General features: G+C 42.2%; 1 long non-coding RNA gene and 2 other non-coding genes across 4 annotated transcripts; 2 read left to right on the forward strand and 1 right to left on the reverse strand.

The window, feature by feature from the left end:
- Positions 1-35,851: 35,851 nt before the first annotated feature.
- TRNAC-ACA lies at positions 35,852-35,923 on the forward strand. The gene has a single exon. It is a non-coding gene; the product is annotated as a tRNA-Cys (tRNA).
- A 553-nt stretch (positions 35,924-36,476) lies between these two features.
- On the reverse strand, positions 36,477-41,505 carry LOC100584289. 2 transcript variants are annotated; one of them, XR_004033019.1, is made up of 4 exons: positions 41,468-41,505; positions 40,983-41,154; positions 40,196-40,274; positions 36,477-38,696 (listed from the first exon to the last, which is right to left on the reverse strand). It is a non-coding gene; the product is annotated as an uncharacterized LOC100584289 (long non-coding RNA). The 2 variants fall into 2 exon arrangements; XR_004033020.1 differs by having other exon boundaries at positions 40,902-41,154.
- Positions 41,506-43,554: 2,049 nt separating this feature from the next.
- Positions 43,555-43,626, forward strand: TRNAC-GCA. Its single transcript has one exon. It is a non-coding gene; the product is annotated as a tRNA-Cys (tRNA).
- The last annotated feature ends 28,463 nt before the right edge of the window (positions 43,627-72,089 follow it).

Below are 72,089 nucleotides of genomic sequence, written 5' to 3' on the forward strand. Positions count from 1 at the left end.
TGGAAGCACACTTCTCAGCAGAAAACTTACAGGCCAGAAAGGGGTGGAATGATATATTCAGAATGCTGAAGAAAAAAGGCCATAAACTAAGAATATTATACCCAGGAATGCTGTCCTTCAGAAATGAAGAACAGAGAAATACTTTCCCAGACAAACAAAAGCTGAGGAAATTTATCACTACCAGAACTGTCCTCTAAGAAATGCTAAAGGAAGTTCTTCAAACTGAAAGGAAAGGATGCTAATGTAATCATTACACTAATATTGTAATTGTGGTGTATAAACCATTTATATCTTTACTAAGTAGACTAAAAGACAAAACTATTAAAAATGATAATTACTAAGCCAGGTATGGTGGCTGACACCTGTAATCCCAGCACTTTGGGAGGCTAAGGTGGGTAGATCCCCTGAGGTCAGGAGTTCAAGACCAGCCTGGCCAACATGGTGAAACTTGTCTCTACTAAAAATACAAAAATTAGCCAGGCATGGTAGCAGGTGGCTGTAATCTCAGCTACTCAGGAGGGTGAAGCAGGAGAATCACTTGAACCTGGGAGGAGGAGGTTGCAGTGAGCCGAGATCACACTACTGCACTCCAACCTGGGCAACAGAGTGAGACTCTGTATAAAAAAAAAAAAAAAAGATATCTACTACATGTTGTTGAGAAATAGGCAATATGAAAGGGCAAATTGTGACATCACAAATTCAAAATGTGGGGCAAAAAGGGAGAGAGTTAATGTGTATAGTTTTGTTTTTTTTGATAAAAGTTAAGTTGGTATTCATGTAGTTTGGCTCTTTGTCCCTACCGAAATCTCACCTTGAATTGTAATCCCCATGATACCCACACGTCAAGGGTGGGACCTGGTTGGAGGTAATTGAGTCATGGGGGCAGTTTCACTCATGCTGTTCTCATGATAATGACTGAGTCTCACAAGATTTGATGGTTTTATAAGTGCCTGGCATTTCCCCTGCTAGCACTCATTCTCTCTCCTGCCACCCTGTGAAGAGGTGTCTTTCTCCATGATTGTGAGTTTCCTGAGGCCTCTCCAGAGATGCAGAACTGTGAGTCAATTAAACCTCTTTTCTTTATAAATTACCCTGTCTTGGGTAGAATGAACTAATAGAGTATTAGTTTTTTTTTTTCACTTTAAAAAAAGTCTTTATTGAGATTAAATTCACATACCCTAAAATTCACTCACTTAAAGTATACAATGGTTTTAATATATTCACAGACTTGTGCATCTGTCACTGCAATCAACTTTAGAACATTTTCATTACTCCCAAAAGTAACCCATACCTTGTAGCCATCACCGTATGTTACCCAAATCCCCCAGTCCTACACAATCACTAATCTACTTTCTATCTCTAGATTTGCCTATTTGGAACATTTTCTATAAATGAAATTTTGTAATATGTGGTCCTTTGTGAATGTCTTCTTTTACTTAGCATAATTTTCAAGGTTCATGTCATTCATTTTTTCAGATTTCCAAATTCTGTCCTGGATCAAGTTAGACCACCAGAAGTCTACATGCTAGGATGATAATAGTTTACCTCAGATGTTTTATTTATTTACTTATTTTATTTTTATTTTTTAAATTTATTTTTAAAATTTTTAAATTTTTATATTTCAATAGGTTTTGGGGGGAATAGGTGGTGTTCAGTTACATGAATAAGATCTTTAGTGGTGATTTCTGAGTTTTTAGTGTACCCATCACCTGAACAGTGTACACTGTACCCAGTGTGTAGTTTTTTATCCATCACCACCTGCCACCCTTTCCCCCAAGGCCCCAAAGTGCAATGTTTCATTCTTATGCTTTTGTGTCCTAATAGCTTAGCTCCCACATATGAGTGAGAACATACGATGTTTGGTTTTCCATTCCTGAATTGCTTCACTTAGAATAATAGTCTCCAATTCCATCCAGGTTGCTGCAAATGCCATTATTTTTTCCTTTTTATGGCTGAGTATTAATCTATGGTATATATATGCCACGTTTTTTTTATCTACTTGTTGATTGATGGACTTTTGGGCTGATTCCATATTTTTGCAATTACAAATTGTGCTGCTATAAACATGTGTGTGCAAGTATTTTTTCTTGTATAATGACTTCTTTTCCTCTGGGTAGATACCTAGTAGTGGGACTGCTGGATCAAACAGTAGATCTACTTTTAGTTCTTTAAGGAATCTCCACAATGTTTTCCATAGTGGTTGTACCAGTTTACATTCCCACCAACAGTGTAAAAGTGTTCCCTTTTCACTGCATTCATGCCAACATCTTTTTTTTTATTTTTTTGATTGTGGCCATTCTTGCAGGAGTGAGGTGGTATTGCATTGTGGTTTTGATTTGCATTTCCCTGATAATTAGTGATGTTGAACATTTTTCCATATGCTCGTTGGCCATTTGCATATCTTCTTTTGAGAATTGTGTATTCATGCCTTAGCCCATTTTCTGATGGGAGTATTTGTTTTTTACTTGCTGATTTGTTTGAGTTCTTTGTAGATTCTGAATATAGCCCTTTGTCAGATGTGTAGATTGTGAAGAGTTTTTTCCCATTCTGTGGGTTGTCTGTTAACTCTGCTGATTATTTCTTTTGCTATGCAGAAGCTTTTCAGTTTAATTAAGTCCCATCTATTTATTTTTGGTTTTGTTGCATTTGCTTTTGGGTTGTTGGTCATAAAGTCTTTGCCTAAGCCAATGTGTAGAAGGGTTTGTCCAACGTCATCTAGAATCTTTATGGTTTCAGGTCTTAGATTTAAGTCTTTGATCCATCTTGATTTGATTTTTTTGTAAGGTGAGAGATGAGGATCCAGTTTCATTCTTCTACATGTGGCTTGCCAATTATTCCAGCACCATTTGTTGAAAAGGGTGTCCTTTTTCCACTTCATGGTTTTGTTTGCTTTGTCAAAAATCAGTTGGCTTTAAGTATTTGGTTTTACTTCTGGGTTCTCTATTCTGTTCCATTGGTCTATGTGCCTTTATACCAGTACCATGCTGTTTTGGCGAATGTAGCCTTATAGTATAGTTTGGAGTCAGGTAATGTGATGCCTCCAGGTTTGTTCCTTTTGCTTAGTCTTACTTTGGCTATGTGGGCACTTTTTTGGGTCCATATGAATTTTAGGATTGTTTTTTCTAGTTCTGTGAAGTATGGTGGCAGTATTTTGATGGGAATTGTGTTGAATTTTTATATTGCCTTTGGCAGTGTGGTCATTTTCACAATATTAATTCTACCCATCTATGAGCATGGGATGTGTTTCCATTTGTTTGTGTCATCTATTATTTCTTTCAGAAGTGTTTTGCAATTTTCCTTGTAGAGGTCTTTCACATCCTTGGTTAGGTGTATTTCTAAGTATTTTATTTTATTTTATTTTTTTGCAGCTATTGTGAAAGGGGTTGAGTTCTTGATTTGTTTCTCAGCTTGGTCACTGTTGGTGTATAGCAGAGCTACTGATTTGTGTACATTAATTTTGTATCCTGAAACTTTGCTGAATTCACTTACCAGTTCTAGGAGCTTTCTGAATGAGTCTTTAGTGTTTTCTAGGTATACAAATATATCATCAGCAAACAGCAACAGTTTGACTTTTTCTTTGCCAATCTGGATGACCTTTATTTCTTCCTCTTGTCTGATTGATTGCTCTGGTTAGGACTTCCAGTACTATGTTGAAGAAAATTGGTGAAAGTGCCATCCTTGTCTTGTTCCAATTATCAGGGGGAATGCTTTCAGATCTTCCCTGTTTAGTATAATGTTGGCTGTGGCTTTGTCATAGATGGCTTTAATTACATTAAGTTATGTCCCATCTATGCCAATTTTGCTGAGCATTTTAATCCTACAGGGATGCTGGATTTTATCAAATGCTTTTTTCTTTTTCTTGCATCTATTGAGATGATCATGTGATTTTTGTTTTTTATTCTGCTTATGTGGTATATCACATTTATTGACTTATGTATGTTAAACCATCCCTGCATCCCTGGTATGAAACCCACTTGGTCATGGTGGATTATCTTTTTGGTATGCTGTTGGATTTGGTTCGCTAGTATTTTGTTGAGGATTTTTGCATCTATGTTCATCAGGGATATTGGTTGTTTCCTTTTCTTGTTATGTCCTTTCCTTGTTTTGGTATTAGGGTGATACTGACTTCATAGAATGATTTAGGGAGGGGTCCCTCTTTCTCTGTCTTTTGGAATAGTGTCAATAGGATTGGTACCGATTCCTTGAATGTCTGATAGAATTCTGATGTGAACCCATCTGGTCCTGGACTTTTTTTTGTGTTGGCAATTTTTTAAATTACCATTTCAATCTTGCCGCTTGTTGTTGGTCTGCTCAGAGATTCTGTATCTTCCTGGTTTAATCTAGGAGGGTTGTACATTTCTGGGAATTTATCTGTCTCTTCAAGGTTTTCTAGTTTATGCATGTAAAGGTGTTCATAGTAGCCTTGAATAATCCTTTGTATTTCTATGCTATCAGATATAATATCTCCCATTTTGTTTCTACTGAGCTTATTTAGATCTTCTTTCTTCTTTTCTTGGTTAATCTTGCTAATGGACTATCAATTTTATTTATCTTTCCAAAGAACCAGCTTTTTGTTTCATTTATCTTTTGTATTTTTGTTGTTGCTGTTGTTTCAATTTCATTTAGTTCTGCTCTGATCTTTGTTATCTCTTTTCTTCTCCTGGGTTTGGGTTTGAATTGTTCTTGTTTCTCCAGTTCCATGAGGTGTGACCTTAGATGTCTATGTGTGCTCCTTCAGACTTTTTGATGTAGGCATTTAATGCTATGAACTTTCCTCTTAGCATCACTTTTGCTGTATCCCAGAGGTTTTGATAGTTACTATTATTGTTCAGTTCAAAGAATTTTTAAATTTCTGTCTTGATTTCATTGTTGACCCAACAATCATTCAAGCGCAGGTTATTTAATTTCCATGCTTTTGCGTGGTTTTGAAGGTTTCTTTTGGAGTTGATTTCCAATTTTATTCCACTGTAGACTGAGAGAGTACTTGATATAATTTTAATTTTCTTAAATTTAATGAGACTTGTTTTGTGGCCTATAATATGGTCTATCTTGGAGAATGTTCCATGTGGTGATGAAAAGAATGTATATTCTTTAGTTGTTGAGTAGAATGGTTGGTAAATATCTGTTAAGTCCATTTGTTGTAGGGTATAGATTAAGTCCATTGTTTGTTGATTTTCTGTCTTGATGACCTATCTAGTGCTGTCAGTGGAGTATCAAAGTCCTGCACTATTATTGTGTTGCTGTCTATCTCACTCCTTAAGTCCAGTAGTAATTGTTTTATAAATTTGGGAGTGCCAGCATTATGTGCATATATATTTAGAGTTGTGATATTTTCCTGTTGAACTAGTCCTTTTATCATTATATAATCTCCCTGTTTGTCTCTTTTAACTGCTGTTGCTTTAAAGTTTGTTTTGTCTGATATAAGAATAGTTACTCTTGATTGCATTTGCTGTTCATTTGCATGGAATATCTTTTTCCACCCCTTTACCTTATGTGAGTTTTTATGTGTCAGGTGAGTCTCCTAAAGACAGCAGAAACTTGGGTGATGGATTTTGATCAATTCTGCCATTCTGTATCTTTTAAGTGGAGCATGTTGGCCATTCACATTCAATGTTAGTATTGAGACGTGAGGTACTATTCTATTCATTGTGCTATTAGTTACCTTAATACCTTGTTAGGTTTTTTAAATTGTGCTATTGTTTTATAAGTCCTGTGAGATTTATGCTTTATGTATTTTGAGGACTTGTTTTAAGATTTAGAGCTACATTTAGCAGTTCTTCTAGTGCTGGCTTGGTAATGGCAAATTCTCTCAGCATTCTCTCAGCAGTCACAGGCCTCACCCTGCACCCTGCTCCCATGCAGCCTGCAGTCCTAAAGATCAGTCTCACTCCCATCGTGCCCCCCAACAGCACCAAGTCTATTTCAAGGCAGCCAGTGACCAGGGCTGAGAACTTTCCCCAGAACACAAGCCTCCCTGTTGAGAAAGCAAGCAGACTTACAGTTTTTTGGCATCTCAGGGAGTCTGCGGCACTGATTCAGTTCCTTCAGTGGGCTTGTGGATTCTCTTGGCTTTCTTGGTACGTTTATGTGGTAGCTCTTGGAGCAAAAGTTCACAAGGTGATTCTCCACATGCTGCTCTGTCCATCTGAGTGGAAGCTGCAAGCTAGTCTCACCTCCTATCTGCCATCTTCAACCCCCATTCTGGTATTAGTTTTAAAAAACTTGTTATAACTATGGAATTTTTTGTAAGCCTAATTGTAATCACAAAACAAAAATGTATACTAGACACATTAAAAATAAAAAGCAGCCCAGGCGCGGTGGCTCACACCTGTAATCCCAGCACTTTGGGAGGCTGAGGCCGGCTGATCACAAGGCCAGGAGATCGAGGCCATCCTGGCTAACATGGTGAAACCCCGTCTCTACTAAAAATACAAAAAAATTAGCCAGGCATGGTGGCAGGCGCCTGTAGTCCCAGCTACTCAGGAGGCTCAGGCAGGAGAATGGCATGAACCTGGGAGGTGGAAATTGCAGTGAGCCGAGATCCTGCCACTGCACTCCAGCCTGGGCAACAGAGCAAGACTCTGTCTCATAAATAAATAAATAAATATAAATAAAAAGCAACAAATTAAAACATATTACTAGACAAAATCACTTAACCACAAAGGAAGACAGGAGTTAGAAAACAACTAGAAAACAAGTAACAAAATAGCAGCAGTAAGTCCTTAATAATAACATTGAAAGTAAAAGCACTAAATTCTCCAATTAAAAGACAGAGAGTGGCTGAATAGATTTAATAACAAGACTTAAGTATATATTGCCTACAAGAAATTTACTTCATCTATAAAAGCCCAGATAGAATGAAAGTGAAGGGTTGGAAAAAGATATGCCATGGAAACAAACAAACAAAAAATAGCAGGAGTAACTAAAGTGTATATCATATATTTGTATCAGATATAATAAACTTTATTTATTTATTTATTTATTTATTATTATTATACTTTAGGTTTTAGGGTACATGTGCATGATGTGCAGGTTTGTTACATATGTATCCATGTGCCGTGTTGGTTTGCTGCACCCATTAACTCGTCATTTAGCATTAGGTATATCTCCTAATGCTGTCCCTCCCCCCTCCCCCCAACCCACAACAGTCCCCGGAGTGTGATGTTCCCCTTCCTGTGTCCATGAGTTCTCATTGTTCAATTCCCACCTATGAGTGAGAACATGCAGTGTTTGGTTTTTTTGTCCTTGCGATAGTTTACTGAGAATGATATAATAGACTTTAAATCAAAAACTGTAAGAAGAAACAAGAATGGTCATTACGTAATGATAAAGGTATCAATTCAGCAAGAGGATATAGCCATAATAAATACATATGCACTCAACACTGGATCACCCAGATAAATAAAACAAGTATTAAAATATCTAAAGGGAGAGACAGACTGCGATAAATAATAGTAAGGGACTTCAACACCCCTCTTTTGGCAACGGGTATATAATCAAGGCAGAAAATCAACAAAGAAACATTGGAGTTAAATTTTGCTGTAGACCAAGTGGACCTAACAGGCATTTATAAAACATTGAAACCAACTGCTGCAGAATACATTTATCTCATCAGTCCATAGGACATTCTCCAGAATAGACCATGTGTTAGGCCACACAACAAATCTCAAGAAATTCAAAACAGTGAAGATCATATCAAGTATTTTTTCTGACCACAATGGAATAAAACTAGAAATCAATAACAAGAGGCACCATGAAAACTGTACAGATACATGGAAATTACACAACATACTCCCGAATGACCAATGGGCCAATGAAGAAACTAAGAAGGAAATTGTTAAAGAATTTGAAACAAATGAAAATGGAAATACAACATACCAAAATCTATGGGATACAGCAAAAGCAGTATTAAGGGTGAAGTTTATAGCCATAACCACTTACATTAAAAAATGGAAAGACTTCAAATAAACAACCTAACAGTGCACCTCAAGAAACTAGAAACGAGGAACAAAGCAAACCCCAAAGTAGTAGAAGGAAAGAAATAATAAAGATCAGAGCAAAAAAGATGGTATTAAGACTAAAAAGAAATATTTTAAAAATCAATGAAAAAAAGTTGTTTTTTTGCAAAGATAAAATTGACAAACCTTTAGCTAGACTACAAAAAGAAGAGTGAAAACCCAGATCAATAAATTAAAATATTACAAGGGATACCACAGAAATACAAAAGACCATTAGAGACTACTATGGACAAATATATGCCAATAAATTGGAAAACTTAGAAGAAAAGGATAAATTCCTGGGCACATACAACTTACCAAAGTTGAACCATGAAGATACAAAAAAACTTGAACATACCAATAACAGGTAATGAGATCAAAACAGTAATAAAAACTCTTTCATTGAAGAAAATCCCAGGACATGATGAATTCACTGCTGAACTCTACCAACCATTTAATGAAGAACTAATACCAATTCTTCTCAAACTATTTCAACAAATTTAAGAGGCGAGAATACTTCCAGACTCATTCTAGGAGGCCAGCATTACTCTGATACCAAAACCAGACAAGGACACAATAACAACAAAAGAAAACAATAGGCCAATATCACTGATAAACATAGATGCAAGAACACTCAACAAAATACTTGCAAATGGAATTCAACAACACATTTAAAAAATCATTCACCAGGGATGCAAGGATGGTTCAACATATGTAAATGAATGAATGTAACACATTGCATTAACAAAACTAAGGATAAAACCATATGATAATTTCAATAGATGCTGAAAAGCATTCAATAAAATTCAACATCTCTTCATGATAAAATCTATTGGATATAGAGGAATGTACTTCAACATGATAAAGGCCATATATAACAAACACACAGCTAATGTCATACTTAATAGTGAAAAGTTGAGAGCCTTTCCACTAAGATCTGGGAAAAGACAAGGACGCCCACTTTCTCTACTTCTATTCAACATAGTACTGTAAGTCCTAGGCATAGCAAGTTAGCAAGATAAAGAAAGAAAGGGCATCAAAATTGGAAAGGAAGAAGTCAAATTATCCTTTCTTGAAGATGATATGATCTTATATTTAGAAACACCTGAAGTCTCCACTAAAAACTCTTAGAAACGATGAACAAATTCAGTAAAGTTGCAAAATACAAAATCAACATACAAAAGTCAGGAATATTTTTATGCACTAACAGTAATCAACTTGAAAAATAAATCAAGAAAAAAATCCCATTTACAACAGCTTACAAAAAATAATAAAATACTTGGAACTCAATTTAACCAAAGAAGTAAAAGATCTCAACAAGGAAAACTGTAAAACACTGATGAAATCAATTGTAGAGGACACCAAAAAATGAAAAGAAATCCCATACTCATGAATTAGAAGAATCAATATTGTTAAAATGTCTATGCTACCCAAAGCAATATACAGATTCAATGCAATCCCCATCAAAATACCAATGACATTTTCACATAAATAACAAAAATATCCTATAATTTGTGTGGAACCAAAAAAGATCCTGAACATGATACTGGCATAAAAACAGACATGTAAACCAATGAAAAGAATAGAGGACCCAGAAATAAATCCATGCACTTACAGCCAACTCATTTTAGACAAAGGCACCAAAACATACATTGAGGAAAGGATAGTCTCTTTAATACATGGTGCTGGGAAAACTGTATATACATATGAAGAAGAATGAAAATATATTCCCATCTTTCACCATGTGCAAAAGTCAAATGAAAATGGATTAAATTCTTAAAGGTAAGACCAAAAACTATGAAACTACTGAAAGCAAACATTGGGGAAACATTACAAAGACATTGGTATGGGCAAAGATGATTTTGGTTAAGAACTCAAAAACATGGGCAACAAAAGGAAAAACAGATAAATGGGATTACATCAAGCTAAAAAGCTTCTGCGCAGCAAAGGAAACAATCAACAAAATGAAGAAACAACATAAAGAATGGGAAAAAATATTTGCAAACTACCTATCATCCATCTATCTATCTATCTATCTATCTATCTATCTATCTATCTATCTATCATCTATCATCTATCTATCTATATCTCAGAATATGTAAGAAACTTAAACAACTCAATAGCAAAAAAACCAAATGACCTAACTAAAAATCACGCAAAAGACCCGAATAGACATTTCTTACAAGAAGACATAAAAATGGTACAAATGGCCAAAGGTATATGAAAAACTGCTCAACATCACTAATAATTAGGAAAACGCAATTCAAAAGCACAATAAAATATTATCTCACCCCAGTTAAAATGGCTATCATAAAAAAGACAAAAGGGCTGGGCGTGGTGGCTCACGCCTGTAATCCTAGTACTTTGGGAGGCCGAGGCAGGCAGCTCACGAGGTCAAGAGATTGAGACCATCCTGGCCAACATGGTGAAATCCCGTCTCTACTAAGAATACAAAAATTAGCTGGGCATGGTGGCCCGCGCCTGTAGTCCCAGCTACTCGGGAGGCTGAGGCAGGAGAATCACTTGAACCTGGGAGGTGGAGGTTGCAGTGAGCCGAGATCACGCCACTGCACTCCAGCCTGGGGACAGAGCGAGACTCCGTCTCGAAAAACAAACAAACAAACAAGCAAAAAAAACGAAAAAATTCTGGCAAGGATATGGAGAAGGGGGAATCCTCATCTACTACTGGTGGGAGTGTGAAGCTGTACAGCCATTATGGAGAACAGTGTAGAGATTCCTCTAAAACTTACAAATTGAACTATCATATGATCCAGCAATCCCACTTCTGTATATATATCCAAAAGAAGGGATATCAGTATATTGAAGAGATACCCACATTCTTATCTTTATTGCAGCAAAATTCACAATAGCCAAGATATGGAATCAACTTAAGTGGCCATTAACATATGAATGGATAAAGAAAATGTGGTCTACATACACAACATAATATTATTCAGCCATAAAAAAAGAATAAAATCCTATCATTTGCAGCAGGATGGATGGAACTGGAGGTTATTATGTTAAGTAAAATAAGCCAAGCACGGAAAGACAAATACTGCATCTTCTCACTCGTATGTGGGAGCTAAAATAGTGAATCTCATGGAGGTAGAGAGTAGGGTGGTGATGACCAGAAGTTGGGGAGGGATGAAGGAAGGGAAGGCTGAAGAGAAGTTTGTTAAGGAGTATAAAAATACACTTACATCAAAAGAATAAGATCTAGTGTCTGATAGTAAAATAGGGAAACTATAATTAATAATAATTATTATAGATTTCAAAATAGCTATGAGAGAAGAATTGTAATGTTCCCAGGATAAGTGTTTGAGGCGATGGATAGTGAAATTACCCAGGTTTGATCATTATACATTATATATAGGTGTCAAAATATCACATGTACCCAAAAATATGTACAACTATTATATATCGGTAAAAAAGATTTAGAAAGTAAATAAATAATGAAGAACAGAAACAAAACATTTATAGATAGAATCAACAAAGCCAATGTTTGTCAGTGAAAAAGACTAACAAAATTGATAAGTCATTAGCAAGACTGATTGAGAGAGAAAAAAACAAGGCACATATAGCCAATATCAGTAATAATAAAATGGAAGAGCACTTCGGATCCTGGAGACAACAAAGAGATAAAAGGGAGATTTTACGAACAAGTTGATGCCAATACATCTGAAAAAATAGATGTAATTTTCAAGGAATTGTCAAATTCCTAACAACATAATTTATTAAAACTGACCAAGAAGAAATAAAAAATTGAATTCACTTATATCTGTTAAATAAATTCTCTAACTAAAAGCCTTCCCAGAAAGAAAACTTGATTCTCAGATGGCTTCACTGGTGAATTCTCCTAAATATGTAAGGAAGAACTAATATTAATCTTATGTACAACCTTTCAGGGAATTAGAAACGTAGGACATACTTCTTAACATATTATATAAGGCCAATATTACATTGATATTAAAACCTGATAAAGACAAGAGAAGAAAATTGTAGGTAAATCTATCTTGTGAACTAGATGAAAATATCCTAAACAAAATATTAACAGATGAATCCAACAATATTTAAAAGGGTAAAGCATGACTGATCAGATTTATTCCAGGAATTAAAGGTTAACATTTGAAAATCAATATAATTCATTACATTAATAGAATAAAGGAGAAGAATCACACAGTCTTCTTAATCAATGCACAAACAGCATTTGAAAAATTCAACATCTATTTATGATTAAAAACTATTAGCATAATATGGATAGAAGTTGTAGTTTCCTATGGCTGCTGTGACAAATAACCAGACTAGGTGGCTTAAAAGTACACATTTATTATTTTACAGGTTCTGTAGGCCAGAAGTCCAAAATGAGTTTCACCAGGCCTAAATCAAGGAGTCAGCAGGCTGCACTCCCACCATAGTCCCTAGAGGAAAGCCCACTCTTTGCTTCTTTTAGCTTCTGGTGGCTGTTGGCATTTCTTGGCTTGTGCCCACATCCCTTCAATCTTAGCCTCTGTGGTCATATTGCCTTCTTCTCTGTAAATCTCTCTTTGCCTGTCTTTTATACAAATACTCTTGATTTATTGCATTTAGGGTCCATCCAAATAATCTAGAATAATCTCCCCATCTCAAGATCTTTAACTTAATCACATTTGCAAAGACCTGTTATCTGTGTAAGGTGACAGTTAGAGGTTCCAAAGATTAGGACCTGATTTTTTTGGGGCCATTACTCAGCCTACTATTGAAGGCAACATTATTAATCTGATAAAGGGTGTTATAAAACTTCTATAGTAAGTACCACACTCAAGGAGGAAATATTGGAAAGGTATTCTTTGAGAGTGGGAAAAAGGAACTGATACCTGGGGTTACGATTTATATTCAAAAGGGAATGAAAAGCAAGAATGATAAGAATAGAAGAAATAAGATTGTCATTATTCACAGATGATATTGTGCATGCAGAAAATCCAAAATAATATACAGATCAACTATTAGAATTAATAAGTGAACATAGCAGATCATTATACACAAGATGAAGCCACAAAAATTAGTCCTATTTCTGTATGACAGAAATATGAAAGTTAGAAAAATTTCAAACAATTCTATTTACAACATAAAAATCCACTACAGAGGAATGAAAGTGAAGTTGTGCAAGATTTCTACACAGAAAACTATAAAATGTCATTGAACATGATATTTTATTTAAAAAATGATAGGATATACTAAATTAGTGGAATGATGGACTAAGTGTGGTAACAGTATCAGTTGCTCCCTCATCTTTATAGACCCAGAAATCACATTTTTTTGTGGATATTGACATGCTAATTCTAAAATTGTAATGGACATTTCAAAGGCTAAGGACAGTACCACACTCATGAAGAAGGAGAACAAAGTTGGAAGAATTTACTAGATACACTCTATATAGTAATTAAGACTACAGGCCGGGCGTGGTGGCTCACACTTGTAATCCCAGCACTTTGGGAGGCCGAGGCGGGCGGATCACGAGGTCGGGAGATCGAGACCATGGTGAAACCCCATCTCTACTAAAAATACAAAAAATTAGCCAGGCGTGGTGGCAGGCGCCTGTAGTCCCAGCTACTCGGAGAGGCTGAGGCAGGAGAATGGCGTGAGCCCGGGAGGCCGAGCTTGCAGTGAGCCGGGATTGCGCCACTGCACTCCAGCCCGGGCGACAGAGCGAGACCCCGTCTCAAAAAAAAAAAAAAAAAAAAAAGACTACAATAATTGGTGTGGCATTGGTGCTTGTGTAAATACGTAGATCAGTGGAACAGAAGAAAAGGTCCAGACACAGACCCACACCTATGTGGGCACCTGATTTATAACAAGCTTTGTGCTGCAGAGTTTGGGGAGAAGAATGGTTCTTCCAGTCACTGATGCAGAGTTAGCTAGATAACTGTATAGAAAAAAGGTTTAGACTTTCACTCTGTACAATAAAATTGACTCCTAATGGATTGTAGCTTGAATATAAAAAAATAAAACAATGTGCTTCTGGAAGAAAGTATAAAATAATATCCTTGTGTCCTGGTGTAAAGGTAAAGATTTACTAAAGAGAACATAAAAAACACTAAACATAAAGGAAAAGATTGATTCATGAGACCATTATAATTAAGAATTCTGGTCATTAAAGGACACCACTAAGAAAGCTAAAGGTCAAAGAGAAGATATTTGGGCAGGGTGCGGTGGCTTACACCTGTAATCCCAGCACTTTGGGAGGCCGAGGCAGGCGGATCATGAGGTCAGGAGTTCGAGACTAGCCTGGCCAACATGGTGAAACCTCGTCTCTACTAAAAATACAAAAAATTAGCCAGGCATGGTGGCACACGCCCGTAGTCCCAGCTACTCAGGAGGCTGATGCTGAAGAATCGCTTGAACCCGGGAGGTGGAGGTTGCAGTGAGCCGAGATTGTACCACTGTACTCTAGCCTGGGTGACAGAGTGAGACTCCGTTTCAATAAACAAATAAATAAATAAAGATATTTGAAGTGCACATAATTAAGAGAAAACTTACATTCAAATATAAAGGTAATACCTACAAGCCAATAAGAAAAACGACAGAAAACCCAATAGAAAAATGAGACTGGAATAGAAAAATCATATCCAAATGGCCCATAAATTGGTACACACAACCACTTTGGAAAATTGTATTTTATTGACTACCAAAACAGAACAATTGCATATCTATGATCCAGCAATTCTACTACTAGGCATATATTTAATAGAAATGTGTACATGTGTTTCTCAAAGACACATATGAGTATATTCATAGCTGCTATGAATAGCCTTAATATTCCTAATAGCCACAAGTTGGCAACAACCCAAACACTTCAACAGGATGTTAGGTGAATAAGCCATGATGCATTTGCATAGTAGAATACTATACAGCAAACAAAATGAGTCAACCATTCTTACATACATTAGTATGGCTGGATATCACAAAAATAATGAGGAAAAAGATACATAAAATTCAAAAATAGTGTTAGAAGTTAGAAAAGTGGTTACTTTAGGAGAGAGATATTATAAATGGGAGGAGGCACAAGAGTGGTTTCTGGGGTGCTGGTAATGGTTTTTTTGTTTTTAGTTTTAAAAATAATTTTTAGACCAGGTGCAATGGCTTATACTTGTAATCCCTACACTTTGGGATGCTGAGATGGGAGGATAGCTGAGATGGGAGGATAGATAGAAAAAAAATTCTCAGGAATTTGAGACCAGCCTGTGCAAGATGGTGAGCCCTCGTCTCTACAAAATTTTTAAAAATCTAGCCAGGCATGGTGATGTGTGCCTATAGTCTCAGCTACTCACAAGGCTGAGACAGGAGGATTGTTTGAGCTAGGAGGTCAAGGCTGCAGTGAGATGTGACCATGCCACTGCACTCTAGCCTAGGCAACAGAACAAGACCCTGTCTTGAAAACATAAATAGATAAAAATAAAAATACAATTTTTTATTTTTATTTTGAAAATCTTAAACCTGTAGAAAAGTTATAAAAATAGTATAATGAAAATCCTTATACTTTTTACCAGGATCACCAATTGTTAACATTTTGCTACATTTGCTATTTCTCTTTCTTTCTATATATACACGTGTGTGTGTGTATGTGTGTGTGTACATGTAGAGATTATATATATATATATATGTTTTTTTCTGAATCATTTGAAAGTTAGTTGGAGAAATCCTGGAACCCCTAAATATTTCTACATATATCTTCTAAGAACAAAGGCATTCTCCTATATAACCACAATATACTCAGAAAGTTTATAAATTACACAATCAGCTGTTATGCAATGCACATTCTGTATTTCTTCATTATCCCAATAATATCATTGACAGTCTTTTATTTCCACTGCAGGACCCAATCAAGGCTTTCGTTTGTATATGGTTGCCATGCTTTTTAAGATCACTTTAATCTAGACTAGTTCTCTAGACTTCTGTTTTCTTTCATGATGTTGACATTTTTGAGGAGTCTGAGCCAGCTGTTTTGCAGAATGTCCTTGTATTCAATATCTATACAGCAGCATAACTGGATCTCACAAACATAAGAGTATGTAAAGTCAAAAATAGGCCCAAAATATGCTAAAATTAGTATATTAGTTTCTTTGGAGAGGATTCGTCTGATTGTTTTCTCATTATTTAAATAAAGTTCAGTATTTTGGTAAAATTACTACAGAGGTAGGTTTGTGTTCTTCTCAATGCAACACATCAGGAGGCAAGGAAGTCAGTTTGTCCCACGACTGGTGGAGTTGAATTTGATTATTTAACTTAAATGGTGTTTGACACATTTTTAAAAATTCTGTTCTCCAACAATTTTCAACTAACAAATTTAGCATCTGATAATGATTGTTACCCAAGTCAATTACTACAATGATGTTTATAAAATGATGTTTTATATTTCCATCATTCCATCTATATTTTTTAGTTAATTTTTTTGGTAAGGAAGAGATTTTCTTTCTCTCTTTACCTTAAATAAAAAAATAAATTTACTAATATGGATTGGCAGACTCTTTAATGAGGTATAAAATGTTCCTATCTTTATTTGTGGCAATGCTTAAATTGCCCTAAATTTAGCTAGGAGTGAGTCTCTTCAGGCTGGCTCCTGTGTTCTATTGACATAACTCCATCAGTTTTTAAGCACTTTCTTCTGGCACAAGATGTTCCATTGTTTACCTTTTAGGTTTCCTGTCCAGCCCTGGAATCAGACATTGCTTCAGGAGTTCCTGATTTCTTTTCTTTCCCTTTCTTTTCTTTTCTTTTCCTTTTCTTTTTTCTTTTCTTTTCTTTTCCTTTTCTTTTTTCTTTTCTTTTCTCCCTTTCTCCCTTCCTTCCTTCCTTTTTCTCTTTCTTTTTCTTTCTTCTTTCTTTCCTTTCTCTCTCTCTCTTTTTATTTTTCTCTCTCTTTTTTTTTTTCAGAGTCTCGCTCTATCACCCAGGCTGAAGTGCAGTGGCACAGTCTCGGCTCACTGCAAGCTCCACCCCCCGGGTTCACACCTCTGCCTCCCGAGTAGCTGGGACTACAGGTGCCCACCACCATGCCTGGCTAATTTTTTTTTGTATTTTTTTTTTTAGTAGAGACAGGTTTTCACCATGTTAGCCAGGATGGTCTTGATCTCCTGACCTCGTGATCCACCTGCCTTGGCCTCCCAAAGTGCTGAGATTACAGGTGTGAGCCACCATGCCTGGTCTGCTGATTCCTCTTAAGGGAATTTAATTCTAAAGTATGGGCATTAAGAGTGCTCATTGCAACTAAATGATTGTTTCTGGTCCCTTTCAGAAGGCAGTTATGAAAGTGTGTGTGTGTGTGTGTGTGTGTGTATTCACACCACTACTTACAATGTCAGTCCAACACTGTGGTACTTCCTTCCCTCCCTCTGAGAGAGGAGAAAGGAAAAAAACCCAGTTGAGCAGATAGTTAAGGCAGGTACTAAGTAGAATTTTTTCAAACAGAGAAACAGCATGAAAAATCAAGCTGCAGGCCAGGCGTGGTGGTTCATGCCTGTAATCCCAGCACTTTGGGAGGCCAAGGCGGGTGGATCACAAGGTCAGGAGATCAAGACCATCCTGGCTAACAAGGTGAAACCCTGTCTCTACTGAAAATACAAAAAAATTAGCCAGGCGTGGTGGCGGGCACCTGTAGTCTCAGCTATTCAGGAGGCTGAGGCAGGAGAATGGTGTGAACCCAGGAGGCAGAGCTTGCAGTGAGCCAAGATTGCGCCACTGCACTCCAGCCTGGGCAACAGAGTGAGACTCTGTCTCGAAAAAAAAAATCAAGCTGAAGCTGCACAGATATGGGAGCAAGCCCCAATAAAGAAATGCCTTTGTTCTTTGTATGATCAACAGGCTCCCAAGAAAAGGATTCGTCCCCTTCTATGAACATGCAAATGGTGGGCTCTGTGGAAACTTGCATGTTGGGGGAGGCTTACCTGAGACATGCTGCAGCTGCACAGATAAGGGCAATTACACAGACAGCTACACAGATAGGGAAAGTTTCTTATAAAAGCCTTTGTATTCAACTGAAAAAATGGCAATGCTTCTGGACCCCCTGCTGTGGAGAGCTTTCCTCTTTTGCTTATTAAACTTTTGCTCCAACCTCACCCTTGGTGTCCACACTCCTTAATGTTCTTGGTTGTGAGACAAAGAGCTCGGGTAATACTTCAGACAACAAGACTGCAACATTGTGGTGTGTTGGCCGGGAAAGGATATATTGGAATGGTGAGTAGGAGCTGACTTCCAACTCTTTACTTTCATTTCTGAGACTTCTCATTCTCAGTTTTTAAAAATCAAACAAAACACTGGAACCCTGTCAGCCAGTTAAAGATGAATAATGTGGCTGCCAGCCTTACAAGATTAAGGGGACAGACATGCTGGAGAGGACTTTGTCAATCCCCAATCACCCTCAGGTGGTGGGAATGTTGGCTCTGTTCCAATCCAGTTTCCTTTCATGGAGGGCCCAGCAATTGCGTGGGGCTGGAAGGAGGTCCTGGGGCAACTGAAGGTTTCTGGCCAAGGCTACACCTCAGTGTTACCTGAAGGCCCCTGGACTAACTACAGTCCTCAGCAGGCCATCAGGATACTGGCACCAGGACTTCCAGATCTTCTTATCACATTTTCTTCCTTTCTTTTTTCTGGCTTTCATGTCTCCTATCCCTTTTTCGTATGCTATAGTAAGAGAGTTTTTACAGCCTGGGGAGATAATCTTGTTGGGTAAAGTTAGCAAATGTCTTAGTAACCAGGAATGTAACTGAAAGAATTGCTGCTTCTGTGATTTTCTTGGGATGGGGTGATTTCAAGATTTCATTCTAAACTTTCACCTAGTAAGGGCCTTTTTGTCCACCAGTGGTAGTCATTCATGGTACTGTATAGGGGGATATCTCACCCTGAGTGAATACCCTCTTCTCCATTTGGGTTGTTTTTTTTCCTCCATGTAAGAACTCAGCACTGCCCAATGAATTCAAAAAGTTCCTCCATGAGACAAATCATTTTTTTTCCTGCCAGTAGGCATATTGTGGGGACAGCCTACCAAGCCTCACACCTCTCTAACCTCTGCCTGGAAATAATTTGGAGTCAAAGTTTTAACCAAACATTTCAGTCCCTGCCATGCCACCTAGTGAAATGGAATTTTTCTTCATAGGGGGCTTTATCGGCCCTTTGCCCAAACCTCTAGTTCCCCAAATCCTTTCCCTCCTACATCCCTCTATCAGTAGTCAGACCCCATGCCCTATTTATAGGCAGGCAAACTCCACTTTCAATAGTTGGGAGGAAACCACCCTAAAGAGACAAATTCTAGCTTAGTACTGTCCCCATAGAAGGGATGACAGACATTTAATCCTTATGTTCTTTTGAGGCACCTGTTCTACATCCAGCTACATTGCCATTTAAACAAAAAGGGGATTTTATGCTTAGAAATCCATCGGTTCCATTCTTTGGGAATTCAGTACTTCATTAGAGCCACAGTAAGAGAAGCCAGGTATAGAGTCACGACACTCCCTCCATTAAAGAGTCTTGCCCAAATCCAGTTACTGCACAATCTCTCCTGGGCTCATGGGGTACCTTGGAAGCCTTTTGGGTCGAGTAGGTTTGGGAAACCCAGAGACAGACAGAGAGCTAAAGCATCAAGTAGGTAAGCATGACTACTCATGCTGACTAGCTCTTACAGATTCATGGGTGAAGGTCATGCTTGCATCCATGGGCAGCACCTATGATGGTTGCTGGGACCCAGAGAGACAAAAAGAAAGAGAAGGGGGACACCCTTTCTATCTTTCTCTCTATCCTGGGTCACTCTAATAGGAAGGGGAAGACTAAGGGACACCTTTCCCCCCCTCCCTTTCTAGATCTTCAAGCCTTCACTCCACTTGAGTGTAGCCTGGATCTTCTCTAACCCTCAAACCCTGAAGTTTGCTCTGGGAAAGCCCCAAATTCACTCATGTATAGAGGTCTTCTAGGATTTAACCCAAGTATTTACACTCTCTTGGAAGGATGTTATATTACTCTAAATCAAATCCTAACTGCTGCTGTGAAACAGGAAGCCCTGCAAGCAACAGAGAAATTTGGAGATAAACTTTCTGTCTCATACAGTGCCAGGGAAGGGGAAGAGCCTTAATCAATTGGGAGAGTAGTAATGCCCTTGGAGGACCCCAAATGGGACCATGATAATAGCATCAGAGAAGGAGAGTGAAGTTCTTTCAAATGTGTATTTTGGAAGGCTTGCAAAAGACTAGAGCCAAACCTATTAACTACCTCAAGCTTTCCATAATAGATCAAAAACTAGATGAAAATCCCTCAGCCTGTCTGGAAAAGCTGAGAGAAACATTAGTGAAACACACCTCCCTGTCTCCCAATTCAGTTGAAGGACACCTAGTCTTAAATAACATATTTATTACTCAGGGAGCCCCTGATATCACAAGGAAGTTGCAAAAACAGGCCCTGTCCAAAGATCTGATTTTTCTGACCGTCAAGTTGAAGTGTTGCAGTATGTCAATAACATTCTCCTCTGTGCCCCAACCAAGAAAGTCTCAGGAAGGCACTGAGGCTGTTCTCAATTTCTTAGCTAAAAGGAGATACAGGGTTTCAATATCTAAGACTCAGACTTCAGTAAAGTACCTAGGACTAGTCTTATCAGAAGGGACCAGAGCACTAAGTGAGGAAGTTTGAGATTACCCTGGCCAACATGACAAAACCTCGTCTCTACCAAAAATGCCAAAAAAATTAGCTGGGCATGGTATCATGTGCCTGTAGTCCCAGCTACTCAGGATGCCGAGGCAGGAGAATCACTTGAACTTGGGAGGGGGGATTGCACTGAGCCAAGATTGCACCACTGCCCTCCAGCCTAGGTGAGAGAGCAAGACTTTCTGTCAAAAAAAAAAAAAGGCCTTTATGTTTTTTTCTTCTTGGATCTTGTTTTTCTGGAAAGGTTTTCTTTTCTTCTTCATTTTTTTCCTCAGTCAACTAAATTACTTTTCTCCACTTTTTCTTGCCATTCTTAATGCATGCATAAAAAGCCCTAGGACAACTTCTAATGGCCTGGTACTCCTTGGAAAAAAGAAAAGATGTCATGGATTCCATTTTGGGAGAAATCTCTATTTTCCTCATGGAACATCAGGAATTGGAGGTAAATAGGTTCCTCTCAAAATCTGTTTTTGTATATCAGGTATGCCTGTTTATTAGGCCCTAGAAACTGCATGCTTTCCTAGCCCTTCTCTTTAAGGGCTTCACCCTGAGGCTGGTAATCCAATATGGAGATTGATAAACAAACAAACAAAAAAACCCTTATAACTGCTGCATCTTCTGTCTGTCTGTGTAGTCATACGTATTATGGGCGTAATGTTTATATTTAAAAAGCTCTAATCAATTGGCTTAAAAAATAAGCACTTAGATCAAATATTTTTTGAAGGAAAAATAAAAGCTATAATGCATTTAGTTCATGTCACTTTAATCTTTAAGAAATAAGACCAGTCTTTTTTTTTTTTTTGAGACGGAGTCTCACTCTGTCACCCAGGCTGGAGTGCAGTGGCGCAATCTCGGCTCACTGCAAGCTCCACCTCCCAGGTTCACGCCATTCTCCTGCCTCAGCCTCTCTGAGTAGCTGGGACTACAGGCGCCTGCCACCACGCCCGGCTAATTTTTTGTATTTTTAGTAGAGACGGGGTTTCACCGTGGTCTCGATCTCCTGACCTCGTGATCCGCCCGCCTCGGCCTCCCAAAGTGCTGGGATTACAAGTGTGAGCCACCGTGCCCGGCCAGTAAGACCAGTCTTAAAGATTATTAGTAAATACAAATGCCTTCATATGTAAATATGTGGTTTAAATTATGCAGGTCAGTTACTAGGTTTGCTAAATGTTTTAAGGTTGTAAACTGCTTCTTTGGTCTTTGAGAACTATTTGACTTGGCTGCTTCACAATTGATAAGCCCTGGGTACATATCAAATTTACCATGCCCTTAACTATGCTGGAAGGAGTCAGACTTTATCTGTGCCTAGTATATAATTAAAACAACTTACCAGGTTTTACATTAAAGTTAAAAATTGCTAAGAGTTACCATTATAACATGTAATTGAGATTACTGAAAATAGATTTACATGCAAGGTATGTAAAAACAGTAAAATGTTTTTTTAGTAAAAGATTATAAGAAGGCATGGAAATGTAAATTTCTGTCTAGGGTTAAAGGGTTGTTTTAGATTAGAGTCATCATTTTGACTAAAATAAATAGCTTATAGTCATCTGGAATTGTATTTTGTAATGTCAAGTGCTTTGAACCTCTAACATATTTAACAGGCTTCCCAAAATCAAACTTCAGTTTCAAGGTTGTCTTTTCTAACCCCTAGCTTTTGGATGCTACAGAGGGCCCCTGGAGCGCCCAACAGGGAGGTAAACAGGATTATTTGTCATGTCTGGGTACATGGAATTGTCTTTTTTTTTTTTTTTTTTGAGACACCGTTTCACTCTTGTTGCCCAGGCTGGAGTGCAATGGCACGACCTCAGCTCACTGCAGCCTCTGCCTCCCAGGTTCAAGTGATTCTCCTGCCTCAGCCTCCCAAGTAGCTGGAATTACAGGCATGTGCCACCACTCCTGGCTAATTTTGTATTTTTAGTAGAGATGGGGTTTCTCCATGTTGGTCAGGCTGGTCTTGAACTCCTGACCTCAGATGATCCTTCTGCCTTGGCCTCCCAAAGTGCTGGGATTACAGGCATGAGCCACCGTGCCCAGCCGGGATTGTCAAAATGATGTTTAGTATTCTTCAGGTTATATCTTAGTAAATAATATCAATATATATTTCAACATTGTATGGGATTTTAAAAATTATAATGTCTGAATATATGCTACCAACTATAATTAAGGATATTATGTTAAGTTATTGAAAACCACAGAAATAACCAAATTTCTTTGTCAATCATGTTCTTGACTGTAAATAACATGGACATTTTATCATTTCACAGACAATTGATGTCTTGTTTTGATCCTCTTCAAAAGATGGTTATAATCAGCTATAGGACTTTGACAGGTGCTCTCAAATGCAAGTATCTGATAACTTCGGAGATTATAACATTGGAATAATGTAAAAATGTATAGGACTTATGATGAGCTGAAATGTTCACGAATATTAAGCAAAACAAGAGTTAACAGAAGGGACTGAACTAACAGAAAACTGAAGTAACCTTTTTAGCCTTTTTGCTTAAAACGTTACTGATCCTTGTTTTGTTTTTCAGTCAAGAAAACTTATCTTGAGCTATTTACAGCCTTTAATAATTGAGTGAGGTATATTCCTGTAAACAAAATTTGAAGCATGTTTGTTTATCTCTGCCTGGCATCTCCAGAATTTGGAAACTATTTGTGAGTATTCCTAAATTATGGCAATATACTTATTTGCATCAGTGCAATAAGAATCCATTTTTTTTTGCAACAGGACACAACTGGAGATACTGGTCATTTTACCAAGGCTTTGACCAGAATGGTGTGCTTCCCTTTAAGGAATCAAGCTTCACCTGCAGAGTCAATAAAAGCCCCTTGGAAAAACTAACCTCATACCTTGTCTACATAGTCCCTGTACAGGGTTCCTAACCTGTGGTGAGTAAAGAATGTCACTTTCTAACAGGCGCAGGAGCCCCATATTCTTGGGACCTCAAGAAGAGAGCAATTTACCCAACTCATAGATATTTAAGGGTACAAACCCATGGGTGGGCTCAGGTTTAAAAGGTCTCATCTTAGATTTTTTTTGTGGAGCAGAGTTCCATCAAGGCCAATTTAAAAGCCTCTGTGAAGAATTGGTATTCTTGCTGCACTTTACACAAATAATCAGGCCAAGTATAAAACTAAAGTTTATTTTGCAAACAACTAAGTCTTATCATGATTTGTTTTAGAAAAAATGAGGACTGAACAGAGAAAAATTATGTTTCAAGACATATACACTTGTCAATTAATTCTAATCTCAGTTGTTTTTAAGTTTTTGTCTACATCATAGATTCACCTTGCTTATTCCTGTAAACCAACCAGTGATCTATGGCTGCAGCTCAGAAGAAGCAAAAGGGATAGGTAATATAAATAATTTGGATCAATATTTTAATTCTGAGCAATTATCCTGCAAATCCTACCAGGTGATTGGAATAGATAGGGTGCCCATAACTCAGAGGTTTGTTTGGGAGAATAAGACCAAGAAACCTAACCAAAGTCAAGTCCCATGCACCCAAATCTTAACAGGCATAACTATAGCCACCAGTTACTGGGGAGTGTTGACAGCCTTGGGATTTTTGAGCTGTCCTTACCCCCACCTTGTTTTGTTTTGATACATGTCCTCTAATAATCCAAACTGTTTGTTCTCACTTACAGGCCATTGAACTTCAAATGGTAATGCAAATGGAACCACACATGGCCACACCATTCTTCTGGGGACCCTTAAATTAACCTCAGGAGGAGCCTTGACTGGTATAGTCCCCCACATGATGCCACTACTTAGCCAGAATTAGCCAGGAAGATCATCACCCAACCTCCCTAAAAGCATTTGGGGTCTCCAGTCCTGAGTGGGGAAATGAGAGCAGAAAAAGGAAAAAAAACCCAGGTAAGCAGACAGTTAAGGCCAGTCCTCAGTAGAATTCTTTTAAACAGAGAAAAAAATCTGAAAAATCAAGCTGCAGCTGCACAGATAAGGGAGCAAGGCCCAATATAGAAACACCTTTGTTCTTTGTGTAATTGGTGGGCTCCCAGGGAAAAGCTCCCTCCTCTTCTGTGAACATGCACACAGTGGGATCCATGGAAACTTGCATGGGAAGGAGGCTTGCCTGAGACATGCCTGCAGCTGCACAGGTAAGGGCAATTACACAGACAGCTACACAGATAGGGGAAGTTTTTTTTTTTTTTTTTTTTTAATAAAAGCACCTGTATTGAACTGAAAAAAGGGCAACCCTCTCAGGTCCCTCTTCTACTGTGAAGAGCTTTCCTATTTTGCTTATTAAACCTTTGCCCCAGCTTCACCTTTGGTGTCCGTGGTCCTTAATTTTCTTGGTCATTAGACAAAGAGCTCGGGTAATACCTCAGACAACAAGACTGCAACACCTCCATCCCATGTTTATATTTCCTGTCTTCCACAAATGGAACACTAGCACCCCCAAATATCAACATATAGGTTTTGTAAGCTGTATCAAATGAACTTAAGTTCAATATCTAATTTTTTTCAATATCTCAAGTTTTTCCTTAGAATATACACCACCGAGAGTTTTTTAATTCTTTGTAGGCATTGTATCAATGTAATATATCATTAGATTTATTGGTTTTATTTATATTTATTTTTAGGTTTATCTCCTCATACTTATTTTTTGGAAATGTAAAATATTAAAATGATTCAACTGTCAAGGCTATATAAAAATGTATACTTAGAGAATAGTCATTCCCTGCTCCATTCCTTGCATTTCATTTGCATCTACCCATGAGTAATGTTCTATTTGTTGATCTGGATGTGAGATTACACAGGTACATTTATTTCTTCTTATTCTTAGAGCTGATCACTTATTATTTGTGCTTTTTTGTATGCTTCACAGTGAAAAAGTTTAAAAATACCAATGAGATGTGTCAGTCAGTATTCAATTAGGGAAGCAGAATCACTTAAGTATTATTGAATCAGGAATTGTTATAGGACTAAGACCATGCACAATTATAGGATGAATTAGGGAAGATGGAGGATCAAAGAGCAGTCACTATCCAACCTTTCTGAAGTATGGCAAGGTGGACAAACTGAGATTGCCGAGGGCCCTGAGAATCCAGGCATATTCAGCTGCTAGGGTGGGGCTACAAAGTATCTAGAGAAAAACTCCAAAGAAATTTAGCTACCACTTTTGTAGGTCCTCAGGCAAGTATCTGGTGGTGGCATTGGGGCTACTGCTAACGGACAGGGCTGGCCATTGGGAAGAGCTGAACACAGAGTGAGGGAGAGCAGAATGAGCTGGAATCCACTGGTATCTGTTTGTATGTCATAACAACTAGCAACAACAGCCATCAGAGAGTAATGGCTGTGGCCTCTCTTCTACCTCCCAAATATCACTCAAATTCTTTTGTCCAACTCTAACCTAAATTTCGACGAGGAAATAATTCTGGGGAAGTAGTTTTAGCTATACCAAATTGACACGGTACAAACTGCCACCAGAGAGATGATAACAGTCTTAGAGCAGTGATTGTTGACATGGAGAAAAGGAGAAAGATTAGGGAGATGTATATGAGTTAGAATTGATCAGATTAGTTAATAAACTAGATTTGAATAACGAGGGAAAGCGAAATCTAAAATGACTCTCAGGCTCTAACTTAGACAGCTGTGTGGGTGATGGTGCCATTGACTGAGGCAAAGACTCCAGATGGAGAACGTGGAGATGATGGCTGCAGGGAGATAGGGCATTTAGTTTTGCCCATGTTGATTCTGAGAAGGTGGTGGGGCTTCCAAGTGAAGATATGCATTAGGACCCAAAAATATTACTATATTTTTTAAATGGGCTTTTGCTTATGATGATGATTTATCCTCATTGTGACTGGATTTATCCTCCTATCTAAAATAGCCAAAAAACTGAAAAATATAGGAAACAACAGTTTCAAGACATTGGACATCAAGCAGCAAGGGACATCCCTGAGCAATGGAAAATAAATCCTATGAATGCTGCAATTGACTGCCTTGGGAAAGCTTCTAGGACACAGAATAGAGAAGAGAAACCCAGGCCAAGCCCTGTGGACTCCAGGAATTAAATAGATGGAGCTCTGAGCCTTGAGAGATAAAGGCAGTCAGAGTTTGCTAAAGAGAATACTGGAGAGAAGAGAGATGCCCAGAGATAGAGAACTCTGGAGCTCTGCAGAGGATCATGCACGAATGCTCAGCTAGGCACTGATCAGCACATGCACACGAGGAAACTCTCCAGGGCCAAGGAAAGAACCATCTGAAAGGATAAGTGGTAACAATGCACGGTGTTCACACTGGAAATAGTACCTATTTTCACCAGCCAGACTGGAAAACCTCATGATTCATGGGGCACTGGGTAGAGAATACACAAGTGCCTTGCCCTGTTTTCAAGCAGCTTGATTGAATTCCAGAACAAAGCTCAAGAATATCTATGCAAGTATTAAAATATCCAGCTGCCAACAAGATAAAATTCACAATGTCTGCAGCCAAAAATTACTAGGTATGAAAGAAGTAGCAAAACAGCACCTATAATTAAGAGAAAAGTCAACCAATAGAAACTGACCCAGAAGTGACACAGATGTTAGAATTAGAGGGAAGAACATTTAAAGTCATTATAAATGCATTCTATATGTTCAAAAAGTTAAGTAGCGGTATAGACTGAATATTTATATCCCCCTCAAATTCGTATGTTGAAATTTTAAACCCAAAGGTGATGGTATTAGGAGGTGGGAATTTTAGGAAGTGATTAGATCATGAGGGATTCATGCCCTTATAGAAGAGGCCTGAGAGAGGACCCTTGTGCCTTCTGTGATGTAAGGTTACAGCAAGAAGATGGCTGTCTGTGAACCAGGGAATGGGCCCTCACCAGGCATGGAATCTGCTGGTGACTTGATCTTGAACTTCCCAGCCTCCAGAACCATGAGAAATACATTTCTTTATAAACTACTCTGTCTCTAGTAGTTTGTTGTAGAAACCAAGCAGTTTCATTGAAGCTTTAAAAAGATAGTATATAATAGGGGAAAAAAACAAACTATTTTCTTCTATTATACTCTCAACACTCCACATAAAACACTTCTCGTCAGGAAAATGCGGGGCTGTTTTTCCCCATAAAGCAATTCTCCAATTTTCTACAAACACCAGCTAGATGTTCTACAATTCAACTAATCTGACTCTATTTAAATGGAGTTAGAATGAGATGCCACAGGTTAAGGGCTTAGTCACACATGTCTGACCTCACTTCAGTTGCCGATTTTGAGTGCAAACTTCCAGTACTTCTGACAGGCTGGCTATAAACTGGGAGTTCCTATGACCTCCTTTTCATATTTGGTCTTTTGCTAGAATGGCTCACAAAACTCAGGGAAGTACTTACTTAAACTCACCCCTTTATTTTAAGGGACATTACAAGGGATGTAGATAAACAACCAGATGAAGAGGTACATGGAGCAAGGTACATGGGAATTGGTATGGGGTTTCCATGCCTTCTCCAGGCATGCCACCTTTCCAGAACCTTCGCATGTTCAGCAATCTGAAAACTCTTTGAAGGCCATCCTTTTGGGGTTTTGTGCAGGTATATTTAAAGAGGCTTCATTGTTAAATCATTGGTCAATAGTATTCTATTCAACCTTCAGTCCCTCTCCCCTCCCTGGAGGTAGGGGGATTGGGCTAAAATTTCCAACCCTTTAATCACAGTTGATTCTCCTGGCAACTATCCCTGATCCTGAGGCTATCCAGGACCCCCCAGCCATCAGTCCTCTTACTACCATATTCATCAGACACTTATCACTTCAGAGATCCCAAGGATTTTAGGAGCTGTGTGCCAGGAAATGGAGGCAGAAACCAAATATGTATTTTTTTAAATTATGTCACAAAGACTAAAAGTGAATGAAAGAGATGAAAACTACAATAGTGAGTAAAAAAGACACTGTTTGATTAACAAAAGAGTAGACATTGTAGAAGAATATTAGCTTGAAACCATAGCAACAGAACTATTCAAAGTGAAATACCTAGAGAAAAGAGAATTTTAAAAGAAAGAAAAAAGATCACAGCATAGTGAGCAGAAAAGAATTTCTGAAAGTTGGGGTGTAGGGCAGAAAAATATCTGAAAAAATAATGCTCCCCAAATTCCAAATTTTAGACCAACTCTACACCCACATATTCAAGAAGCTTAATGAAACCTGGGCACAAGAGATGTGAAGAAAATAACACCAAATTACATTACAGTCAAATTACTCAAACAGTAATAAAGCAAATCTTAAAAGCAGCCAGAGGGGGGCAAAATGCTATGTATGGAAGAACCAAAATAATGACAAATATTTTATTGGAAACAATGCAAGCAAGAAAACAGTAGGGCAAAATCTTTAGAATAGTGAAAGAAAAAGAACTCTCAACCTCATTCTATACTGAGTGGAAACACCTTTTTCTTTTTCCTTTTTTTTTTTTGGTGGAGTCTCGCTTTGTGGCCCAGGCTGGAGTGCAGTGGCACAACCTCGGCTCACTGCAACCTCCGCCTCCTGGGTTCACACCATTCTCCTGCCCCAGCCTCCTGAGTAGCTGGGACTACAGGCGCCTGCCACCATGCCTGGCTAATTTTTTGTATTTCTTTTAGTAGAGATGGGGCTTCACCATGTTAGCCAGGATGGTCTCAATCTCCTGACCTTGTGATCTGCCCACCTCGGCCTCCCAAAGTGACACCTTTTCAAAACAAATGTGAAATAAAAGCATGTTAGACATAATAAAGTTGAAAGAATTCACCACCAGGAGACTCACAGTGAACCAAATGTTAAAGAAGTTCTTTAGGCAGACTAAAAATGATACCAGGCCAGGCACGGTGGCTCACGCCCAGCATTTTGGGAGGCTGAGGCAGGTGGATCACGAGGTCAGGAGATCAAGACCATCCTTGCCAACATGGTGAAACCCTGTCTCTACTAAAAATACAAAAACTAGCTGGGCATGGTGGTGTGTGCCTGTAGTCCCAGCTACTCAGGAGGCTGAGCCAGGAGAATCTCTTGAATGGAGGTGGAGGTTGCAGTGAGCTGAGAATGCACCACTGCACTACAGCCTGGGTGACAGAGCAAGGCTCCATCTCAAAAAAAGGATACCAGGTGGAAATATGAATCTATAAAAAGAAATAAAGAGCATCAGAAATGGTAACTATGTGGGTATATCTATATACTTTTTCTTAAACTTTAGATCTGTTGAAAGATAACCAACTGTTTAAGCAAAAATAATAACAATGTAGTGTAATATTTGTAGCACATATCAAAGTATAATACACAATAACAATAACACAAAGTTTGGGAGGGGAGAAATTGAAGTATAACATTGTGAAGGTCCCAAACATGCAATGGTATCATATCACTGGAAGATAGTCTGAGATAAGTTAAAGGTGTATAGTATAAACCATAAAACAATACTAAAATAACACAACAAAAAGTTGTAGCTAATAAGATAACAAAGGAGGGAACGTGAAATCATTTAAAAATACGCAATAAATATACAAGAAGGTAGAAATGAGGAAAAGTGGAATTAAAAAACACATGAAACACACAGAAAGTACAAAGATAATATATTTAAATTTAACTATGTCATAAATCTTATTAAATGTAAATGGTCTAAACACTCATATAAATGACAGAGATTGTCAGATTTGATTTTAAAAAATCAAACATCTACATGCTGCTCCAAAGAAATACACTTTTAATATAAAAACATAAACTAAAATATATAGCATGCTAACAGTAATCAAAAGAAAGTTGGATTATCTACATTAGCATTACAAAAATTGGTTTTTAGACGAACAAATATTACCATAGATGAAGACAGTAATTCCATATTGATAAGGGGTCAATTGATCAAGAGAACATAACAATCCTAAAAGTTGAGGCCCCTTATTAACAGAGATTCTAAATACATGCAGTAAAAAAGTTTCTGTATTAATTTGATTAGGATAATGGCCTCCAGCTGCATCCATGTTGCTGCAAAGGACTAGATTTTATTCTTTTTATGGCTGTGTAGTATTTCATGTTGTGTATGTACCACATTTCCTTCATCCAATCCACCATTGATAAGCACCTATGTTGATTCCATTTCTTTGTTAAATAGGCTACTTTCAAGAAACGCATTTTATTTATTTGAGACAAGGTCTTGCTCTGTCACTCAAGCTGGAGTGCGGTGGCATGATCATACCTCACCGCAGCCTCAACCTCCCAGGCTCAAGCAATCCTCCTGCATCAGCCTCCTGAGTAGCTGGGACTACAGGGGCATGCTACCACATCTGGCTAATTTTTGTTTTGCTTTATTTTGTTTTTGAGATGGAGTCTTGCTCTGTTGCCCAGGATGGAGTACAGTGGCGTGATCTCGGCTCACTGCAAGCTCCACCTCCTGGCTTCACACCATTCTCCTGCCTCAGCTTCCCGAGTAGCTGGGACTACAGGCACCCGCCACCATGCCCAGCTAATTTTTTTGTACTTTTAGTAGAGATGGGATTTCACCGTGTTAGCCAGGATGGTCTCCATCTCCTGACCTCGTGATCCGCCTGCCTTGGGCTCCTAAAGTGCTGGGATTACAGGCGTGAACCCCCGCTCCTGGCCTAATTATTGTATTTTTTTTAAGAGACAGGGTCTCACCATGTTGTCCAGGCTGAGATGCATTTTAAACATAAAAATACAGATAAGTTAAAAGTAAACAAATACAAAAATAAAGACTATGCAAACACTAATTATAAGAAAGATAGAGAGGCTATATTATCAGACAAAGTAGACTTTATAATAAGAAATATTGGCCGGGTGCAGTGGCTCACGCCTGTAATCCCAGCACTTTGGGAGGCTGAGGCGGGTGGATCACGAGGTCAGGAGATTGAGACCATCCTGGCTAACACGGTGAAACCCAGTGTCTACCAAAAATACAAAAAGAAATTAGCCGGGTGTGGTGGCGGGCGCCTGTAGTCCTAGCTACTCGGGAGGCTGAGGCAGGAGAATGGCATGAACCCGGGAGGCAGAGCTTGCAGTGAGCTGAGATTGCGCCACTGCACTTCAGCCTGGGTAACACAGTGAGACTCCGTCTCAAAAAAAAAAAAAAAAAAAAAGAAAGAAAGAAATATTTCCAGTGATAAAGATGGATATTTCATAATGATAAAACAGTTAATTCATTAAGAAGATGTAAGAATCTTAAATGTGTACATGCCTAATTACAGAGTTCCAAAACACATAAAGCAAAAACCAAGCATAAAGAAAATTGACAAATTCACAATTATAACTGGAGATTTTAGTACTTTCCTTAGTAACAAGTAACACAAACAAGCAAAAAGTCAGTAAGAATATAGCTTTAAACCACACTATTAACCAACTTATTTAAATTGCACTTATGTAACACAACATCCAACAACTACACAATACACATTTTTTTTTCAAGTGCATATCGAATATTTACCAACATAGACCATATGTTGGGCCATAAAACAAGTCTGAATCAATTTTAAAAGCTTTAAATCATACAGAGTATGAACATCTATGAATGTGTCTCCTGGTGCACATGTAGAAGAGTTTCTATAGGGCATATGCGCAAGACAGAAATGAGGGTATATGCATGAGTAGCTTTACTAAATAATGCTAAACTGTTTTTCAAAGAAGTTATACAGGTGTATGCTCTTACTAGCAGTGTAGAAGAGCTCTCATTGGTTTACATCATTGGAGTAGAAAATGTACTCTGACACCATGGAGTGCCAGGAAATTTAATTTCTTACCAATTTGGTGATGACTGTAACATGGTATTCCATTTTCAGTTGCATTTACCTGATTACCACTGAGGCTAAGCATTTTGTATATGTCTAGTGGTCTTTCCTGTTACTTCTAAGAAATGCTTGTCAAGTTCTTTGCTTATTTTTCTCCTCTCCTTTTGGCTATTTTCTTATCAATATAGTCTGTATTCTGGATAGAAGTCCTTTGTTGATTACCTGGTTGTGCCAGAAATTAAACTATGTTGTCTCTTAGCTCTGAGCCCACCCTTCTTGACCCTGCTTACTGAGGCTGTGGCACTCTGCAAACCACATTTCTCATCTACCTGCTGGCTTCCTGCAGGTTCTGCTGATTGAAGCAATAGATGAGGATGGGAAGGCAGAAAGAGAACAGGACATGCTTTTGCTCCATTTGTTGTTCCCATCAGCACAGCCCCAGCAATGACCCTTAATGCTGGAAGCACAGGGTCTAGTGCCAGCTTTCTTATGGCACTCCTGGAACCACCCTCATTGGCAGTGCTTTACCTTGGAAGACCCACCCTCTGAGCTCCTGAGTCACTGGCACCAGCTGGGCAGCACCTCATCCTCACAAGTGTGAGGTCCAACTCTTCAGAGCCCCTACTCCACACTTCTCCATTCTGATAACTGCAGCCTCTTCACTTTTTCTCTCAAAACTAGCAGAAGGAGAAAGCTGCTTCCAGGCGTTACTATCTCTGCATCACCTTGGGGTTCTCTTTGCCTTTCCAGTTCATGAATGCCTATTTAACCAATACTTTATAATCAATTCTTTCTGTTGAAATGCCGAGTGTAGTTTCTGATTTCTTACTCTACCGTGGCTGATACAATGATTCACAAACTTCTCCTCCTGCTATGTCACTCACCTTTTCACTCTCTGAGGACTTTTAGAACACAGATGTTTCTTAACTGCAATGAACCAGAATGGATTAATACATGGATTATCAAATTTTTTTATATTGTGTCTTAATTTGAAAATCCTTTTTCTACTCCAATATCATAAGAATTTTCTCATATTTTCTAAATTTTTAAAATTTTTTTATATTTAGGTCTTGAATCTTCTTGGAATTTATTTTGTGAATGAATATCTAATTGTCCTAGCACCCTTTTATCAGAAAGTACACCCTTTCTTCACTGGTCTACAATGCTGTCTCTCATATATCAGGTTTCTGTCTATGGATAGGTCAATTTTAGAATCCCCATTCTGTTCATTAGCTTTGTTTGTGTACCCTTGTGCCAATACTCGCAGTCTTATAGCATTATAATAGTTTTTATATCTGGTAGAGCTAGTTTCTTTGCCTAGTTATTTTTCTTCAGATAAACTCTACCTATTCCCAACTCTTTCTTTTCCCACATAATTTTTAACATTAGTGTGTCAATTACTATAAAAATCACTATTAGGATTTTGATTGCAATTGCACTAAATCTGTAAATTTGGAGAGCAGCATCTTTACAAAATTGTCTTGTCCTATCCAAAAACAAAGCATACTTCTCCACTTATTTAAGTGCCCTTTAAGTATCTTTCAATGAAGCTTTAAAACAGTCTAAACAAAGGTCTTGTACACCTTGTATTTATTCCTAGGGAGCCTGTATTTTTGTTACTCTGTTAAGAAATTTGTTACTGGTGTGTGGAAATATATTTAAAATAAGTTTATTGTATAACTTATTTGAATTTATTAAAATTAGTAATTCAGATAATTTGTAGATTACTTTGTGTTTCCTATATAATCACAGTGTCACTGAAATAATGGGTGTTTTGTTTCTTCCATTCCACTGAAAAACCCTACTTTTTTGGTCTTAAATGCACTACCTCTAGCTTTTGGTGGTTTTAAATAGAAACAAAGCTACCACGCATCTTTGTCGTTTCCAGTTTTTAAGAGAATGCTTCTAACGTTGCACCATTAAGTATGACGGTGGCTGGTTGTAGACTTTTGGACTTTTTAGAGTCTTATTGTTTAACAAGAAGAATTTTAACATGAGGATTTCTTTAATTCCTTCCTTGCCTTTTCCCTTTTCAGTAAGAGAGGACCATTGCTGGGGGAGCCAGAAGACCAACAAGAGTAGCCAGTGACAGAGCTCCACGTGTCTGTGAATTGGCTTATCTCCTCCAGCAAGAAAGATGGAATCTGAGCTCAGAAGAGTATGCATGCTCAGGTTTGGAGAACTGAACACCAAAATAGCAACAGAGTTCATTTGACTGGTGCTACCTCAAGTAATTTATATTAACTATCCTTAGTTATTAACCTTGCCAATTTTGCTGTCTTTACTTCCCCCCAATAAATATTTGTTGCATCCCAACTTTTATGCTCAATATTGTGTTTGGCACTGTAGAAAGACAAAAAGAGATTGCATTTTCCTTTGTGAGCCTCTGTGCATTCTGAGCTTTGGTCTCCGTGACGGTTATCACAGGCACTGCCACCATCTCACGTGACCCTTTGGGTGGGTGTCCTTTCTCTACATTTTTGAGATCTGTATGGCCTTTTAACGTCAGAAGTGGCCTTCTTTTTTTTTTTTTTTTTTTTTTTTTTTTTAAGAGACGGTGTCTCGCTCTTTCGCCCAGGCTGGAGTGCAGTGGCGCTCTCGGCTCACTGCAGGCTCCGCCTCCCGGGTTCACGCCATTCTCCTGCCTCAGCCTCCCGAGTAGCTGGGATTACAGGCGCCCGCCACCACGCCCAGTTAATTTTTTGTATTTTTAGTAGAGACGGGGTTTCACCGTGTTCCAAGATGGTCTCGCTCTCCTGACCTCGTGATCCGCCCGCCTCAGCCTCCCAAAGTGCTGGGATTACAGGCATGAGCCACTGCGCCCGGCCATAAGTGGCCCTAATGTAGGATGTTGGCCAAGGGCCAGGTTCACTTTGCAGGACCTGTGGTGCTGTGCCTCAGGGCAGGGGTCTGCCCAGCAGAGACATTTCTGGTCCTTGCTGCTTCAGTTGTGCTTCTAGCCTGAGGCCCCTTGGAAGAGCTGGGGAAGCTTCCTGAGCTCCATGATGGGATTCAAATAATTCGAATTATTGGTATGGGCTTTCCTGGGTTCAGTCAAGACCACGCAAAAGACCAAGAATAGCTGAGATGAGAATAAAAAGAGAGATGAGCAGAAAAGCCCCTAAATCCATCCACTGGGGTAGGGGTGAGGGTGGAAAGAAAGGATGTGGGCACACATTCAAGTTAGTGGACTTCAAGGAGGAGATGAAAGAAGAAAGGAGTGGCCCTGCTCTTGGCAATGATTCTTCAAGCAGGTGTCTTCAAAGTGGTCCGAAGACAAGATGGAAGTGAGCTGAGGAGGCTTCTAGGGGACCAAGTAGGGAGGGATTAATAAGGAAGAAGAGGGCCAAAAGGGCTAATTTGCTGTGAGGCAAAATGTCCAAATCTCTAAAACTTTCTAAGAGTCAATGTAAATTTCAGTGCATAGATGTGAGTATTGCAACACACGTGAAAAGGTATTTAGTAGAGACTCCTAGAAGCCGAGGGGGTATAGCTCAGGGGTAGAGCACTTGACTACAGATCAAGAGGTCCCTGGTTCAAATCCAGGTGTCCCCTGGAAAGAGTCTCCTTTTTAGTACCACATAACAATTGGTACCTTCAGGTTGTCCCAGGGCCTATGGCAGGTTGAGGGGAGGTTCCTGGGAGGGAAGTGGAGGGAGAAGAGATGGAAAGGAATCTAGTCATCTTTTGAGCTGGGGCAATGGAAAGTCCCAAAACCAGGAATGTGGTTCTAGCTATGATCTTGTTATTAAGGTGTGAACTCAGGCAGGCCTTTAATTAGTCTTTGTTTTTTCTTTCAGGCATATAACATGCAAGTATAGACTAAAATCAAAGTTGCCAAACATGTCTGAGAACCAGAATGACCTGGGAGGGTGGTCAAGTATACAGATGCCCTGGGTCCCACCTCGAGATTCTGATTTGTTAGGTGTGAGAAGTTTCATTTTTCTTTCATTTCATCCTCCCACATCACAGAAACACCAGATGATCTCCTGGGCTGCAAAATTCAGCAAACACTTATGAAGCAGATTCACCACGTACCAGTTATTAATCTGCAGTTTGTACCACTTGCTCGAGTCCAGTGACGCAGAACACTCACACAGCAAGTTAGGCAAAGCAACTTTATTCCTTACAGGCAGGCAAGGGACAACAGAAGCCTGGGATTTAGGGTGAGCTGCTCCCCTAAGGCTCAGGAAGCTGCCCAGGGCAGATGGAGTCTCACCTGTGTGTCCCACTTCACACTGCAGCTGAGGGACCCTAAACGCCCTCTGCTCTCAGTTTTATACCCCAAGGGCAATTTGGATCATTGGGCTAAAGCGCTGCAGGACATCCTGTTCTAGGTGTGATGGGAACAGAGTCCGGGTTTAGGACTGTTCCTCCTTATCTCAGGACAACACTCCCAGTACATTCTCTAGTTATTCTGAGAACTACAACCAAGAAAAGAGGGAGGCACTGGGTTGGCCAAGGCCATCCGGGGACTTGTCCTGCTGGGTCATTTAAAAAGCTTTTATAGGATAACGTTGGCTTTCCAAGTGGTTTCTCAAGCTGATGTCTTTCCCACTGAGGAGAAGCTGTAGGCCTGTGGACTGCCAGGTGGGAGGAGGTTGGGGTTTAGAGAAAAGAGGAGAGCAGGAATGGGTTGTTTGCAGTGGGGCTGTTCCCATGGACTCACCAAGAAGAAATCCAGGTGCTGATGGGGCTGCACAAGTGCTTCTCAGAAACAGTTGTAACAAGTGAGGGGTGCAACTAAAGTTACAGCATTTGCCTGCAGGCCAAGCGGTCTCTGGTTCAAATCCATGTGCCTCCCACCCCCCTTCAGTTTTCTACTTATTGAACAAAAGCCTTTTCACCTCTGGGGTCTACTATACTGGAATCTTCCTGCAAGGAGAGAAGAGAGAATAGATGGCATACAGCTTTGCCAGGAAGCCTCTCTAGTTTCTGGTAGGCCCCAGTGAACGTCTCCAGGTGACTCTGTCCCCTCATTAACCCTTATCCTCAGAGCCTTGAAATGGGCCCAATTGTCCCATAGAACTGATGTTTATGGTTTCTCTTGAATAAAGCTAGAAATTGACCCTCTCAATTTTGAAAACCAAGGAGAAATTTACATTTGTGTTATCTGAATTCCTTTCTCAGGAAACCAGCCAGCAATCCTCCCAGGCAGTATCAAGAAACTGAAATTTACCAGATCCCCACATCTGGAAAGCGAGAAGCCAGACCCCTTACCCATCATGACTGCCCAGGTGACCACCTGCTGCCTGTTGACCAACTCCTCTTCCTTGCCCCTCCTTAATCCCTGTTTTCCCACATGTAGTTACATTTCTTCCGTTATATAAACCCCTAATTTTAGTCAGTCGATGACAATGAATTTGAGACTGATCTCCTGTTCACCCTGTCTGTAGCGCCTGGATAAAGCCTTCTTCCCTGACAATACTCGTCTCAGTGACTGGCTTTCTGTGAGATGAGCAGCAAGACCTAGATGGAACCCCTGGTGTTTCCGTAACAGCCTTGCAACTTTCACTTTCGCTGTGGGAACACTCATCTCCACCACCCAGGGCCATCCCCTGGAAGGGTGGGTAGGGAATTGACTCCTCTGGAATCCTCACCCCCAGGGACTGTGTAGCATAGGGCCTTGCCTGGAGCAGGTCCCATGGCTGCAGCTGCTCCACCCTGAGCTGCTCTGGCAGGGTCTATACAGAGTGAAGGAACTAAAGGAAGAGCAGTGAGGAGCGCTCATAAGTGGCACAATGACTGCCAGGAAGTGGCTGTTATAGGCAGGGGTTTGCAAGCTACTTTCAGTCAGGAGGCCCCACACTGTGCCCTGGGGATACTTCCCTGCCCCTTGTGTGTTTATGAAGCCCCAGTATCTGCTTCATAAACACCAGATGTGCATGTGGGGGGCATCTGTTTCCCACCTGAGCAGAGGCTCCCAGTGCCCACTGGGGTGAGTGAGCTGCAACGTCTTCTCAGGGAGGTGAACAAGGTGAAATGCTTTAACACTGACTGTTGGAATCTGGGAGAAAGACTGAAAGAGGCAGTGGTTTCCCCTGTGTCTGAGTGAGTGCTCAATTATTCCTTGTGGCAGTATCCCGCAGATGATCTGTTGTTGCTTGCGGGCTTTCTTTTTTCAAGTCAATAAAACCACATCCTTACCAATTGGGAGACATCTATTCAATTCCCTTCTTCAAGCGGTATCAGACTTCCACGTGTGGGTTTGCTGCCTCGTTTTATACTACCTGAAATTCTTATTTGGAACTCGGGAGACCTCTCTTGCCCAGCATGCCCTGCTGGTCTCACTCCATTCAGTCCTCCATGGAGTTAAAAGCAACAACAGCTAAAAGCAAAGATTTGAAACAAACAAAAAATAATAATTAATTTTTAAACAAAGAAAAAAAAAGCAAAGATCTGAACCCAATTCTGCTTAATCCCTAGCAGATTTTTTCTCCCTGAACAAGAGTATAATAGTCCATAATAACATAATTGTAGCTGCAATCTGCTTACTCCCATAACATATTAGCCTAAGAGACAAACACTGCCACTTTCTAAGGTGCAAGTCAATTTCTTTTCAAGTTTTGAAGAGTGCGGAAGTCGGAGCCTCATGTAGGAAGCCGGGCCTTGCTCTTGCAGAGCTACAGGCAGGAGCCGTGCAGGCAGAAGGAGCCTCAGCAGAGGCCAGCATCAAGTGCGGGCCCTGGAGTGCCTGAGGACGGGGAGCCTGGGAAGTGGAGCAGGGAAGGTGGGGCAGGGAGTAGCAGGGGAACAGGATGCTAAAGATGGAAGGGCTTTGTAGTCACCACACAGAATTTGGTTCCATGGAATGCAGCTCAGAGCTACCCTTCGTCCTTTTTCAGCTCTCCAGACTTCTTTTTCCCCTACGACCTCTGCCCACCAACTTGCAGTCAGAAATGCGGATATAACTTTTGACTCCCCTGAAATGTAACTACAAATAGCCTACTGTTGACTGGAAGCCTTTCTGATAACATAAACAGTCAATGAACACATATTTTCTATGTTCTATGTGTTATATACTGTATTCTTACAATAAAGCTAGAGAAAAGAAAATATTAAAAAAATCACAAGGAAGGGAAAATTTATTTCCTATAGAATAAGTAGAAGTGAAGTGAATCATCATAGAGGTCCTAATCTTTGTCATCTTCACAGAGTAGGCTGAAGAAGAAAAGAGGAGGGGTTGGTCTTACTGTCTTGGGGGCAGCAAAGACACAAGACAATCTGTCTGTTAAGTGGACCCACAGTTCAAACCTGTGTTGTTCAAAGTCAACTGTAGTTTTACTTACAGACTTTACAGATTCAGGACCAGGCTTCCTGGGTCAAAGCAACGAGAAGTGCAGAACCATCTTTGCTGACTAAACGCAAGCCCAGATGAAGGGCGCTTGAACTGGAAGCAAGGCCTCTTGGTCTGCACTCAGCTACTGCACCCTGGCACTGGCACCTGGGCTGGCTGAGCAGTATCTCTGACTCTGGGAGCTGAGCCCCACACTTGTTGCCTGCAGCTCTTTCTTCACACCCAGAGTGGCTTTGGTTTACTAGCAGGCCTGCTCCCCTGCTAAGAGGACACCTTGCTTCCCTTTCAGTCCCCTCTTCTGGCCATTTCAGCCAGCCCTCCTCAGCCTGAAGTCTTCAGCTCCTTGGAGGGCGGGTGGATAGAGAAGCTAGAACCACTTCCTCAGATCTTACTTGGGCTTTTCTGGTAGCTAGGGAGCTACTGTAATTTAAAAATCAGCTCACCCGCTGGGCGTGTCTCTCTGCAGAAGGTATGTGCTCTAAGAGGCAGTTTGTGCATGTGTTGCTGAAGGGGACTTAGGAAGTGCTTACCTTTATTCGAGATGATGGGGAATCTTCCAGACCAGATATGACCACTGGGAAAAGCGACCGTCTGGAAAGCTGGGGTTGCCTACAAACATATATGAAGGGGAAAGGTACTGTGACTTGGTGTTTGTTCCTCCCAGCAGGACCTGAATAATCCCTGGAGAGGGGGCTCTGCTGTTGGGCAGGCAGAGGACAGGATGCTCTGGCCCAGTGCAGCAAACACTTCTGGGGCTGCAGGCCACCTCCATCCTAACATCAGCCTTGCTGCAGACCCCCCTGCCTGTGCTGATGTGGGAAGGGGTCCTGATTAGGGAGTGTGAACAGTTCTATAATTGGGAAGATCTAGAGTTGTGAAATAATGTTCATTTTTTGAAATTGTGGCTTTGGGTGAAATTCAAACATTGCAGAAAGGTTAGACCTAAACATGGTACTTATGCTGAGACTCTGCTTGGGGGGCCCACCTGAGCAGCCAGCCAGCCCCCACCCTGATGATATTGCCACTGGGTTACAAGGCATGGAGTGTCTCAGGCTCATCACAGGTAGGGGTGAGAGTAAAACAGGAGTCATGGGCTTTGCATGGAGATACAGAAATAATCAGACAACTGAGGCCTTTGAAGCCTCAAAAGGACTGTGACTTTTGACATCACTAACAAAGCTTTAGGACTCAGGCCTAGACCACTCTTTCTCTAGCAAGAGTTCATTGATAGCTGACCTGATCAATGGCTTTACTGTTCTTCTACAAACACCTGTACCATATCACTCGTAGTTTCCGATCATTAATCACTCAACATACTCATATCTTTTATGGCCATTCTTTGTGCATCTTTTCGGCTTCCCCCTCTGCTGTCAGCTCCTCTTCCCTTTCTTGGTGTCTGTTATGTTAACCATCTTGAAAAGAGAGAATCTGATTGGTCATTAACCCTGTGTGGGCAGAACTGCAGGTCACTGGTTCACTTGTGTATTAGCTGGAAAGAGAGGAAAACGTCAAAGAAACTAATTAATATTCTGAGAGAAATATGAGAAAATATTCCATCTGTTAAACAAAAACATAAAAGGGTCAATTATAGAACAGATAACTTAGAAATTAAGAAAAAACTATAGAAGATATAAAAAATTAAATAGAAAGTTTGAAAAATAAAGCTGAGGCTGTTTCCCAGAAAGTAAAATAAAACAAAAAGACAAAGGAAAAGACAGTAAGAGAGATAAAAATAAGAAAGTTAGAGGTTAAAACCAAGATATGTAAAAACCAACTAATAGGCTTGGTGCTGTGGCTCACACCTATAATCCCAGCACTTTGGGAGGTCCAGGTAGGAGGATCACTTGAGGCCAAGAGTTGAAGACCAGCCTGGACAACATGGTGAGATCCTTGTTTCTATAAAGAAAAAAAAAATCAGCTGGTCATCGTGGGGTGTGTCAGTAAGCCTAGCCATTCAGGAGGCTAAGGTGGGAGGATTGCTTGAGGTCAGAGGTTCAAGGTTATGGTGAGCAAGACACTGTCTCAAAACAAACAAAAACTAATAAAAGTTCCAGAAAGAGAACATGATGGAAAGGACATTATACAAGAACATTACTCATAATGAAAGGACTTGGCTATGCATTAGAAAATATTCTCCAAATGCCCAACAAAATGAATAAAAAATTATCTTCATCAAGTACATCATAGTGTGATTACAGAATACCAGGACAAAAGGGAAGATCTTCAAAACTTAAAGAGTGAAAGAAACAGGTGATATACAAAAGACAGAGGATCACAATGGCACTTGACTTTTCTATAGCAATACTAGACACCAGAAGACAACAGAAACAATCCTTCACAATATGAAGGATTATAAGTTGAAACTAGAAATCTGTGTCTGTCCAGACCGCTAATCAAGTGTGTAGGTGGAATTATGGACATTTTGAGGCACGTAAGGTCTTAAAAAATTCACCTCTACTCACCATTCCCAGAAAACAACTGGAGGACATCCTCTGCCAAAATGAGGAAGCAAATGAAGAAACATTCAAGACACGGAATCCAGGAAAAAGGGACTTGCACACAGGACACAGAGATGGAAAGAATGTCCTGGTGAGGGTGGAGGAAGTCCCGGGGCATGGGCTGAGCAGCAGGCTTTCCAGGGCAACCAGAACAAACAGAGCAGGAAGCTGGAGAGCTACTGGAAAACAAGAAGTGAAAAATGTTAATTATCTAACAGCTTTTACAGTGTGGTAAATTGACTTGACAGGCATTTCATGGAGCAATGAAAGGTTGTGGAAAATCACAGATATTCCAAGAAAACCAAGCAGTTGAAACTGTGAGGCTATCAGCAACTTGAGGGAAAAAAAAAGTTCCATCAGAACTCTTAGTTCAGCTTAGGATTATGTACATTGGCCATAAACACTATTAGCTAATCATAATAATTAAAACATGGAAGATAAAATTGAACAGAAAGTAAATATATAGCATTTTATCTAAGAAGTTGATATATAGTAGGTATACTGGAAAACAGAAAAGAAGGCACATGAGTGATAATCCTCACCTACAAAAATAAGTCAGCTAATGATGTCTAAATTAGACATGTCTAATTACGTCATACCATATTATGACGTATTTCTATTACTTAAAATTATAGAGGCAAATAGACTAGAAGAAACAGCCAAAAGGGTGGCGAGTGGCTGCCTCTGGGTGGCAAGAGGAAAATACAAAGGACTGAGGTTTCTTTTATTATAAGCTTTAAAAGCAATATTTGACTTTCAAAAATAGTTGCACAAGATACTTAGATAAAAACAAAAATATATGTAAGGTTTAAAATAGCCTTGCACTGAGAATGGGGGTGTAGTTCAGGGTAGAGCTTCCACACTAGCAGCAGAGTTTTCTGGCCAAAACCTGGAGGAGTTCTGTGGTCCTCATGCTATGTTGTCTCCATGATGCTTCCCAGGACTACTCTCTGATCCATGTCAGGGCCTGGGAACTTCCCCAACTTCACCAACTGTTTCATGAACTGGATTTAATGCAAAGATCCCAGACTGAGAGATATCGTTATATGTCAGTACTGCATGTGTCTCAATTTGTGTCTCCAAACTGCTATTTTGTAGTGTAAACAAGAAGACATCAAACATGTAGACCTAAAGGCTGTTCCAGCAGGAAACGGAAACACTCCTCCCAGCTGCTCCTGTCACCACGGACTGAGGGAGAGCGGGGAGTTGTGCAGGCATGTGAGTGGGGCTAGGGTTTGGGAATTGGGGATGGACTTTTCTGGGGTGAGTTTGTGGTAAAATCAGTTGCTGGTCTTACTCTCTAAAAGCAAGCAGGAACTTTCAATGTGCTGTAGGACTGCTGGGTGTGATTACCAACATGAAAGGTGCTTATTGGACACTTACAACAAGCAGGGGGTATAGCTCAGGGGTAGAGCATTTGACTGCAGATCAAGAGGTCCCCAGTTCAAATCTGGGTGCCCCCTACTGCACTTTTTCTATTCATACAAGCTGTTATGTTCTTCACAGAAGCTGTTGGTCATATTCCAGTTTTCTTTTCATCCGTTCCACCTATGATTTTCCCTGGAACTGGAAGCTACAGCTCAGGCCTACCCAGCTGCAACCTGGCTGGATAACTTCTTCTCATCTCTTCCAGCGCCGGTTCCATGGGTATCCCTCATATTCTTGGTATCTAGCTCCCTGCTCCCCCTATATATGTAATTTCTCAAGCTGTGATGCAGTATGCTTCTGGGTTTTTCCAGGGCAGACCAGAGAGTAGTACTACAGCAGGCTCCCCAGAAACAGACAGGGAATGGTACCCCAAGTTATCACTCTCCTGGCTCCTTCCCACAGCAGCAGTTCGGTGCACTGGAGTGATGGCCAGACCTGGAGAGACACATCACAGCACACAGCATTCCCATGGAGGGCAGATGTTTCCCCTGGAGAATTGGTTTCTCCCATGCGAGAGCTCACTCACACCCTTGCTTCAACCTTGTAGGCCAAAAGCCTGGCTCAGCTACTCTAACAAGGGAGACAGAGGCTCTGCATTGCTGCCCCTACGACCAAACTCCTGCAGCTCTGCGGCTGCATGTGAACTACAGCCCACTCTGTGACTGTGGCCCAAGGATTGGAGGTGGGGGATTAGACTCAAGAGTCTGTTCATATGAGATGATTTGGAATTCCAACTTTGTTCTGTGGGCCACAGGGTGTCCTGTGTGCTGCAATGAAGAACCAGGTCAGGTCCTTTGTCTAAGGAGGTCATTTAGAAGACATTACAGATACTGGTTTGGAGTTTGCCAAAAGACAAGAAAAGGAACTGGTGTTATTTTTTGAATGCTTACTATGCCGTACTATGTGCTAGTATCATGCTAGGCAGTTGATCATTAGTTATCATATTTGTCCACTCTGTCTTCACTGTAGGAAAAAGGATGCCGGGCTGGGAGCTTCGGTTAGAGTCTGTGGACTGTTTTGAAGACCAGTGGCCAGCTCTTGGGTTAAACCGAAAAAACAATGGGAAATGGCTCGGGGTTCTGCAGACAACCTCCAGCCTTTTCTCCTGTTCATGGCTCCACCCACTGATAGGCCTGGTGAACTGCAGAGCTGAGGGAAGGTGTCTACCTGTGAATCAGGTCTGGCAGCTTCCAGAAAGTCAGTCCTGGAGGGAAGCCATCATTTAATTTTACAAAGCTGAGTATTCCCACACTGCTGAAAGGTATTAACTAGGTAACCTCAGTGTACCATGGGGGTAAGGCTCAGGGCTACAGCATTTGACTGTAGAGCAAGAGGTCCCTCGTTCAGATCCAGGTTCTCCATTCTTTATGTTCAATGTTGGCAGCTAACTTTATCCACATACAACTTAGACTGGCATCGGCCACACAGAGGGTGAGGTCACCTTCTCAGTCTCTTTCTCCACGTTGACCCAGACCCCAGCTCCTCCACCATCTCTCCATGCTTCTTCTCTCTCAAAGCCATCTTCTTTCACTACTCTCTCCTCTCAACATTCATGCCTTCTCTGATATACTGGACTCCACAAATCGTGGACACTTTTAGAACCAGGCTAACAATCTTATTTTCCTCACCGCCCTCTCCTCCTGTCCTCAGGAATGTCAAACACCATGGCAATGTGCTTCCAATGCTAAGGCCTCCCGAGATTTCCATCCTGCTGCCTCTACGAACGTTCACAAACTCCACTCACTGCGGCTCTCAAGGGGTGTGGTGAGGCTGACACTCAGCGTTTTCCACTAGTGTCTTTTACCCTGCTTCTTGAGGCAGGAGAATCGCTTGAACCCGGGAGGCGGAGGTTGCAGTAAGCCGAGATCTTGCCATTGCACGCCAGCCAGGGCAACAAGAGCAAAACTCCGTCCCCCAAGCAAAATAAAACAAACAAACAAACAAACAAATAAACAAAGAAAACACGAACCTTTCCCTTACCACAACTTCCTCAAACATAGTTTACTGTGACACCTGTATTCCCATTGCCAATGCTCATTCTCTAAATAAGTTACATTACTTTTCAGAGAGCTTCTCTCTGCCTGTTATTTAGACTGACACCACCTTTTACTGGCTTCTTTGCTTTCTCTGACTGACTTCCCACTCCCTACTGGTGTTTCCTGAACTTATCTTCCAAATAAACTACTTGCTCTTACATTTTAGTTTCAGAGTCTCTTTCTAAAGAAATCTAAACTAAGACAACGGATTAAAGGAGAAAAATCACGTCATTCAAATAGATAAAGAAAAACATCCAATCAAATCCAACACAGCTTCGTGATTTAAAAAAAAATTCTTGGAAGCGAGGACAAACATTCTACCTCCTTGATACGCTACTACCTGTCTACCTGAAATAGAAAAAGAAATATTATTTAATGGTGGGGTCGTGAAAGCTTTAAATTGAAAACTGAAAGACAAAAATGTTCTTAAATAAAAGGGAAATGGAAACTGAATCGAGGAGCAAAAGACTCTAAAAAAATCACCAAATATATTTTTTTAAATGAATCCACTAAGACATTCTAAAAATGAAAACAACTATCAACATCTTCCTTTTTATTTACTCTTAACTGAAATATAACTTACAATAAGGTATAGAAATCTTTAACGTACAGCTCAATTAATTTGTGTACACACACACACACACACACACACACAAATGTACCCACCTCCTAAATCAAGATATAGAAGACTGAAAGGAATGCCGCTACGAACAAGAATCTTGCATGTACATAGACACTCTCTAATCTCCGTATCTAGGAATACAATTGTTGAGGAAGTGGGTGTTTCTATTTTTGGCTTTAGCCAGTAAGGTTGGACGGTTTTCTAAAGTGGTTCCGGCAAATGACACTACCACCAGCAGGGGATGAGAGTTACTATGGCTCCACATACCATCACTGAGTAACATCGGTCTCTTTCACTTTAACCAGCCTAGCAACAATTCTAGCGATAGTTCACTGTGGTTTAACTTGCACCTTTCTTTTCTTTTCGTTTGGAGATGGAGTTTCGCTCTTGTTGCCCAGGCTGGAGCACAGTGGCACGATCTCGGCTCACCGCAACCTCCGCTTCCCGGGTTCAAGCAATGCTCCTACCTCAGCCTCCTGAGTGGCTGGGATTACAGGCATGCGCCACCAGGCCTGGCTAATTTTGTATTTTTAATAGAGATGGGGTTTCTCCATGTTGGTCAGGCTGGCCTGGAACTTCTGACCTCAGGTGTCTGGCTGCCTCGGCCTCCCCAAGTGCTGGGATTACAGGTGTGAGCCACCACGCCCGGCCTAATTTGCACCTTTCTAGACTCATGAGGTTTGAGCAGCTTTTCACAGGCTTATTGGTCGCGTGGATGTCCTCTTCTGTGAAGTGACTGCTCAAGTCTCTTCTTCATTTTTCTACTAAGTTGTCCATTTTTTAATTGTCTTCTGCAATACTCTATATATTTTGAGAATAAACTCTTCATCAGTTATGTGCAATAAATACCTTCTCCTGCCATGTGGGTTTTTATTCTCTTACTTGTGTTTATTGGCTCTCATGAATGTTAGCTGATTTCTCTGTGAGCTTTTCATCTGTTCAGCAAACGGTATATAGAACTTACTACGTGCCAGTCCTGTTTTAAGTGCTTTATGCAGATTAACTCATTCGATCTACACAACAATCCATGAAATACACGCTCTTTTTTTCTTTTTTTTGAGACAGAATCTCCATCTGTTGCCCAGGCTGGAGTACAGCAGCACGATCTCGACTCACTGCAACCTCCGCCTTCCCACTTTAAGCGATTCTCCTGCCTCAGACTCCCGAGTAGCTGAGATTACAGGTGCCCGCCACCACACCCGGCTAATTTTTGTACTTTTAGTAGAGACGGGGTTTCACCACATTGGCCAGGTTGGTCTCCAACTCCTGACCTGGTGATCTGCCCACCTCAGCCACCCAAAGTGCTGGGATTACAGGAGTGAGCCACTGCGCCGGGCCACTGCTTAGCCCTTCTCGTATCCTGCCTTTGTGCAAGACTGTCTCTTTCCTGATTCCTCACCATGGGTGGGGCCTAAGACTTCTTCTTGGAAATGCCCATTCAGCATTGTACTACCGACATCTGGGCCTCCAGAATCCAGCGATGTCCAGGGTCTTCTGCGACTTCCTGGACTTCGCTCTTGTTGCCCAGGCTGGAGTGCGATGGCGCGACCTTGGCTCACGGCAACCTCCGCCTCGCGGGTTTGAGCAATTCTCCTGCCTCAGCCTCCCGAGTAGCTGGGATTACAGGCAAGAGTCACCAGGCCCGGCTAATTTTGTATTTTTAGTAGCGACGGGGTTTCTCCATGTTGCTCAGGCCGGTCTCAAACTCCTGACTTCAGGTGATCCGCCTGCCAGGCTGCTGCCCAGGCCCTGCCAGTGGGGGAGTTCTGTGCTCTTGCAGGCTCATCAATCCTCCGCATCTTCCTTGGCAGTCCACCCTACTGCCGAAAAGGGAAACCCAGAGGATTTTAACGTTATCATAGAAACCACTGCGGAAGTCAGTGTTTCCCGAGGCTGTCGGGCCAGGAGCAGAGAGGAGTGGCTGGCTGCTGGCTGCCTTCTGAGAAGGTGCCCAGGGCTACAAGGCAAAGGCCTGTGGGTAAAGGACAAAATTCCAGTAGGAAAGAAAGGCAGTTTGAAGAAGAGACAGTTTACCAGCTCCTATGACAAGAGCAGAGGCGGGGCCTTGGCACAGCTGAGGAGGTGAAAAGGAGTTAACCCAAGTGTTCCTCCAAGTCTTCCTTCTAGAAACGACAGGGTTCTGCCTGCCATCAGGAAGGTCACGTGGGAGGCTGGACACAGTGGCTCATGTCTCTCACCCCAGCACTTTGGGAGGCCAAGGCAGGAGGATCGCTTGAGGCCAGGAGTTTAAGACCAGCCTGGGCAACATAGTGAGACTTCACCTCTACACAAAAAAATAAAATATATTAGCTGGGTATGATGGTACACACCTGTCTGTGGTCCCACCTACTTGGGAGGCTGAAGTGAGCTATAATTGTTTCACTGCACTCCAGCCTGGATGACAGGAAAACACCCTGTCCCTTGAAGACAAAAATGAGTGAAGTGGGGTTGTTGTCTAGCAACATATTTTGGTTCTTGAAACTATGTTAATGTTGGCCCTCTTAAGGCTTTTGGGGATTCCAAAATCTACTCAGCTACCGCCCTCTATTTCTTGGAGTCGCTCCTTCTCTATCATTCTCCATTAATATTAATTGAAGAAGTGAAAGTTGGAAGAATCACCTTCTGTCCTAGATTGTAGTTGTGTTGGAACACTGGACCAGGAGAGCCAGGCCCAACTCTGTCATTAAGTGTTTTAGAACAGACACCTCAGTCACACAAAGTTTCTCTTGTACGTGCCCACCATAACAGGTACTGGAGGTTGACTCTCAAGGCCATTCTAGCGGCCACTGGCAGTGCTTTTCCAGGCTGCTGCCCGCAACCAAGGACTCAAGGCAGGGAAGACACAGGCACGGGGGTATTTGAGGAGCGGGGACTGCCTCTTGTTATGCACAAGGTCAATGAGTTTCCACTGAGGTAGACCTGGCAGCTCCTAGGAGCTTCCATTGTGAAGTGGCAACGCATAGGTGACTGGTCATCTGGGTGTGACTGCACAAGTCAAAGACATTAATTGACCCCCACAGCAGTAGGAGGGGTATAGCTCAGGGTTAGAGCATCCGACTGCAGACCAAGAGGCCCCCAGTTCGATTCCAGATACCCCCTCCGCATTTTCAATTTTGACATTTTTACATAGGTGCCCACATTTTAACTTCTTCCTTATTAGACACTTAGACACTAGGGTAAATGTTTCTTTTTTGTTTGTTTGTTTTGTTTTTTCCTGAAACCAGCAATGGTGAGGCTAGAATGTGGTGGTTCTTAACCCCAGGTATAAACTAGAATCACCTGAAGAGTCCGTAAAAGTGCCATTTCCCGGGCCCCACCCCAGACCAATTAAATCGGAACATCTAGAGTGGGGCCCAGGCTGGTGAGAGCTTCCCAGGGGGCTCTAGACTGCAGCTAAGGGCAAGACCCCGCTTCGGCAGAGCTTCCAAGAAGACTCCTTAGCCCAAGACTGCATTGTTCCCACTCTGCCTCTTCTTATTCATCCTTATTTGAACCCAGAATATCTAGAGAAAGGTCTCAGTTAATTAGGAAAGTGAATTTTGCCAAGGCCGCGGATGCGCGTCTGTGATACCGCCTCAGGCGAGTCCTGACGGACGACCTGTGCCCAAGGTGGTAGGGGCACAGCTTGGTTTTATACGTTTTAGGGACACATGAGCTATCGATCAATATGTGTAAGATGCACACTCGTTCCATCTGGAAAGGTGGGACAATGCCAGGCGAAGGTGGGACAACTGGAAGCTGGGAGGGGGTTTCCAGGTCATAGGTAGACACAGAAGGTTGCACTCCTTTGCGTTTCTAATGAGTCTCTCTAAAAGAGGCAATCTGATACAGATTTATCTCGTAAGCAGAGGGGTGACTTGGAATAAAATCAGGTTTGCCCTAAGCAGTTCCCAGCTTCACTTTTGCCTTTAGCTTAGTGATTTCGGGGCCCTAAGATTGATTTTCATTTCACACTTATGTGGACAGCACTTAAAACTAGACCAGAACAGCATCTTCCAGGAACAAAGGCTCTTTCGGCATTTCTTAGCTGTCTTAATTGTACCCCTTCTGGATCCAGTCATTCTGCCTGGGATGGGGTAGTACTGGTCTTCTATTTCCAAGACGAACCACCATGATCTATTGCTCCATGAGTAAGCCCTTAGAAGGCCAAGACCATTTGCAGAGGATGAAATGTCAACATGTGAAAGCATAAGTAAAGTTCTACGTTGTGTTCAGATGTTCCAATTATCAACGGCAATTTTACGTCACAGCTAAGCTTTAAAGGCGAACTTCCGCAGAAGGGATCACTGAATCACATCAACCATCTCAAAAACTAGAGGATGTCATGGCGTTCTATGCTTTAGAGAACAAACAGCTTTTCTGACACAAATCTTAAAATTCGTGGAGGTTCGGCTACACAGTATAGAATTCAGAAGCACAATTCATGATTTTTAGTATCCCTTATACTAATCATGTTTTATGAACCTTTATAAAAAGTACCTAAAATACATTTAATAATTCAGATTTATGTACACAACAGAAGTTTATATTTTAGATAGGTTAAAAACACGTTCCTGTAATAAGACTATCTGAAAGCAAGAAAGTCTTACTATCTTTACATTGAATGGCAGGAAAACACAACAGAGAAGCAGGCATTGAAGACAGAGCCTGGTCAAGTGTAGTGTCACTTGAGGCTCTGTCTAATTTGATCATTTAGCAAATGGCGCTTTGCTCTACTCCTCTGAGTTGAAAATATGCTGCATCCTGTGACTCTCCTTATTAGTACAAGATGTAGTGGCCTGAAAAACAGAGCTGCTTTAATTTTCAATGATGTGCTGCCTAATTTCCTATTCATTAGATTCCTTTTGTTAACAAGAGATGTGAACTTTTTATTTAGGACTCCCCAAACCCACACCCCCCTTGTCCCGCAAAAAAGTGGCATCGGTAACTCAAAGGATAAACGCTAGAGGGGATGGACACCCCATTCCCCGTGATGAGCTATTTCCCATTGCACGCCTGTTTCACACAGTTCATATACCCCGTAAATATATACGCTCACTAGATACCCACAAAATCTTAAGGTTTTTAAGAAGTAGCTTTTGCTGTTCCAGTTTCACAAACACTTAGAGCTTTGGCCTAGAACGTGGGTACTTGCCCCTTTACCGTCCCTGCCCTCCAATGCCTTCTATTAGTGGAAACGGTGTCTCCGGGCAGTCTCCTTCTGTATCCCCATTACTGTTTCAGATCCTCCAGCCAAGCCCGCCAGCCTTCCAGCTACTCTGTAAACAGTCTCCTTCCTCCTTAGCCTTTCCCTGCAAGTCTGCCTTTGTATCCAACCTTGTACACCTGAAGGCCAGCTTTCCCCTGAAGCCATCCCTCCCCTTCAACCTCTGGAACGGAGACGGTGGGGTCATCTTCTCAGCCTCATTCTCCACGTTGCCCCCAGACCCCATCTCCTCCACCATCTCTCCATGCTTCTTCTCTCTCAAAGCCATCTTCTTTCACCACTCTCTCCTCTCAACATTCATGCCTTCTCTGATATACGGACTCCACAAATCGTGGACACTTTTAGAACCAGGCTAACAATCTTATTTTCCTCACCGCCCTCTCCTCTGTCCTCAGGAATGTCAAACACCATGGCAATGTGCTTCCAATGCTAAGGCCTCCCGAGATTTCCATCCTGCTGCCTCTACGAACGTTCACAAACTCCACTCACTGCGGCTCTCAAGGGGTGTGGTGAGGCAGACACTCAGCGTTTTCCACTAGTGTCTTTTACCCTGCTTCTTGAGGCAGGAGAATCGCTTGAACCCGGGAGGCGGAGGTTGCAGTAAGCCGAGATCTTGCCATTGCACGCCAGCCAGGGCAACAAGAGCAAAACTCCGTCCCCCAAGCAAAATAAAACAAACAAACAAACAAACAAATAAACAAAGAAAACACGAACCTTTCCCTTACCACAACTTCCTCAAACATAGTTTACTGTGACACCTGTATTCCCATTGCCAATGCTCATTCTCTAAATAAGTTACATTACTTTTCAGAGAGCTTCTCTCTGCCTGTTATTTAGACTGACACCACCTTTTATTGGCTTCTTTGCTTTCTCTGACTGACTTCCCACTCCCTACTGGTGTTTCCTGAACTTATCTTCCAAATAAACTACTTGCTCTTACATTTTAGTTTCAGAGTCTCTTTCTAAAGAAATCTAAACTAAGACAACGGATTAAAGGAGAAAAATCACGTCATTCAAATAGATGAAGAAAAACATCCAATCAAATCCAACACAGCTTCGTGATTTAAAGAAAAAATTCTTGGAAGCGAGGACAAACATTCTACCTCCTTGATACGCTACTACCTGTCTACCTGAAACAGAAAAAGAAATATTATTTAATGGTGGGGTCGTGAAAGCTTTAAATTGAAAACTGAAAGACAAAAATGTTCTTAAATAAAAGGGAAATGGAAACTGAATCGAGGAGCAAAAGACTCTAAAAAAATCACCAAATATATTTTTTTAAATGAATCCACTAAGACATTCCAGAAATGAAACAACTATCAACATCTTCCTTTTTATTTACTCTTAACTGAAATATAACTTACAATAAGGTATAGAAATCTTTAACGTACAGCTCAATTAATTTGTGTACACACACACACACACACACACACACACAAATGTACCCACCTCCTAAATCAAGATATAGAAGACTGAAAGGAATGCCGCTACGAACAAGAATCTTGCATGTACATAGACACTCTCTAATCTCCGTATCTAGGAATACAATTGTTGAGGAAGTGGGTGTTTCTATTTTTGGCTTTAGCCAGTAAGGTCGGACGGTTTTCTAAAGTGGTTCCGGCAAATGACACTACCCCCAGCAGGGGATGAGAGTTACTATGGCTCCACATACCATCACTGAGTAACATCGGTCTCTTTCACTTTAACCAGCCTAGCAACAATTCTAGCGATAGTTCACTGTGGTTTAACTTGCACCTTTCTTTTCTTTTCGTTTGGAGATGGAGTTTCGCTCTTGTTGCCCAGGCTGGAGCACAGTGGCACGATCTCGGCTCACCGCAACCTCCGCTTCCCGGGTTCAAGCAATGCTCCTACCTCAGCCTCCTGAGTGGCTGGGATTACAGGCATGCGCCACCAGGCCTGGCTAATTTTGTATTTTTAATAGAGATGGGGTTTCTCCATGTTGGTCAGGCTGGCCTGGAACTTCTGACCTCAGGTGTCTGGCTGCCTCGGCCTCCCCAAGTGCTGGGATTACAGGTGTGAGCCACCACGCCCGGCCTAATTTGCACCTTTCTAGACTCATGAGGTTTGAGTATCTTTTCACAGGCTTATTGGTCGCGTGGATGTCCTCTTCTGTGAAGTGACTGCTCAAGTCTCTTCTTCATTTTTCTACTAAGTTGTCCATTTTTTAATTGTCTTCTGCAATACTCTATATATTTTGGGAATAAACCCTTCATCAGTTATGTGCAATAAATACCTTCTCCTGCCATGTGGGTTTTTATTCTCTTACTTGTGTTTATTGGCTCTCATGAATGTTAGCTGATTTCTCTGTGAGCTTTTTATCTGTTCAGCAAACGGTATACAGAATTTACTACGTGCCAGTCCTGTTTTAAGTGCTTTATGCAGATTAACTCATTCGATCTACACAACAATCCATGAAATACACGCTCTTTTTTTTTTTTTTTTGAGACAGAATCTCCATCCGTTGCCCAGGCTGGAGTACAGCAGCGCGATCTCGACTCACTGCAACCTCCGCCTTCCCATTTTAAGCGATTCTCCTGCCTCAGCCTCCCGAGTAGCTGAGATTACAGGTGCCCGCCACCACACCCGGCTAATTTTTGTACTTTTAGTAGAGACGGGGTTTCACCACATTGGCCAGGTTAGTCTCCAACTCCTGACCTGGTGATCTGCCCACCTCAGCCACCCAAAGTGCTGGGATTACAGGAGTGAGCCACTGCGCCGGGCCACTGCTTAGCCCTTCTCGTATCCTGCCTTTGTGCAAGACTGTCTCTTTCCTGATTCCTCACCATGGGTGGGGCCTAAGACTTCTTCTTGGAAATGCCCATTCAGCATTGTACTACGACATCTGGGCCTCCAGAATCCAGCGATGTCCAGGGTCTTCTGCGACTTCCTGGACTTCGCTCTTGTTGCCCAGGCTGGAGTGCGATGGCGCGACCTTGGCTCACGGCAACCTCCGCCTCGCGGGTTTGAGCAATTCTCCTGCCTCAGCCTCCCGAGTAGCTGGGATTACAGGCAAGAGTCACCAGGCCCGGCTAATTTTGTATTTTTAGTAGCGACAGGGTTTCTCCATGTTACTCAGGCCGGTCTCAAACTCCCGACTTCAGGTGATCCGCCCGCCAGGCTGCTGCCCAGGCCCTGCCAGTGGGGGAGTTCTGTGCTCTTGCAGGCTCATCAATCCTCCGCATCTTCCTTGGCAGTCCACCCTACTGCCGAAAAGGGAAACCCAGAGGATTTTAACGTTATCATAGAAACCACTGCGGAAGTCAGTGTTTCCCGAGGCTGTCGGGCCAGGAGCAGAGAGGAGTGGCTGGCTGCTGGCTGCCTTCTGAGAAGGTGCCCAGGGCTACAAGGCAAAGGCCTGTGGGTAAAGGACAAAATTCCAGTAGGAAAGAAAGGCAGTTTGAAGAAGAGACAGTTTACCAGCTCCTATGACAAGAGCAGAGGCGGGGCCTTGGCACAGCTGAGGAGGTGAAAAGGAGTTAACCCAAGTGTTCCTCCAAGTCTTCCTTCTAGAAACGACAGGGTTCTGCCTGCCATCAGGAAGGTCACGTGGGAGGCTGGACACAGTGGCTCATGTCTCTCACCCCAGCACTTTGGGAGGCCAAGGCAGGAGGATCGCTTGAGGCCAGGAGTTTAAGACCAGCCTGGGCAACATAGTGAGACTTCACCTCTACACAAAAAAATAAAATATATTAGCTGGGTATGATGGTACACACCTGTCTGTGGTCCCACCTACTTGGGAGGCTGAAGTGAGCTATAATTGTTTCACTGCACTCCAGCCTGGATGACAGGAAAACACCCTGTCCCTTGAAGACAAAAATGAGTGAAGTGGGGTTGTTGTCTAGCAACATATTTTGGTTCTTGAAACTATGTTAATGTTGGCCCTCTTAAGGCTTTTGGGGATTCCAAAATCTACTCAGCTACCGCCCTCTATTTCTTGGAGTCGCTCCTTCTCTATCATTCTCCATTAATATTAATTGAAGAAGTGAAAGTTGGAAGAATCACCTTCTGTCCTAGATTGTAGCTGTGTTGGAACACTGGACCAGGAGAGCCAGGCCCAACTCTGTCATTAAGTGTTTTAGAACAGACACCTCAGTCACACAAAGTTTCTCTTGTACGTGCCCACCATAACAGGTACTGGAGGTTGACTCTCAAGGCCATTCTAGCGGCCACTGGCAGTGCTTTTCCAGGCTGCTGCCCGCAACCAAGGACTCAAGGCAGGGAAGACACAGGCACGGGGGTATTTGAGGAGCGGGGACTGCCTCTTGTTATGCACAAGGTCAATGAGTTTCCACTGAGGTAGACCTGGCAGCTCCTAGGAGCTTCCATTGTGAAGTGGCAACGCATAGGTGACTGGTCATCTGGGTGTGACTGCACAAGTCAAAGACATTAATTGACCCCCACAGCAGCAGGAGGGGGTATAGCTCAGGGTTAGAGCATCCGACTGCAGACCAAGAGGCCCCCAGTTCGATTCCAGATACCCCCTCCGCATTTTCAATTTTGACATTTTTACATAGGTGCCCACATTTTAACTTCTTCCTTATTAGACACTTAGACACTAGGGTAAATGTTTCTTTTTTTGTTTGTTTTGTTTTTTCCTGAAACCAGCAATGGTGAGGCTAGAATGTGGTGGTTCTTAACCCCAGGTATAAACTAGAATCACCTGAAGAGTCCGTAAAAGTGCCATTTCCCGGGCCCCACCCCAGACCAATTAAATCGGAACATCTAGAGTGGGGCCCAGGCTGGTGAGAGCTTCCCAGGGGGCTCTAGACTGCAGCTAAGGGCAAGACCCCGCTTCGGCAGAGCTTCCAAGAAGACTCCTTAGCCCAAGACTGCATTGTTCCCACTCTGCCTCTTCTTATTCATCCTTATTTGAACCCCGAATATCTAGAGAAAGGTCTCAGTTAATTAGGAAAGTGAATTTTGCCAAGGCCGCGGATGCGCGTCTGTGACACCGCCTCAGGCGAGTCCTGACGGACGACCTGTGCCCAAGGTGGTAGGGGCACAGCTTGGTTTTATACTTTTAGGGACACATGAGCTATCGATCAATATGTGTAAGATGCACACTCGTTCCATCTGGAAAGGTGGGACAAGGCCAGGCGAAGGTGGGACAACTGGAAGCTGGGAGGGGGCTTCCAGGTCATAGGTAGACACAAAAGGTTGCATTCCTTTGCGTTTCTAATGAGTCTCTCTAAAAGAGGCAATCTGATACAGATTTATCTCGTAAGCAGAGGGGTGACTTGGAATAAAATCAGGTTTGCCCTAAGCAGTTCCCAGCTTCACTTTTGCCTTTAGCTTAGTGATTTGGGGCCCCAAGATTGATTTTCATTTCACACTTATGTGGACAGCACTTAAAACTAGACCAGAACAGCATCTTCCAGGAACAAAGGCTCTTTCAGCATTTCCTAGCTGTCTTAATTGTACCCCTTCTGGATCCAGTCATTCTGCCTGGGATGGGGTAGTACTGGTCTTCTATTTCCAAGACGAACCACCATGATCTATTGCTCCATGAGTAAGCCCTCAGAAGGCCAAGACCGTTTGCAGAGGATGAAATGTCAACATGTTAAAGCATAAGTAAAGTTCTACGTTGTGTTCAGATGTTCCAATTATCAACGGCAATTTTACGTCACAGCTAAGCTTTAAAGGCGAACTTCTGCAGAAGGGATCACTGAATCACATCAACCATCTCAAAAAAATCATGGCGTTCTATGCTTTAGAGAACAAACAGCTTTTCTGACACAAATCTTAAAATTCATGGAGGTTCAGCTACACAGCATAGAATTCAGAAGCACAATTCATGATTTTTAGTATCCCTTATACTAATCATGTTTTATGAACCTTTTTAAAAAGTACCTAAAATACATTTAATAATTCAGATTTATGTACACAACAGAAGTTTATATTTTAGATAGGTTAAAAACACGTTCCTGTAATAAAACTATCTGAAAGCAAGAAAGTCTTACTATCTTTACATTGAATGGCAGGAAAACACAACAGAGAAGCAGGCATTGAAGACAGAGCCTGGTCAAGTGTAGTGTCACTTGAGGCTCTGTCTAATTTGATCATTTAGCAAATGGGCTTTGCTCTACTCCTCTGAGTTGAAAATATGCTGCATCCTGTGACTCTCCTTATTAGTACAAGATGTAGTGGCCTGAAAAACAGAGCTGCTTTAATTTTCAATGATGTGCTGCCTAATTTCCTATTCATTAGATTCCTTTTGTTAACAAGAGATGTGAACTTTTTATTTAGACTCCCCCACCCACACCCCCTTCCCCGCAAAAAAGTGGCATGGTAACTCAAAGGATAACGCTAGAGGGGATGGACACCCCATTCCCCGTGATGAGCTATTTCCCATTGCACGCCTGTTTCACGACAGTTCATATACCCCATAAATATATACGCTCACTAGATACCCACAAAATCTTAAGGTTTTTAAGAAGTAGCTTTTGCTGTTCCAGTTTCACAAACACTTAGAGCTTTGGCCTAGAACGTGGGTACTTGCCCCTTTACCGTCCCTGCCCTCCAATGCCTTCTATTAGTGGAAACGGTCTCTCGGGCAGTCTCCTTCTGTATCCCCATTACTGTTTCAGTCCTCCACCCAAGCCCGCCAGCCTCCAGCTACTCTGTAAACAGTCTCCTTCCTCCTTAGCCTTTCCCTGCAAGTCTGCCTTTGTATCCAACCTTGTACACCTGAAGGCCAGCTTTCCCCTGAAGCCATCCCTCCCCTTCAACCTCTGGAACGGAGAGGGTGGGGTCATCTTCTCAGCCTCATTCTCCACATTGCCCCCAGACCCCATCTCCTCCACCATCTCTCCATGCTTCTTCTCTCTCAAAGCCATCTTTCACCACTCTCTCCTCTCAACATTCATGCCTTCTCTGATATACGGGACTCCACAAATCGTGGACACTTTTAGAACCAGGCTAACAATCTTATTTTCCTCACCGCCCTCTCCTCTGTCCTCAGGAATGTCAAACACCATGGCAATGTGCTTCCAATGCTAAGGCCTCCCGAGATTTCCATCCTGCTGCCTCTAGAACGTTCACAAACTCCACTCACTGCGGCTCTCAAGGGGTGTGGTGAGGCAGACACTCAGCGTTTTCCACTAGTGTCTTTTACCCTGCTTCTTGAGGCAGGAGAATCGCTTGAACCCGGGAGGCGGAGGTTGCAGTAAGCCGAGATCTTGCCATTGCACGCCAGCCAGGGCAACAAGAGCAAAACTCCGTCCCCCAAGCAAAATAAAACAAACAAACAAACAAACAAATAAACAAAGAAAACACGAACCTTTCCCTTACCACAACTTCCTCAAACATAGTTTACTGTGACACCTGTATTCCCATTGCCAATGCTCATTCTCTAAATAAGTTACATTACTTTTCAGAGAGCTTCTCTCTGCCTGTTATTTAGACTGACACCACCTTTTATTGGCCTCTTTGCTTTCTCTGACTGACTTCCCACTCCCTACTGGTGTTTCCTGAACTTATCTTCCAAATAAACTACTTGCTCTTACATTTTAGTTTCAGAATCTCTTTCTAAAGAAATCTAAACTAAGACAACAGATTAAAGGAGAAAAATCACGTCATTCAAATAGATGAAGAAAAACATCCAATCAAATCCAACACAGCTTCGTGATTTAAAAAAAAATTCTTGGAAGCGAGGACAAAATTCTACCTCCTTGATACGCTACTACCTGTCTACCTGAAATAGAAAAAGAAATATTATTTAACGGTGGGGTCGTGAAAGCTTTAAATTGAAAACTGAAAGGCAAAAATGTTCTTAAATAAAAGGGAAATGAAAACTGAATCGAGGAGCAAAAGACTCTAAAAAAATCACCAAATATATTTTTTTAAATGAATCCACTAAGACATTCCAGAAATGAAAACAACTATCAACATCTTCCTTTTTATTTACTCTTAACTAAATATAACTTACAATAAGGTATAGAAATCTTTAACGTACAGCTCAATTAACTTGTACACACACACACACACACACACACACACAAATGTACCCACCTCCTAAATCAAGATATAGAAGACTGAAAGGAATGCCGCTACGAACAAGAATCCTGCATGTACATAGACACTCTCTAATCTCCGTATCTAGGAATACAATTGTTGAGGAAGTGGGTGTTTCTATTTTTGGCTTTAGCGAGTAAGGTCGGACGGTTTTCTAAAGTGGTTCCGGCAAATGACACTACCACCAGCAGGGGATGAGAGTTACTATGGCTCCACATACCATCACTGAGTAACATCGGTCTCTTTCACTTTAACCAGCCTAGCAACAATTCTAGCGATAGTTCACTGTGGTTTAACTTGCACCTTTCTTTTCTTTTCGTTTGGAGATGGAGTTTCGCTCTTGTTGCCCAGGCTGGAGCACAGTGGCACGATCTCGGCTCACCGCAACCTCCGCTTCCCGGGTTCAAGCAATGCTCCTACCTCAGCCTCCTGAGTGGCTGGGATTACAGGCATGCGCCACCAGCCTGGCTAATTTTGTATTTTTAATAGATATGGGGTTTCTCCATGTTGGTCAGGCTGGTCTGGAACTTCTGACCTCAGGTGATCCGGCTGCCTCGGCCTCCCCAAGTGCTGGGATTACAGGTGTGAGCCACCACGCCTGGCCTAATTTGCAACTTTCTAGACTCATGAGGTTTGAGCATCTTTTCACAGGCCTATTGGTCACGTGGATGTCCTCTTCTGTGAAGTGACTGCTCAAGTCTCTTCTTCATTTTTCTACTAAGTTGTCCATTTTTTAATTGTCTTCTGCAATACTCTATATATTTTGGGAATAAACCCTTCATCAGTTATGTGCAATAAATACTTCTCCTACCATGTGGGTTTTTATTCTCTTACTTGTGTTTATTGGCTCTCATGAATGTTAGCTGATTTCTCTGTGAGCTTTTTATCTGTTCAGCAAACGGTATACAGAATTTACTACGTGCCAGTCCTGTTTTACGTGCTTTATGCAGATTAACTCATTCGATCTACACAACAATCCATGAAATACACGCTCTTTTTTTTTTTGTTTTTTTTTTTTTTGAGACAGAATCTCCATCTGTGCCCAGGCTGGAGTACAGCAGCGTGATCTCGACTCACTGCAACCTCCGCCTTCCCATTTTAAGCGATTCTCCTGCCTCAGCCTCCCGAGTAGCTGAGATTACAGGTGCCCGCCACCACACCCGGCTAATTTTTGTACTTTTAGTAGAGACGGGGTTTCACCACATTGGTCAGGTTGGTCTCCAACTCCTGACCTGGTGATCTGCCCACCTCAGCCACCCAAAGTGCTGGGATTACAGGAGTGAGCCACTGCGCCGGGCCACTGCTTAGCCCTTCTCGTATCCTGCCTTTTTGCAAGACTGTCTCTTTCCTGATTCCTCACCATGGGTGGGGCCTAAGACTTCTTCTTGGAAATGCCCATTCAGCATTGTACTACTGACATCTGGGCCTCCAGAATCCAGCGATGTCCAGGGTCTTCTGCGACTTCCTGGACTTCGCTCTTGTTGCCCAGGCTGGAGTGCGATGGCGCGACCTTGGCTCACGGCAACCTCCGCCTCGCGGGTTTGAGCAATTCTCCTGCCTCGGCCTCCCGAGTAGCTGGGATTACAGGCAAGAGTCACCAGGCCCGGCTAATTTTGTATTTTTAGTAGCGAAGGGGTTTCTCCATGTTACTCAGGCCGGTCTCAAACTCCCGACTTCAGGTGATCCGCCCGCCAGGCTGCTGCCCAGGCCCTGCCAGTGGGGGAGTTCTGTGCTCTTGCAGGCTCATCAATCCTCCGCATCTTCCTTGGCAGTCCACCCTACTGCCGAAAAGGGAAACCCAGAGGATTTTAACGTTATCATAGAAACCACTGCGGAAGTCAGTGTTTCCCGAGGCTGTCGGGCCAGGAGCAGAGAGGAGTGGCTGGCTGCTGGCTGCCTTCTGAGAAGGTGCCCAGGGCTATAAGGCAAAGGCCTGTGGGTAAAGGACAAAATTCCAGTAGGAAAGAAAGGCAGTTTGAAGAAGAGACAGTTTACCAGCTCCTATGACAAGAGCAGAGGCGGGGCCTTGGCACAGCTGAGGAGGTGAAAAGGAGTTAACCCAAGTGTTCCTCCAAGTCTTCCTTCTAGAAACGACAGGGTTCTGCCTGCCATCAGGAAGGTCACGTGGGAGGCTGGACACAGTGGCTCATGTCTCTCACCCCAGCACTTTGGGAGGCCAAGGCAGGAGGATCGCTTGAGGCCAGGAGTTTAAGACCAGCCTGGGCAACATAGTGAGACTTCACCTCTACACAAAAAAATAAAATATATTAGCTGGGTATGATGGTACACACCTGTCTGTGGTCCCACCTACTTGGGAGGCTGAAGTGAGCTATAATTGTTTCACTGCACTCCAGCCTGGATGACAGGAAAACACCCTGTCCCTTGAAGACAAAAATGAGTGAAGTGGGGTTGTTGTCTAGCAACATATTTTGGTTCTTGAAACTATGTTAATGTTGGCCCTCTTAAGGCTTTTGGGGATTCCAAAATCTACTCAGCTACCGCCCTCTATTTCTTGGAGTCGCTCCTTCTCTATCATTCTCCATTAATATTAATTGAAGAAGTGAAAGTTGGAAGAATCACCTTCTGTCCTAGATTGTAGCTGTGTTGGAACACTGGACCAGGAGAGCCAGGCCCAACTCTGTCATTAAGTGTTTTAGAACAGACACCTCAGTCACACAAAGTTTCTCTTGTACGTGCCCACCATAACAGGTACTGGAGGTTGACTCTCAAGGCCATTCTAGCGGCCACTGGCAGTGCTTTTCCAGGCTGCTGCCCGCAACCAAGGACTCAAGGCAGGGAAGCCACAGGCACGGGGGTATTTGAGGAGCGGGGACTGCCTCTTGTTATGCACAAGGTCAATGAGTTTCCACTGAGGTAGACCTGGCAGCTCCTAGGAGCTTCCATTGTGAAGTGGCAACGCATAGGTGACTGGTCATCTGGGTGTGACTGCACAAGTCAAAGACATTAATTGACCCCCACAGCAGCAGGAGGGGGTATAGCTCAGGGTTAGAGCATCCGACTGCAGACCAAGAGGCCCCCAGTTCGATTCCAGATACCCCCTCCGCATTTTCAATTTTGACATTTTTACATAGGTGCCCACATTTTAACTTCTTCCTTATTAGACACTTAGACACTAGGGTAAATGTTTCTTTTTTGTTTGTTTGTTTTGTTTTTTCCTGAAACCAGCAATGGTGAGGCTAGAATGTGGTGGTTCTTAACCCCAGGTATAAACTAGAATCACCTGAAGAGTCCGTAAAAGTGCCATTTCCCGGGCCCCACCCCAGACCAATTAAATCGGAACATCTAGAGTGGGGCCCAGGCTGGTGAGAGCTTCCCAGGGGGCTCTAGACTGCAGCTAAGGGCAAGACCCTGCTTCGGCAGAGCTTCCAAGAAGACTCCTTAGCCCAAGACTGCATTGTTCCCACTCTGCCTCTTTTTATTCATCCTTATTTGAACCCCGAATATCTAGAGAAAGGTCTCAGTTAATTAGGAAAGTGAATTTTGCCAAGGCCGCGGATGCGCGTCTGTCATACTGCCTCAGGCGAGTCCTGACGGACGACCTGTGCCCAAGGTGGTAGGGGCACAGCTTGGTTTTATACATTTTAGGGACACATGAGCTATCGATCAATATGTGTAAGATGCACACTCGTTCCATCTGGAAAGGTGGGACAAGGCCAGGCGAAGGTGGGACAACTGGAAGCTGGGAGGGGGCTTCCAGGTCATAGGTAGACACAAAAGGTTGCATTCCTTTGCGTTTCTAATGAGTCTCTCCAAAAGAGGCAATCTGATACAGATTTATCTCGTAAGCAGAGGGGTGACTTGGAATAAAATCAGGTTTGCCCTAAGCAGTTCCCAGCTTCACTTTTGCCTTTAGCTTAGTGATTTGGGGGCCCCAAGATTGATTTTCATTTCACACTTATGTGGACAGCACTTAAAACTAGACCAGAACAGCATCTTCCAGGAACAAAGGCTCTTTCAGCATTTCCTAGCTGTCTTAATTGTACCCCTTCTGGATCCAGTCATTCTGCCTGGGATGGGGTAGTACTGGTCTTCTATTTCCAAGACGAACCACCATGATCTATTGCTCCATGAGTAAGCCCTCAGAAGGCCAAGACCGTTTGCAGAGGATGAAATGTCAACATGTTAAAGTATAAGTAAAGTTCTACGTTGTGTTCAGATGTTCCAATTATCAACGGCAATTTTACGTCACAGCTAAGCTTTAAAGGCGAACTTCTGCAGAAGGGATCACTGAATCACATCAACCATCTCAAAAACATGGCGTTCTATGCTTTAGAGAACAAACAGCTTTTCTGACACAAATCTTAAAATTCATGGAGGTTCAGCTACACAGCATAGAATTCAGAAGCACAATTCATGATTTTTAGTATCCCTTATACTAATCATGTTTTATGAACCTTTTTAAAAAGTACCTAAAATACATTTAATAATTCAGATTTATGTACACAACAGAAGTTTATATTTTAGATAGGTTAAAAACACGTTCCTGTAATAAAACTATCTGAAAGCAAGAAAGTCTTACTATCTTTACATTGAATGGCAGGAAAACACAACAGAGAAGCAGGCATTGAAGACAGAGCCTGGTCAAGTGTAGTGTCACTTGAGGCTCTGTCTAATTTGATCATTTAGCAAATGGTGCTTTGCTCTACTCCTCTGAGTTGAAAATATGCTGCATCCTGTGACTCTCCTTATTAGTACAAGATGTAGTGGCCTGAAAAACAGAGCTGCTTTTATTTTCAATGATGTGCTGCCTAATTTCCTATTCATTAAAGTAGATTCCTTTTGTTAACAAGAGATGTGAACTTTTTATTTAGTACTCCCCCCACCCACACCGCCTCCCCCGCAAAAAAGTGGCATTGGTAACTCAAAGGATAACCGCTAGAGGGGATGGACACCCCATTCCCCGTGATGAGCGTATTTCCCATTGCACGCCTGTTTCACGACAGTTCATATACCCCATAAATATATACGCTCACTAGATACCCACAAAATCTTAAGGTTTTTAAGAAGTAGCTTTTGCTGTTCCAGTTTCACAAACACTTAGAGCTTTGGCCTAGAACGTGGGTACTTGCCCCTTTACCGTCCCTGCCCTCCAATGCCTTCTATTAGTGGAAACGGTCTCTCGGGGCAGTCTCCTTTCTGTATCCCCATTACTGTTTCAGCTCCTCCACCCAAGCCCGCCAGCCCTCCAGCTACTCTGTAAACAGTCTCCTTTCTCCTTAGCCTTTCCCTGCAAGTCTGCCTTTGTATCCAACCTTGTACACCTGAAGGCCAGCTTTCCCCTGAAGCCATCCCTCCCCTTCAACCTCTGGAACGGAGAGGGTGGGGTCATCTTCTCAGCCTCATTCTCCACATTGCCCCCAGACCCCATCTCCTCCACCATCTCTCCATGCTTCTTCTCTCTCAAAGCCATCTTTCACCACTCTCTCCTCTCAACATTCATGCCTTCTCTGATATACGGGACTCCACAAATCGTGGACACTTTTAGAACCAGGCTAACAATCTTATTTTCCTCACCGCCCTCTCCTTCTGTCCTCAGGAATGTCAAACACCATGGCAATGTGCTTCCAATGCTAAGGCCTCCTGAGATTTCCATCCTGCTGCCTCTAGGAACGTTCACAAACTCCACTCACTGCGGCTCTCAAGGGGTGTGGTGAGGCAGACACTCAGCGTTTTCCACTAGTGTCTTTTACCCTGCTTCTTGAGGCAGGAGAATCGCTTGAACCCGGGAGGCGGAGGTTGCAGTAAGCCGAGATCTTGCCATTGCACGCCAGCCAGGGCAACAAGAGCAAAACTCCGTCCCCCAAGCAAAATAAAACAAACAAACAAACAAACAAATAAACAAAGAAAACACGAACCTTTTCCCTTACCACAACTTCCTCAAACATAGTTTACTGTGACACCTGTATTCCCATTGCCAATGCTCATTCTCTAAATAAGTTACATTACTTTTCAGAGAGCTTCTCTCTGCCTGTTATTTAGACTGACACCACCTTTTATTGGCCTCTTTGCTTTCTCTGACTGACTTCCCACTCCCTACTGGTGTTTCCTGAACTTATCTTCCAAATAAACTACTTGCTCTTACATTTTAGTTTCAGAATCTCTTTCTAAAGAAATCTAAACTAAGACAACGGATTAAAGGAGAAAAATCACGTCATTCAAATAGATGAAGAAAAACATCCAATCAAATCCAACACAGCTTCGTGATTTAAAAAAAAATTCTTGGAAGCGAGGACAAATATTCTACCTCCTTGATACGCTACTACTTGTCTACCTGAAATAGAAAAAGAAATATTATTTAATGGTGGGGTCGTGAAAGCTTTAAATTGAAAACTGAAAGACAAAAATGTTCTTAAATAAAAGGGAAATGGAAACTGAATCGAGGAGCAAAAGACTCTAAAAAAATCACCAAATATATTTTTTTAAATGAATCCACTAAGACATTCCAGAAATGAAAACAACTATCAACATCTTCCTTTTTATTTACTCTTAACTAAAATATAACTTACAATAAGGTATAGAAATCTTTAACGTACAGCTCAATTAACTTGTACACACACACACACACACACACACACAAATGTACCCACCTCCTAAATCAAGATATAGAAGACTGAAAGGAATGCCGCTACGAACAAGAATCCTGCATGTACATAGACACTCTCTAATCTCTGTATCTAGGAATACAATTGTTGAGGAAGTGGGTGTTTCTATTTTTGGCTTTAGCGAGTAAGGTCGGACGGTTTTCTAAAGTGGTTCCGGCAAATGACACTACCACCAGCAGGGGATGAGAGTTACTATGGCTCCACATACCATCACTGAGTAACATCGGTCTCTTTCACTTTAACCAGCCTAGCAACAATTCTAGCGATAGTTCACTGTGGTTTAACTTGCACCTTTCTTTTCTTTTCGTTTGGAGATGGAGTTTCGCTCTTGTTGCCCAGGCTGGAGCACAGTGGCACGATCTCGGCTCACCGCAACCTCCGCTTCCCGGGTTCAAGCAATGCTCCTACCTCAGCCTCCTGAGTGGCTGGGATTACAGGCATGCGCCACCAACCCTGGCTAATTTTGTATTTTTAATAGATATGGGGTTTCTCCATGTTGGTCAGGCTGGTCTGGAACTTCTGACCTCAGGTGATCCGGCTGCCTCGGCCTCCCCAAGTGCTGGGATTACAGGTGTGAGCCACCACGCCTGGCCTAATTTGCAACTTTCTAGACTCATGAGGTTTGAGCATCTTTTCACAGGCCTATTGGTCGCGTGGATGTCCTCTTCTGTGAAGTGACTGCTCAAGTCTCTTCTTCATTTTTCTACTAAGTTGTCCATTTTTTAATTGTCTTCTGCAATACTCTATATATTTTGGGAATAAACCCTTCATCAGTTATGTGCAATAAATACATTCTCCTACCATGTGGGTTTTTATTCTCTTACTTGTGTTTATTGGCTCTCATGAATGTTAGCTGATTTCTCTGTGAGCTTTTTATCTGTTCAGCAAACGGTATACAGAATTTACTACGTGCCAGTCCTGTTTTACGTGCTTTATGCAGATTAACTCATTCGATCTACACAACAATCCATGAAATACACGCTCTTTTTTTTTTTTTTTTTTTTTTGAGACAGAATCTCCATCTGATGCCCAGGCTGGAGTACAGCAGCGTGATCTCGACTCACTGCAACCTCCGCCTTCCCATTTTAAGCGATTCTCCTGCCTCAGCCTCCCGAGTAGCTGAGATTACAGGTGCCCGCCACCACACCCGGCTAATTTTTGTACTTTTAGTAGAGACGGGGTTTCACCACATTGGTCAGGTTGGTCTCCAACTCCTGACCTGGTGATCTGCCCACCTCAGCCACCCAAAGTGCTGGGATTACAGGAGTGAGCCACTGCGCCGGGCCACTGCTTAGCCCTTCTCGTATCCTGCCTTTTTGCAAGACTGTCTCTTTCCTGATTCCTCACCATGGGGGGGGCCTAAGACTTCTTCTTGGAAATGCCCATTCAGCATTGTACTACTGACATCTGGGCCTCCAGAATCCAGCGATGTCCAGGGTCTTCTGCGACTTCCTGGACTTCGCTCTTGTTGCCCAGGCTGGAGTGCGATGGCGCGACCTTGGCTCACGGCAACCTCCGCCTCGCGTTTTTGAGCAATTCTCCTGCCTCGGCCTCCCGAGTAGCTGGGATTACAGGCAAGAGTCACCAGGCCCGGCTAATTTTGTATTTTTAGTAGCGAAGGGGTTTCTCCATGTTACTCAGGCCGGTCTCAAACTCCCGACTTCAGGTGATCCGCCCGCCAGGCTGCTGCCCAGGCCCTGCCAGTGGGGGAGTTCTGTGCTCTTGCAGGCTCATCAATCCTCCGCATCTTCCTTGGCAGTCCACCCTACTGCCGAAAAGGGAAACCCAGAGGATTTTAACGTTATCATAGAAACCACTGCGGAAGTCAGTGTTTCCCGAGGCTGTCGGGCCAGGAGCAGAGAGGAGTGGCTGGCTGCTGGCTGCCTTCTGAGAAGGTGCCCAGGGCTATAAGGCAAAGGCCTGTGGGTAAAGGACAAAATTCCAGTAGGAAAGAAAGGCAGTTTGAAGAAGAGACAGTTTACCAGCTCCTATGACAAGAGCAGAGGCGGGGCCTTGGCACAGCTGAGGAGGTGAAAAGGAGTTAACCCAAGTGTTCCTCCAAGTCTTCCTTCTAGAAACGACAGGGTTCTGCCTGCCATCAGGAAGGTCACGTGGGAGGCTGGACACAGTGGCTCATGTCTCTCACCCCAGCACTTTGGGAGGCCAAGGCAGGAGGATCGCTTGAGGCCAGGAGTTTAAGACCAGCCTGGGCAACATAGTGAGACTTCACCTCTACACAAAAAAATAAAATATATTAGCTGGGTATGATGGTACACACCTGTCTGTGGTCCCACCTACTTGGGAGGCTGAAGTGAGCTATAATTGTTTCACTGCACTCCAGCCTGGATGACAGGAAAACACCCTGTCCCTTGAAGACAAAAATGAGTGAAGTGGGGTTGTTGTCTAGCAACATATTTTGGTTCTTGAAACTATGTTAATGTTGGCCCTCTTAAGGCTTTTGGGGATTCCAAAATCTACTCAGCTACCGCCCTCTATTTCTTGGAGTCGCTCCTTCTCTATCATTCTCCATTAATATTAATTGAAGAAGTGAAAGTTGGAAGAATCACCTTCTGTCCTAGATTGTAGCTGTGTTGGAACACTGGACCAGGAGAGCCAGGCCCAACTCTGTCATTAAGTGTTTTAGAACAGACACCTCAGTCACACAAAGTTTCTCTTGTACGTGCCCACCATAACAGGTACTGGAGGTTGACTCTCAAGGCCATTCTAGCGGCCACTGGCAGTGCTTTTCCAGGCTGCTGCCCGCAACCAAGGACTCAAGGCAGGGAAGACACAGGCACGGGGGTATTTGAGGAGCGGGGACTGCCTCTTGTTATGCACAAGGTCAATGAGTTTCCACTGAGGTAGACCTGGCAGCTCCTAGGAGCTTCCATTGTGAAGTGGCAACGCATAGGTGACTGGTCATCTGGGTGTGACTGCACAAGTCAAAGACATTAATTGACCCCCACAGCAGCAGGAGGGGGTATAGCTCAGGGTTAGAGCATCCGACTGCAGACCAAGAGGCCCCCAGTTCGATTCCAGATACCCCCTCCGCATTTTCAATTTTGACATTTTTACATAGGTGCCCACATTTTAACTTCTTCCTTATTAGACACTTAGACACTAGGGTAAATGTTTCTTTTTTGTTTGTTTGTTTTGTTTTTTCCTGAAACCAGCAATGGTGAGGCTAGAATGTGGTGGTTCTTAACCCCAGGTATAAACTAGAATCACCTGAAGAGTCCGTAAAAGTGCCATTTCCCGGGCCCCACCCCAGACCAATTAAATCGGAACATCTAGAGTGGGGCCCAGGCTGGTGAGAGCTTCCCAGGGGGCTCTAGACTGCAGCTAAGGGCAAGACCCTGCTTCGGCAGAGCTTCCAAGAAGACTCCTTAGCCCAAGACTGCATTGTTCCCACTCTGCCTCTTTTATTCATCCTTATTTGAACCCCGAATATCTAGAGAAAGGTCTCAGTTAATTAGGAAAGTGAATTTTGCCAAGGCCGCGGATGCGCGTCTGTCATACTGCCTCAGGCGAGTCCTGACGGACGACCTGTGCCCAAGGTGGTAGGGGCACAGCTTGGTTTTATACATTTTAGGGACACATGAGCTATCGATCAATATGTGTAAGATGCACACTCGTTCCATCTGGAAAGGTGGGACAAGGCCAGGCGAAGGTGGGACAACTGGAAGCTGGGAGGGGGCTTCCAGGTCATAGGTAGACACAAAAGGTTGCATTCCTTTGCGTTTCTAATGAGTCTCTCCAAAAGAGGCAATCTGATACAGATTTATCTCGTAAGCAGAGGGGTGACTTGGAATAAAATCAGGTTTGCCCTAAGCAGTTCCCAGCTTCACTTTTGCCTTTAGCTTAGTGATTTGGGGGCCCCAAGATTGATTTTCATTTCACACTTATGTGGACAGCACTTAAAACTAGACCAGAACAGCATCTTCCAGGAACAAAGGCTCTTTCAGCATTTCCTAGCTGTCTTAATTGTACCCCTTCTGGATCCAGTCATTCTGCCTGGGATGGGGTAGTACTGGTCTTCTATTTCCAAGACGAACCACCATGATCTATTGCTCCATGAGTAAGCCCTTAGAAGGGCAAGACCGTTTGCAGAGGATGAAATGTCAACATGTTAAAGTATAAGTAAAGTTCTACGTTGTGTTCAGATGTTCCAATTATCAACGGCAATTTTATGTCACAGCTAAGCTTTAAAGGCGAACTTCTGCAGAAGGGATCACTGAATCACATCAACCATCTCAAAAACTAGAGGATGTCATGGCGTTCTATGCTTTAGAGAACAAACAGCTTTTCTGACACAAATCTTAAAATTCATGGAGGTTCAGCTACACAGCATAGAATTCAGAAGCACAATTCATGATTTTTAGTATCCCTTATACTAATCATGTTTTATGAACCTTTTTAAAAAGTACCTAAAATACATTTAATAATTCAGATTTATGTACACAACAGAAGTTTATATTTTAGATAGGTTAAAAACACGTTCCTGTAATAAAACTATCTGAAAGCAAGAAAGTCTTACTATCTTTACTTTGAATGGCAGGAAAACACAACAGAGAAGCAGGCATTGAAGACAGAGCCTGGTCAAGTGTAGTGTCACTTGAGGCTCTGTCTAATTTGATCATTTAGCAAATGGCGCTTTGCTCTACTCCTCTGAGTTGAAAATATGCTGCATCCTGTGACTCTCATTAGTACAAGATGTAGTGGCCTGAAAAGCAGAGCTGCTTTAATTTTCAATGATGTGCTGCCTAATTTCCTATTCATTAGATTCCTTTTGTTAACAAGAGATGTGAACTTTTTATTTAGTACTCCCCCAACCCACACCCCCCTTCCCGCAAAAAAGTGGCATTGGTAACTCAAAGGATAACCGCTAGAGGGGATGGACACCCCATTCCCCGTGATGAGCGTATTTCCCATTGCACGCCTGTTTCACAACAGTTCATATACCCCTAAATATATACGCTCACTAGATACCCACAAAATCTTAAGGTTTTTAAGAAGTAGCTTTTGCTGTTCCAGTTTCACAAACACTTAGAGCTTTGGCCTAGAACGTGGGTACTTGCCCCTTTACCGTCCCTGCCCTCCAATGCCTTCTATTAGTGGAAACGGTTCTCCGGGCAGTCTCCTTCTGTATCCCCATTACTGTTTCAGATCCTCCACCCAAGCCCGCCAGCCTCCAGCTACTCTGTAAACAGTCTCCTTCCTCCTTAGCCTTTCCCTGCAAGTCTGCCTTTGTATCCAACCTTGTACACCTGAAGGCCAGCTTTCCCCTGAAGCCATCCCTCCCCTTCAACCTCTGGAACGGAGAGGGTGTGTCATTTTCTCAGCCTCATTCTCCACGTTGCCCCCAGACCCCAGCTCCTCCACCATCTCTCCATGCTTCTTCTCTCTCAAAGCCATCTTCTTTCACCACTCTCTCCTCTCAACATTCATGCCTTCTCTGATATACGGGACTCCACAAATCGTGGACACTTTTAGAACCAGGCTAAAATCTTATTTTCCTCACCGCCCTCTCCTTCTGTCCTCAGGAATGTCAAACACCATGGCAATGTGCTTCCAATGCTAAGGCCTCCCGAGATTTCCATCCTGCTGCCTCTACGAACGTTCACAAACTCCACTCACTGCGGCTCTCAAGGGGTGTGGTGAGGCAGACACTCAGCGTTTTCCACTAGTGTCTTTTACCCTGCTTCTTGAGGCAGGAGAATCGCTTGAACCCGGGAGGCGGAGGTTGCAGTAAGCCGCGATCTTGCCATTGCACGCCAGCCAGGGCAACAAGAGCAAAACTCCGTCCCCCAAGCAAAATAAAACAAACAAACAAACAAAGAAAACACGAACCTTTCCCTTACCACAACTTCCTCAAACATAGTTTACTGTGACACCTGTATTCCCATTGCCAATGCTCATTCTCTAAATAAGTTACATTACTTTTCAGAGAGCTTCTCTCTGCCTGTTATTTAGACTG

Source organism: Nomascus leucogenys, chromosome 13 (assembly GCF_006542625.1).
Source record: "Nomascus leucogenys isolate Asia chromosome 13, Asia_NLE_v1, whole genome shotgun sequence".
NCBI classification, from domain to species: domain Eukaryota; kingdom Metazoa; phylum Chordata; class Mammalia; order Primates; family Hylobatidae; genus Nomascus; species Nomascus leucogenys.